Source organism: Geotrypetes seraphini, chromosome 10 (genome assembly GCF_902459505.1).
Source record: "Geotrypetes seraphini chromosome 10, aGeoSer1.1, whole genome shotgun sequence".
NCBI lineage: Eukaryota > Metazoa > Chordata > Amphibia > Gymnophiona > Dermophiidae > Geotrypetes > Geotrypetes seraphini.
The window spans coordinates 98,855,972-98,928,060 of record NC_047093.1 but is presented as its reverse complement, the minus strand read 5'-3'; the positions used below and the strand labels follow the sequence as shown (position 1 = coordinate 98,928,060).

The following is a 72,089-nucleotide window of genomic DNA, read 5'->3' as shown; positions in this document are numbered from 1 at the left end:
CCACCATTTTGTGGACCGTGACGTCAGGGGACGGAGTTCATTCCTTCATATGCTAGTTATACTTAGGGTACACTGAGTGACTAGAAAACATAGGGGAACCCCAGGATCAGCCGAATCTTATATTAATGAAGCCCACTCTAACTCGTTGTTAAGTCCACAAGGGGCCACTGAGTTTAACCGGTAAATCCACCGTTGTTCAAGTATGTTAAGTCTCTGTTCCCAATTCCCTTTTAAGTCGCTAGTTTCTATGTGATCAATGACTCTCCACTTTAATTGATGGACCCCATGGTCTCTATCTATGCAATGCTGGACTATGGGGGCTTGCATCGCTAAAGTAGTAATCCGCGATTTGTGTTCGTTGAGGCGAACATTAATCGCTCTCTTGGTACGCCCCACATATACCAAGTTGCACGGGCATACGATTATATAAACTACCCGAAGGGTCCTACAATTAGTATTAGTTCTAGCTTTTATTACATATCCCGACTGGGGGTCAGTCCATTGGGGGCCCTCTAAAATTTCAAAATGTGGTAACTTATCTGTGAATCGGATGGTTAGATCTTGATATTGTTCCCCAGCGGTGAAGAAATTAAGTTGTGTTAATAACGTGTTAAAAACCACTGTAATAACTCCTCCAAAAATTTTAATAATATGGAATAGGATGGTGAGGGGACAGTGAATTTCAATGATGGTCCCCCAATGAACCCCAGTTTGGTGAATTCACCAGTCACGGGTGTTGGTTCTGAGCTATTCACTATATTTAATTAAGAATTAAACAAGTCACTGTGATTATAGCACATATTGGTTTAAATCAATATCACAGTATAATAATCATATCTCTCCATATAAAAGTGACTATTGAGTACATTCCTAAGGCCTGATGCCTATATCTTTATATTTGCTTGTGCTTCTCTGTAGCAGGGACCATATCTTCTTGCTCACATGATTCACATTCAAATACATGATAGGCCTGTGTCCTTCCAGAAAAGCTTGGTGTCCTGCAGGGCCTCAGCTTGCTTCTTTAATAAATGAAACTTAAGCAGGTTGAAAATGAAATCACCATCCCTTGCATATACGCTAACTCTCAATCAGTGGTAAACAAGCTTTTCATCTTAAATGACCTAATCACATCCAATGACATTGCACTGTCATTCATCAGAGAAACATGGCTGAAAGACCTCAAAAGCCCTGAACTCTTGTATCTCTGCTCTCAGGGTCACAACATTCTTCATCTCACCAGAAAACTCAAATGAGGAAGCAGCCTTGCAATAATCTACAAAAACTCATACGTCATTGCTGAAACAGACTCAAGCTCCCAACGCGACCTGGAATGCATCACCTGCAAGCTCGAAAGTGAGCACAACCCCGCACACAAGAACGTCAGAATCATCCTACTCTACAGACCCCCTAGCACTAACTCAGGCTCCATCACAAAAATGATGGAAATAATAACAAACCTCATTTGCCAACATGACAACCTAATCATACTCGGTGATATCAACCTACCCCTTGAATCTGCAGGAAATAAAGAAGTCACTAAACTCAAGACTCTACTTGAGGACTGCCAAATCACTTTCATACCCTCAGGCCCACCCATGAAAAAGGCCATACCCTAGATTTATTTGCATCCTCTCCCCCTAACATAGTCAATAGGGCTAAATGGTCCCCTATCCCGTGGACAGATCACTTTCTCCTAGAATTCGACCTAAACCTAACTGACATAGACCTGAATTCCAAAGTCACCAAAGACACTAGACTAGTCTGCAGGAAAACAAGACCTGATCTCTTCTGAAACATAGTGTCAAAATCACTCCTTTCCCCCTCAAACATCACCACCTCAATGATAACCAACTGGAACAAAATCATAGCCAAAACCCTAGATACTGTATCCCTCTCCACCCGTGCAAAATAAAACCAAACCAAACTTCATCCTGGTTTACGGAGTCCTTAAGACTAGGCAAACAATTATGCAGATGTCTAGAGAGGAAATGGAGGAAAAACATGACACTAGAATGGTTCATAGACAAAACCGTGAAGACAAGGCGCACGCCGACAACTGAGCGCAAGATGGAGGTGCGCGCCAAAGAAAATGGCTCTGACGGGGCTCCGACGGGGGTTTTTGTTGGGGAGCCCCCCCACTTTACTTAATACAGATTGCGGCAGTGTTGTGGGTGGTTTGGGGGGTTGTAACCCCCTCATTATACTGTAAACTTAACTTTTTCCCTGTTTTTAGGGAAAAAGTGAAGTTTTCAGTAAAATGTGGGGGGTTACAACCCCCAAACCCCCACAATGCCCCCACAACGCGGCACGATCTGTATAAAGCAAAGTGGGGGGGTTCCCCCCACACCCCCGTTGGAGCCCCTAAAAACAGTTATTTTCTTTGGTGTGCACCTCCACGCTGCACTCAGTTGTCGGCACGTGCCTGTCTTCCGCGGTTTTGACCTGACACCCATTAGAACACAGAACACAATGGAGAGCAGCCATAAACAAATATAAGGACAATATATCCGAAACAAAGAAAAATTACTATGTCAGTAAAATAGGAGGTAACACAACTGACAGCAAAAAACTGTCCCGCCTAGTACGACAACTGACAGCCCCCCCCCAAACCAAGAAACTGCAACCTTCTCCAACAAAATCTCAGCCCAAGAACTTGCAGATTTCTTCCCCAACAAAGTCAAATTGCTCCAATCGGAAGTTGCCAAGACAGCCTCATCAAACTTGTCCCAGCACAACTATATGGAATACACTGAACCCATAAATGCAGACCAGATCTGGTCTTTATTCACTAACCTTTCCTTCCCAGATACCAATAGGCTAATATCAAAGCTAGCCTTACGAAGCAGTCCCCTTGACAACTGTCCTCCTTACCTTCTTTCAGCAGCTCTGCATCATATCATTAACTGGCTCACTAACCTGCTAAATAGTTTCTTAAACCAAGGGCACCCAAAGAAATGGGTAAAATAGCCTTAAACCCTATACTGAAAACAGCCCAAGCAGACTTCTCCATAGCAGTGGCGTACCAAGGAGGGGGCGGGGGGGAGGTCCGCCCCGGGTGCATGCCCCAAGGGGGTGCACAGCTGGCCATCCACCGGGGAATAGCCTGCTGCCGGGGAAAGGCTGCCACTGATGCCATCGGGAACAGGCCAGTGCCGAGTTCTCCCTCCCTGCTTTTCTTCCCCGTGGGGCCGACCAACTCTTGTCACTAAGCAGGGTAATTGGACACAAGCGCACTGACAAAGATCTCAACCTGATAATTTGTTGCTCCCCAATATGTACCTTTTGTCCTGCAGGACATCATTGGCTGTCAGCCAATCCACTAACAGAGGCTGTCCTTAGCTTTGGACAAAGAACTTCCTTTTAACATGAAATAAAAGTTTCAGAAATCATATTTTTGTTTACATTCATTTCTGAATATACATTATTACATATCCATATGCATTATTACATATCCAAAGAAACTTTGAATCCAAAACTGCTGAAAAGTTCTTGTCCCTATCAGCACCATAGAAAGAAGGAGGGATATTCCCCCCTGCTCTGAAAAACTGGCAGTTTCAAGTTTCACTGACACACACACATAGAAGCCCAGATCCCTTCCTATACTGGTGGGCCTCTCTAAGACTGGTACAGCATCTGATTCTAATTTCCAGATGTTGTTCTCAGAGGCTCCCTTGGAGTTTCTTCAGGTTTAAAATATATAAAATATGTTTTTCAAAACCCACTCTCATGCTTAGTATACCGTCACACATCATTCATATATCATTCATTCGGGGCCCCATTCACACACAACACAATATATTACATTCATACTTAATACATGTTATATCTCAGTTTGGAATATGGAGTCTAATATGCTCTTCCTAACCGGCCTAAGCACATCTGTTATCAATTTGCCCATGAAAGTCAAGGCAGGAAATGAACAAAGACACAGAAGGGACATAGGCCGAACATAAAATGGAGTAAAGCCAAGCAGAAGATACAGAAAGACAGAGAACAAAATGGAGTCATTAATATTTTTATGTTACACATTACCTGATTTCCTCTATGATTCTGGCCCACCTAACACCTTACACAAATAGTGAATTCCCCTTTTCCTATGCTATATATCGGTTTCCTGATCTTTTGTTTATTATCCTGACTTTTTCAAAGTTTTAAAGGTGTTTGCATGTATATAAGACCCTCTGATCAGAACTAGAGAGGTCTCTGTCATGCCTAGCTAACGCTTCTGCGTAGTATGCGCCAACTCAGGCCTCTTCACCACCCGACATCAATTCTGACGTCGGAGAGGATGTTCTGGGCCAGCCAATCGCTGCCTGGCTGGCCCAGAACGTCCTCTCCGACATCAGAATTGACGTCAGGTGGTGAGAGTTGGTCGGCCCCGCGGGGAAGAAAAGCAGAGAGGGAGAACTCAGTGCTGGCCTGTTCCCAATGGTGGCAGTGGCAGCCTTTCCCTGGTGGTGGTGGCAGAAGAATGTTTTCCAATGGCGGTGGCATGGGGAGGGCAGGGAGAAAGAAAGAAAGAAAGAAAGGGGGGACAGGGAACCAGAGAGAAAGAAAGGGGGCAGGGTAAAACAAAGAAAGAAAGAAATGGGGCACGGATAGAGAGAAAGAAAACATACAGAAAGAAAGGGGCATGGAGAGAGAATGAAAGAAGGGGGCAGGGTGAAAGAAAGAAAGAAATGGGGCATGGAGAGAGAGAGAAAGACAGACACAGAAAGAAAGGGGGCATGGAGGCGTGGTATTAGATGATAACTTAATTTACCACGAACACATTTCACTTATTGTCAAAAACTGTTTCTTTAAACTACGTCAGATTCGCTCAATCGCCAAATTTCTTAGTTCTACTTCAATAAAAATACTTATTCACTCTTTAATAATATCAAAAATTGACTACTGCAATGCTCTACTTATTAATATCATGCAGAAAGAAAAAAGAAGACTGCAGTTAATACAGAATACGGCCATAAAATTAATTTATAACGCGAAAAAATACAACCATGTTTCCCCGTTACTAAAAGATGCTTACTGGCTACCAATCAGTCATAGGATAACGTTTAAATTAATGCTTCTCATTTTTAAAACTTTAGCAACTAATGAACCACAATTTATTTCTAGATCATTAATCCCTTACAAAACCCAACGCTCACTTCGATCATCAGATCAAAATCTACTTTCCATACCCTCCTTGAAAATTATAGGGACTAGGAGAGCAGACATGTTCACAGTAATAGGACCACAATGGTGGAACGCGCTTCCTCAGTATATTAGAATTGAACGCGACATCGTAACATTTAAAAAACTTTTAAAAACCTATTTATTCAATGACGCTTTTAACACTTGAAATTTATTTGTTTTAGGGACTCTTCTTAAATTGTGCTTTGGATTTTACCCCTTACCTTTTGTTTTTACCTTTTTACCGAACCCAAGATTGTAACTTTTTAATTCCTTTCCTTCCATCTCAAGTATGTACTTTATGTAATTTTATGGTTAATATGTTATTTTCTTTGTTTCTTTACCTGGATTATGTACATCGCCTAGCAATTTTAATAGGCGATCCATCAAATGTTTAATAAACTTGAAACTTGAAACTTGAGAGAGAAAGAAAGAAAGAAGGGGGCAGTGTGAAACAAAGAAAGAAAGAATGAAAGAAATGGGGCATGGAGAGAGAGAAAGACAGACATAGAGAAAGAAAGGGGACATGGAGAGAGAAAGAAAGAAGGGGGCAGGGTGAAAGAAAGAAAGAAATGGGGCACAGAGAGAGAGAGAGAGAAAGACAAACATAGAGAAAGAAAGGAGGCATGAAGAGAGAAAGAAAGAAGGTGGCAGGGTGAAAGAAAGAAATGGGGCACAGAGAGAGAAAGACAGACATACATAAAGAAAGGGGGCATGGAGAGAGAAAGAAAAAGGGGCAGGGTGAAAGAAAGAAAGAAATGGGGCACGGAGAGAGAGACAGACAGATAGACATAGAGAAAGAAAGGGCATGGAGAGAGAAAGAAAGAAGGGGGCAGGGTGAAAGAAAGAAAGAAATGGGGCACGGAGAGAGAGAGAGAGAAAGACAGACATACAGAAAGTAAGGGGGCATGGAGAGAGAAAGAAAGAAGGGGGCAGGGTGAAAGAAAGAAAGAAATGGGGCACAGAGAGAGAAAGACAGACAGACATATAGAAAGAAAGGGGGCATGGAGAGAGAAAGAAAGAAAGGGCAGGGTGAAAAAGAAAGAAATGGGGCACAGAGAGAGAGAAAGACGGACATACAGAAAGAAAGGGGGCATGGAGAGAGAAAGAAAGAAGGGGGCAGGATGAAACAAAGAAAAAGTTGGGGGAGGGAATGAGGTCTAGAGGAGAGGAAGCATACAGGAGGCTGAAAGAAGGGAAGAAATATTGGATGCACAGTCAGAAGAATAAAGTGAACCAGAGACTGATGAAATTACCAAACAAAGGTAAGAAAAATGATTTTATTTTCAATTTAGTGATCAAAATGTGTCCGTTTTGAGAATTTATATATGCTGTCTATATTTTGCACTGTGACCCCCTTTTACTAAACTGCAATAGCAGTTTTTAGCGCAGAGAGCCTATGACCATTGAGAGCAGCATGGTGCATTCAGCGCAGCTCCCTGCGCTATAAAATGCTATCGCGGTTTAGTAAAAAGGGAGGGAGTATATTTGTCTATTTTTGTATAGCTGTTACTGAGGTGACATTGCATAAAGATATCTGCCTTGACCTCTGAAAACCCGTGGAATATAAATGATAATTAACATTTTCTCTGCGTACAGTGTGCTTAGTGTTTTTAAAATTTTATTGTTGGTAGATCATTTTGACTTGGCCATGAAGGTAAGGGGGAGGGAGGGAGGGGAGCTGCTGAAATACATCTAGTAATCCTTGTAGGCTTGACTGTGCAGGGAATTATTTTTGTAAAATCATGTTTTGTTATGTGATTGGTGAAAAAGTTCAGATACCAATACTGCCTCACACACATACTCTGTCATCTCTGGTACCGATGCATCGGGGGGGGGGGGGGGGGGCATCTCATTAGAAAGAAAAGAACACACATGCAGTTGTATGGCCAAAGAAATCTCCCATTTATTCAGAGCACTGACACATATTTATAGCATTTCACATGGGTCAGTTTTTTCAGCATATGATTGTAGGAAAGACCATATTTGGTAACAGGATACATAAAAGCAACTAGAAAGAGATAGCAAACAAGGGGGGGAATAGTGGGAAGTTTCCATTATAGCATATAATACTGTCTTGTCTAAGGTCTAGCAATGTTTCTTTTTTAACAAATGTTTCTTATCAAAACAAGTCAACTACAGAACAAAATGGGGACACAGAGTTCAGAACACAAAAAGAAAAGACCTTGTGGTTTCTTGGCAAAATGATAAATGTATCAGCAGTTCCTTTTACACAAGTAGGAATAGAAAAACTTACAAAGAATATATGTGCCCCTTCAATCCCCTCTTACGTAATGAAAATACGTCATAAGTGTACAGCATTAGCTTAGAGGGAGAGATATTCCAGATATGTCCTATGATATAAATTTCAATAAGAAGGTGTTTAACCCATTCTTGCATCCAGCTAGTGTATTGGTCCCAAGGATTAAATAACCCAGAATTATGTTTGAGCTCAGCAGAGAGGTCCTCCAATTTAAGGCGGGAGACAACACATGAACAGGTGAAAAACAACATTATCCAAGCAACATTGGCTTGTACCTAATCCCTGGCCTTGTACCCATCGGGGACCCCATTTGAGACACCAAGAGCAGCAATATAGACATGGGGGGGTCAAAGCTTCCGGGAAAGTCGGAGGTCTGTGGTAGGGACTGGTAGGTACTAGCCAGGGCTGCAGTAGAGCGATGAACAGCAGAGTTGACTATACCATGGAATCACAGGGACCAGGTAAGGCAGGCAGCTAGCCAAGTGTGAAAGCGTCAGACAGCAGGGAGGCCACGCCAGGTTCGGAGAGGAACATGAGCCAGTTTGGTGATGCGGTCCACATTTTCCTCGAGCACGGTACCATCATCATCAAGGTCAAGGCAGCAGTTAGAGAGGTGGAACTTGCCACAGACGCCACCTTCCGCAGCCAGCAAGTAATCTAGGGCCAGGCAAGTCTGGAAGTTCAAGAACAGCCTGCAAGCGAAGTATGTGGTTGAGCAGGTAGATTGGGGTCCGACAACCCCAGGAGCCATCTATGGCCCACGTAGCATGTCCATAAGCAGCAATGATCCATTCAGCAGGCCTCTTGTCACTCCATTTTCCAATCTGTATGGGGTGGAGAGTGCTAACCACTTTTGGCGACCCCTAGTGTCGAACACAGGGGCTCCCAGGCGTTCGCCGTTGGCCAGCAGTAGCAGGAAGGAGCTGGGACGGATCATGGCAAGTACACATGTAACAGTCCGGTGAGCAGGCAGCCAAAGGTAAGCAAACAGGCCACAGAGCCAATATCAACCATCAGGAGCTGGCCATCAGATGTAGGAAGTTCCATGGAGCAGGTACTGAAGAGGAGGTCCTGGTAAATTGAAGATGCAATAATGGAAGTCCGCAAGACCCACAGTGGAAGTCGTGGGGCTGACATGAAAGAGAGGTTCTGTGAAAGTAGGTCTAGCATATTGTAGCGTGGCCGGCCCTCAAGGCTCGCGGTAACCGGCCCACGCTTACAATAGTCTCCCCAGCGTGCTTCCCCAAGATGGAGGAAGTCCCTGTTGTGCAAAACTTATCCTATGAGTTTAATCAGAATGGCCTCACACAGGTAAGTTATGAAATAACAAAAATTAAATTTATTGTTCAATTCACAAGTCCAAAAAAAATGCATCAAAAGAAATTGTATTCCAATGGTCCTTGGCAAAAATAACACAAACAAAATATCATAGTAACCAGCCTGGTCTGGATATCTGTTCCAAAGTTCTTTATCAATGTCCCAGGTGTAGCAGAGTCTCTAACAGTCCTTGACTCTCAAACAAAAAACTCTGAAAACTATTCACCCTGGTGCTGTGAAAATCCTGTCTCAAGCTTACAGGATATTTACACTTTCTGAATAAGAACCTGCTGCAGTTCCTTCCACAGCAGTCTTCTTGGTAAGCAAGAAGAAAAAAAAACTTCTCATTAAAGCAAACACATTTTCACTAGCATATCTCCCTTTAGCTAGCATGCTTACCAAAAACCTCATGCACAGCAGAATTGGAAATATTCACATCTTAATTACAAAAAAAACCAATTCCAAACTAACTGATTTCCATTGCTTCATGCAATCCCACCTCTGGTGAAACACTGTAATCCATATCTTCACATTCTGGATTTACCAAGGTTGTTTCAACTGGTTCAGAGTCCAACATTTCCACATCCCGTGGCTCTGGAGGAATTGGAAGCTCCTTCCACATGAGAGCTTCTCCAGTCTTCCCCTTTCTCTTGGTCAGCCAGCTCTCTAAATGCTGCCAAGCTGCTGTACCACGCCCAGCCCTACTCTGGGGCTGAACTTCCTTCAGCTGTTTTTGCCTTTTCCCCTGCTTAGCCAACTTTCCACAAAATGGAGGACTTAAAGGGGCCTTACCAGATTTCACCAGGCTGTGTTCTGCATCAGGACTGAACACAGCCTGTGCTTTCTGGTCTTGTTCCTGCCTATCAGGGACACAGTGATTAGCCCGGACCAGTTTCAGGGGATGTTTTCTTTCATTCTTTTCTGGCACAAGGCCGGCATTGGACTCGGGCTTGTGACATACCCTCCCCCTTAAACCATGACCACCCGGGCATGGTCTAACTTCCTCCAGGTTCTCCTGCAAACGGGAAAGCCTATCCACATTAGTGCTCAGATGACCTGGCCTGTGTACTACCTTGAATCTAAATGTTTGTAGAGCAAGGTACCATCGGGTGAGCCTCGTGTTGTTATTTCTCATGGTGTTCAACCATTTGAGGGCCGCATGGTCCGTAACCAATGTGAATTCACGTCCCTCCAAATAGTGAACCAGAGTCTGCATTGCCCACTTGGCAGCCAGGCACTCTAATTCCACTGTGGCGTACCTTCTCTCATTGTCATGGAGTTTGCGACTGAGGTACAGTACAGGGTGTTCTACTCCTTGGACCTCCTGACTAAGGATGGCCCCTAACCCACTAGTGGAAGCGTCAGTCTGCAGGATCATTGGTTTAGAGAAATCTACTGCTCTTAAGACTGGTTCCACACAAAGACAGTCTTTCAGATCCTCTAAGGCCTCCTGCCCTAACGTTTCCCAGTGTAATGTGTCCGGTTTATCCTTCTTTAACATATTAGTGAGGGGAGCTGCTCTAGTAGCAAACTGGGGAATAAACCTCCTATAGTACCCTATAAGCCCTAAGAACCCTCTTAGCTGTTTCTTCGTGCCAGGTAAGGGGTAGGACTTAATGCACTGGACTTTGTCCACTAGTGGCTTTACCTGGCCTCGGCCTACTACATAGCCCAAGTATTTCACCTCCCTCTGTCCCAGGAAACATTTCTTAGGGTTTACCGTTAAGCCTGCCTCTCTTAATGACCTCAAGACTGCCGCAACATGTTCTAAGTGCTGAGTCCAACTGCTCGAGTGGATGACAATATCATCAAGGTATGCCTCCGCGTAAGAATGGTGGTCCCGCAGTACCTCGTTGACTAGCCTTTGACAAGTTGCAGCAGCGCCATGAAGTCCAAAAGGCATGCGCCTAAATTGGAACAGACCAGCGGGGGTACTAAAGGCTGTTTTGGGTCTAGCGGCTGGCATTAAGGGTATCTGCCAGTACCCTTTTGTTAAGTCCAGTGTCGATAAGTACTGTGCCTGACCCAAGCAGTCTAACAACTCATCTACCCGTGGCATAGGGAAAGCGTCAAATTGTGAGACTTCATTAAGTTGACGGAAGTCTATACAAAATCTAGGGGACCCATCTGCCTTGGGCACAATTACTATCGGACTGCACCAAGGGCTAAGTGAGGGCTCAATTACTCCGAGTGTCAACATTTCCTCCACTAGATCTTGTACCAGCTTCTTTTTTTCTTCAGACAACCTATATGGTTTGACTCTCACTATCTTACCCGGTGTGGTAATAATATCATGCGCCACCACCTCAGTGCGCCCTGGGGTAGCAGAGAACACGTCCTCAAAGGTCTTAATCAATATCCCCACCTGTTGCACCTGGGCGTCAGAGAGATCCGTACCTATGTTGACCCCCTCTTCCCGAGAGAGATCTGCAACTTGTGGACCAAAGTCCTCCTCCTGGTTCTGTTGGGCTATCAGGGCTAATGTTTCCCTATCCTTCCAGGGTTTCAATAGGTTGATGTGGTATGTTTGTTCCCGACCCTTCTCATCCTTGACCTGATAGTCTACGTCATTTAAATTTTTGACTATCACGGCCGGGCCCCTCCATTGCGCTAAGAATTTATGGGGGTCAGTAGGTACCAGAATTAGTACCTTATCCCCAACCTGTAGGTGTCTCTCACGAGACCGCCTATCATAATAAGCTTTTTGCCTCCTCTGACTCCATTCTAGATTGACTTTTCCCACTTGAGCAACCTGGGTCAACCTCTGCTTTAACTGAACCAGGTAGGAAACCACGTTAACTTCTTGATCCTCTGGAGGACTCCAACCTTCCCTTAATACATCTAAAATCCCCCTTGGGTTTCTTCCAAATAACATTTCGAAGGGGCTTACTCCTAAGGAATCCTGTACTTTCTCCCGGGCGGCAAGAAGAACAAAAGGTATAAGCAGGTCCCAATCCCTCATGTTCCCATCCAGCCCCTTCTTAAGCATTTGTTTAAGGGTCTGGTTGAAACGTTCTACTAAACCGTTCGCCTGAGGGTGGTATGCTGAGGTTCGAATATGACGAACCCCGAAGCCTCGCCAGTAATCCTGCATCTCTTTCGACATGAAATTGCTACCCTGGTCTGTCAGCACCTCACGCGGGAATCCTACCAAGCAGAACAAACCCGTGAGCTCTTTCATGATAGCCTGAGCAGAAGTCTTCCTCAGAGGGAATGCCCAAGGGAATCTTGTGGCCACATCCACTATCACTAGGATAAAACTATGTCCTCGAGGGGTCTTTTCCAAAGGTCCCACTATGTCCATTGCCACTCGACTAAGGGGATCTTCCACCCGAGGTATGGAAATCATGGGCGCCCGTAGAGGTTTCGCCAGGGTCAACTTCTGACAGGTAGGGCAGGCGGTACAAAAATTAAGCACATCCTGCCTTATCCCGGGCCAAAAAAATCTCCGTAGTACCTGCTTCAAAGTAGCCTCAGCTCCCTTATGCCCAGACATGGGGTGATCGTGAGCAGTTTGAAGAATAACTTTTCTAAAACCCCTCGGGACCACTAACTGTTCTTCCATGGCCTCCGTACTCCCATTCATTTCTTTATGGTACAATAACCCCCTCTTTAACCTAAAGGGGCCTTTCCCCCGTTGAGGCTCTGAAGCCTGTTGCCAAGCCTCCTTTAATGAAGCATCTGCCTTCTGCTCCACTGAGAAGGTAGGAAACAGGTCCATTACTTCCTGTGGTAAATAAGGGATCTCTTGTTTACCTGCAACCTGCCGCAGAACCTGACTACGTTGCTGTTTTTGTCTTTTGTTGCTAGTCTTAGTTCCCTTTACTGGCCTCTGTGGATACCTACAAAATACTCCTTCCTTAAAAGGGAACACCTTTCCCAGTTCATCCTCCTCTTTGTCTCCAGGGGGTTTCTGGGAGCGTGTGTTAACCAATCCCTGCTTATTCCCTAGAAATTCCCCCAGGCCATCCCAGTCGCGCCCTAATATCACATCAAATGGGGCTTCCGGGACTACCGCTAGCTTTACCCGATACACTCTACTTTTGTGCAACATAGTGGTGTCTTTCAGCGGATACCTAATACTATCCCCATGGATACATCGGATCGTAATAGAACCTTCATTCCTTATCTCCTTCCTCCTGGGGCGGACCTTCTCCCACCAGTGTGCTGCTACCATAGATTGATCAGCCCCTGTGTCCACCATAGCCGATGTAAGGTGTCCGCCTATACACACCTGAGTCAAATATGAGCCAGCTCTATCTGGTATCTGTGAATCCCGTATGGCCACTAAGTCCTTCTTCACCCTGCAGTTCTGTTGTGTATGGCCTACATTACCACAGCTAAAACATTTGGGTCCTTCCCTACGTGCGGGACCCCCGGGCTCAGAAGTTTTCATTTCCCTAAAGGATGGTTTTTGGGGAATGGTGTGTCTATTGGTAGGTATAGACTCTTTCCCTACCTCACCTCGGGAAGAAGGAACTACCCTAACTTCCCCTGCAGAACCCCTAGCATCCAAATAAGCCTCAGATACTTCCAAAACTTGCATCAAGCTCTTACATCCTTGCTTTTGCACCCAGCCTCTGAGCTCCTTGGGCATTGATTCGAGGCACTGCTCTTTAATAATCTCTGCAAAGAGTGCCCTAGGGTCAGCTAGGCAAGGTTGTAACCAGCGTTCAGCCATTTTAGTTAGGCGTTGGACAAGGGCCTTAGGTCTTTCGTATTCTCCCATTATGGCCGATCTAAATTTCTGCCTATAATGTTCATGTGTGTAGCCTAAGTAGTCTAAAATGTGTGCTTTAACATTTTGGTAGTTGCTGGCTAAATCAGGGTTCAAGGTTTGGAAGGCAGCCAAAGTCTCGCCCGCTAAACATGGTAGCAATCGTGCTGCCCACTGTTCCTGCGGCCAACCAGCGGCATTGGCCGTCCTTTCAAAGGCTGATAAAAAGTCATCAGGTTCATCAGTGGGTGTAATTTTATGTAAGTGCATCCAAGCCAATGGATTGGCTCCTACCAGCTGTTGGGGTGCTGGATTTAATAGCGGTGCACCCATCATCGGTTGCCGTGGGGCTTGAAGAAACTGTGCAAACAGTCTTGATTGCTCCCCCATTGCAGCCATGAGTTCTTGGTGCTGTGTCTGTGCGCGGTCCTGCGCCTGGTTCCAGCGGTCCTGACTTGTCTGGAAGACCTCCTGCATCTCCTGGATCTGCTTCTGGCGTTCTCCAGCGATCAGGGCCAACACCTGCTGCTGCTCCATCTCCAACACCTGAAATGGAATCCAAAAAGAAAACAAAACCAAGTGTGGCTCCTTTTAAGTTTTGCCTGACCCTCCTCCCACAGTGTAGCCGACCAGCCTCCCTGAGTGATACTTTTATCCTCAACAGCCCGTTAGATTAGGTACTCTTACCCGCGGTACTGATGAGTCTGCGCACTGTATCACTCTGGTACTCGGGAACTCTCCGACTCTGGTCTGGATACCACTGCTCCTCCAGGATGGGTCTTGCGTCCGACTCCGAGCCTCTCTGAGCTTGGAACTGCTCTCCAAAAGAACTGGAATACCGGCTTCCAAGGTCCCAGCGCAGCTGATTTCCGGTTGTCCTGTGGCTTGTTTTTCCGGTGTCTGTACGTCCTTAGTCCACCAGCATAAGTCCACAGCTTCTCAATAATCAGCTCCAACAAATTCAAAAGTAAGTCCAAAAAAAACAATTATTATTTTTTTTCCAAAAAAAAATTTTTCAACAACAGGGGGTGCTGTATCCCACTCTGATACCATGTGTAGCGTGGCCGGCCCTCAAGGCTCGCGGTAACCGGCCCACGCTTACAATAGTCTCCCCAGCGTGCTTCCCCAAGATGGAGGAAGTCCCTGTTGTGCAAAACTTATCCTATGAGTTTAATCAGAATGGCCTCACACAGGTAAGTTATGAAATAACAAAAATTAAATTTATTGTTCAATTCACAAGTCCAAAAAAAATGCATCAAAAGAAATTGTATTCCAATGGTCCTTGGCAAAAATAACACAAACAAAATATCATAGTAACCAGCCTGGTCTGGATATCTGTTCCAAAGTTCTTTATCAATGTCCCAGGTGTAGCAGAGTCTCTAACAGTCCTTGACTCTCAAACAAAAAACTCTGAAAACTATTCACCCTGGTGCTGTGAAAATCCTGTCTCAAGCTTACAGGATATTTACACTTTCTGAATAAGAACCTGCTGCAGTTCCTTCCACAGCAGTCTTCTTGGTAAGCAAGAAGAAAAAAAAACTTCTCATTAAAGCAAACACATTTTCACTAGCATATCTCCCTTTAGCTAGCATGCTTACCAAAAACCTCATGCACAGCAGAATTGGAAATATTCACATCTTAATTACAAAAAAAACCAATTCCAAACTAACTGATTTCCATTGCTTCATGCAATCCCACCTCTGGTGAAACACTGTAATCCATATCTTCACATTCTGGATTTACCAAGGTTGTTTCAACTGGTTCAGAGTCCAACATTTCCACATCCCGTGGCTCTGGAGGAATTGGAAGCTCCTTCCACATGAGAGCTTCTCCAGTCTTCCCCTTTCTCTTGGTCAGCCAGCTCTCTAAATGCTGCCAAGCTGCTGTACCACGCCCAGCCCTACTCTGGGGGCTGAACTTCCTTCAGCTGTTTTTGCCTTTTCCCCTGCTTAGCCAACTTTCCACAAAATGGAGGACTTAAAGGGGCCTTACCAGATTTCACCAGGCTGTGTTCTGCATCAGGACTGAACACAGCCTGTGCTTTCTGGTCTTGTTCCTGCCTATCAGGGACACAGTGATTAGCCCGGACCAGTTTCAGGGGATGTTTTCTTTCATTCTTTTCTGGCACAAGGCCGGCATTGGACTCGGGCTTGTGACAATATCTAGCTGTGTTCATGACCATTGTTCTCCCATATCGGTCCCACCACAGACAAAACAATTGCTGACATTAAGAGTCTGGCCTATAGATTCAGCAAACTGTATAAACAGATGCCTAGTTGTGACAGGAAAAACAAAATCTACTTTCATATGTGCATAAAAACGGGGGAAATACAACAGAAAATAGCACACGGGACACATTCCCATAAAGGACAGGCTCCTCCATGAGTGAATGTTTCATCATTGGGGCATTGCTTGAAAGGCATTAAGCTATAAAACACATTTGAGATAATATTCCTGCCAATCGAGGAACAGTATGAGTGGCAGTACCATGACCGTAAGCAACATCAAATAACATACATGCATCAAAATACAAAGGCACTGGGCGAGGAGGGTAATGAGGGGGCCCTCAGCAACTGCTAAAGGCACTGGGTGGGGGCTGCGATAAACCACAAGCTGCCAATTACACTCATACACTTGTAAACAGTTCCGGTCCAAGAAATTAAAAGGTCAGGATATGGCGTTGCATGTGTATCAGTCTCTTTAAACTGGTAAGGTGCATACTCAGAGAGAAAGATGTCTGCACAGACAGGGAGGGACACACTAGCTTGAAAGAAGTTCAGGTATCATCATCCAGCAGCTGAAGTCCAGGGGGGTGAGTCAAAGGAGGACATTTACTTGGTATAAGTACGGAAATGAGAGACAATATGCAGATATACATTGTTCATAAGAGGACAGGGTGATAAGTTTGTGTGGGTTGCGCACAACTAGTAAGGCATTCAAGAGAGACCATAAGGATATACTCAGTGTAGGGCACAAAAAAGAAAAAAAACATGTCAGAAAGTATGAATTGAGCATATCCAGTGGGCACCATGGAATAAACACTGTATAGAACCTTTGTCTTAATAATATAACCCCTAACTAAGCAGCGCTCAGGCCATGAAAACAAGAACTAAAAAGATATTGTGCAATTTAGATAGGAAAAAACAAAAATGCAAAAATGGGGATAAAAAAACACCAAAAACGGCCAATGGTATGTTTTCCGGGGTACCCCACAAACCAAACAGACAGACAACACAGAGATTACATGATACAAACAAACATAGAGCTCCAGTAGGTCTTAAACTTGCTTTCATCCATCAAGGAGACAGGGCTGAACTTAAATCTACAAATAAACACAATTATACAAAAGGAAGAAGAAAAACAACATCATAGAACATAGCACTAGCAAAATAAATTTCCATGTAACACATGGCACAATAATCAATAATCAGAAAAGGCATAATCAAAGGGTTTGGAGTCTAAATGTATGCTTGAACTTCTGAAAGAGAAAACATAAAATTTAGTCAATGGGCTCCATTGCTCTGCCTATTTTATTCATAGGGCATGTCTTCAGTCAAGTCACACAGTCAAGAGAGATCATGCAATCAGGGACACAACTGGCTAGTCTGTGCTTAAATCTACAGAAATATGAAGATCTTACTAGGTAAAGCAAGATACAGTGTCCAGGGTTAGGTACAGAGGTAGTATGAAGTATTGCAGTGTCAATGCTAAGAGGAAAAAGAAACACTGTAAATCTTAAAGTGCAAGGGCATTTCAAGGTCACTTGAGGCACAACTTTTTCTTCCTTGTTATTTCATTTCGGTCTAGCAAAAAAATTATTTGTGCCAAAACTGGTCCAAGATAGCTATGCATGTATACCAACTGACTGCTAAGAGAGAGAAGAAACATTTTAGAAAAAAGAAAAGTGATAGGGGAAACGCCCCTTGCCAGATACCGGTGGTAAATTGGCTGCCAACAATCGGCATCTCCCAGACCTGTTAAAGAGACTTGTACAGAGTACTATAAAACAAAAAAAAGTGAAACACTACAACAAGGATAATGCAGATCCACTGGTCTTAACAGATTAAAGTAGTAAATTGCACTTTCCACTAGAACATATGAATTAGTGTCAATTCATAGTTTCTTTATCCAGTTCCTACCCCAAAGAGCTTACCTAAACAAAAATAACATGGAACTTTACTCACACCTGCCTATTCCAACTAGAATGTCCCTTATAATAAGGACATAATACATGTACATACTTTCAAACACATGACACATACCCTGTTTATCAATGTAGACTATCCTGTCTGCAGCGTTCGGCAACAATCATGCTTCCTTGCTTCATCAAATCCACATTAGCCACAAAGCAAACCTGAATCTGCAACCTTTTCCATGTTTCTAACTCATGTTTTTCCATCTCCCCTGGTAATTTCTCAACATCACCAATTTCTCTTTCTCTGTATCTTGTTTTGTTTCCCCAGTGCTTTCTTTGACCATGTCTCCAAGTTTTGTTAAAAACTCGATTAAATTCCAAATACTAAGCCTTTGACAACAATAAAAAGAAGGGTAAAGACAAATGAAAACAATAAAGATTTAAAATTACAAAAACATACAAACACAGAATTACACATATAAGAAACAAGGAGAAAAAGAAGAACTACAAGGAGTAAAGGAAAGAGAACATAGATGGAAGAAAAACAATAGGGCAAAGGGAAATTTTTTTGTGTGTGTGTTTAAAGCTCCTTTGAATTTATCTATATATCGCTAAAATATAAGATTAGGAGAGTTAATCTAGTCCAAGCATGACTGTATAAAGCCTGAACCAATTCAGAACTAATTAGCATACCTTATTTTATTTATTTTAGGAAAAATACATTGCAATCCCTAAAACCATAAACTAAGAACAATGTGCTTGGCTCCTATTCCTCTTCAAACTTCAAAATGTGCACAGTGCTGTAACTTTTGGCAATAATCCTATTCTTAGATTTTTTTATATTCAGGCGATAGTGTTTGTTTTTCCTGTCACATCAAAATCTAATCCAAATAAAAACATACCTAAAACTATTAATTCATAAATTGTTTATGTAGATCAGAAAACTATTTCTTGGCTCCTACAACCACAGGTCTACCTAGCTAAGTGATCACACAGAGTGTTGGGTTTTGTTTATTTTTATTATTATTATTAGTATTCAAACTCAGTTAACATTGATTCTCCATAATTACCCAAGCAGTGTTTGCTAATAATTCACTGTTCCTTCTGCTAAGCACAACACAAACAAAAAATTGACAATCTCCTGTCAAATATGCAAAATGGGTCCTAAGCACTAGTAAAAAATTATTGCATTCCAAAGCAAACACTTTCTTCCTTGCTTTAGGAAATTCTGTTTGTATTAGCTCAACTACTAAAGCTCTCTTTCTTCCTGAGTCTTATCTATTTCAGCTTACTGCCCCCTCCCTTCCTATTCTGAATTTGAGAAAGTTTAATAAGTTTCAACTCTAGTCAGAAGTGCCGTATAGATTCTGACTTTTAACATCTAAACGAGGCAATGTTTTCTCTCCCTCTGACTCGTTCAGCTCCTCCCATCTCTGTTTAAGGCACCGTCTCAAATTATTTTCTCCTAACATTCCCTCTCCCCCGAGGGTTTTACATGGAGGAGATAAATAGTTTAAGGGGTCTCATGGGCAGATATTTTACCTCTTTGCAATCCCCTTTGTTTGTTTTTTCAACAGGAAACATTTCTAGCTTCCTCAGTGTTGCTTGCAATTCTCCTACTAATGTAAAATTTGACATAGCCAATTTGTCCTCCACACTAAACTTTGGCCAGAAGCTAGGTGGAGTCTCAATACTTATCATTTGCTTCTTATCTTTTCTCTTAATACCGGACACATTGTCATTATCACTGCATGATCCTCTCTAAGGGCTTTTCCAGAGGATTGCTGTCTGGGGAGGTCTCTCACTTCTGCTTTACTCCCCATTCTGGCCCCTTGAGCCACCCCACATTCAACAGAAATCTTTTGCTTCATCCGTCTCTGGCCACGCCCTTCACAGGACAATGGAAACGCAAATAAGGACTCCCTCTTGCTTCGTGCCCCTGGCATGTCTCACACACACACAATTGCAGGATGCTCACAGAAGAAACTCAAGCCAGATCTGCACTCAACCCTATTCTTCCCCTAATATAGATATATACAGTATATATACAAATGTACAATATCTACTTTCTTTTCCTATTACAAAACACAGCGTGGTAATACACAAATCTTACTTACCTTACCTTATAAACAAGACACTGTAATATATAATGTGATAGAAAGAAAAAGCACATGCAAGAAAGTTTTCCCAGAACAGCAGAACAGGCGAGTCTGTACAGATTTGAATTAGTTATATCAATCCTTCCCAAAAGGACAGGTAATCTGTGGGGTTTCCAAAACCACCACTATGGACTTCCCAAAGCCCAACTCCATGAGAGACTTGCCAAAAGCCTCAATAATCAAATAAGGGTGTGGAAGAGGGCAGAGACCAGTGAGCACTAGAAAACAGATATGCACTAGAGACCCGGCACCAATCACCACTCCCAGGTGAGCCCCCAGCTGAAAAGGTTCAGATACCAATACTGCCTCACACACATACTCTGTTGTCTTTGGTACCAATGCATCGGGGGGGGGGGGGGGCATCTCATTAGAAAGAAAAGAACACACATGCAGTTGTATGGCCAAAAAATGTCCCGTTTATTCAGAGCACTGACACATATTTATAGCATTTCACATGGGTCAAGATATTTGGTAACAGGATACATAAAGGCAACTAGAAAGAGGTAGCAAACATAAGGGGGGGAATAGTGGGAAGTTTCCATTGTAGCATATAATACTGTCTTGTCTAAGGTCTAGCAATGTTTCTATTTTAACAAATGTTTCTTATCAAAACAAGTCAATTACAGAACAAAATGGGGACACAGAGCTCAGAACACAAAAAGAAAAGACCTTGTGGTTTCTTGGCAAAATGATAACTGTTTCAGTAGTTCCTTTTACACAAGCAGGAATAGAAAAACTTACAAAGAATATATGTGCCCCTTCAACTGGCATTATTTAGACTTTAATTTCTATGAATGAATAGAATGAAAATGATATAAAATTACTTGCTTGTTTTTATGTGCATGCGCTGAAGGAAAGTGGAGAGAGAGTGGGCTGAGGATGCTAAAGGGAAATGGGGAAGAGAGAGTGGGGAGAAGACGCTGATTTATAAATTGACAATTGTACAGAATATTGTTTCTTTTTATACTTTAATATAATAAGTTCAATATAAAACAATTCAAGGCTTGTGTGGATGGAATCAGATGGTTTGCGGGGATGGGGGACCGAGCTTACGGGGATTAGTTCAATAAAATGGTATTTTCTTATTTCTCATTATTTGTTTTATTTTTATTTGTTAATCTGTAAAGTGGTGATTGTTATGTATCAGTTTTTTCAAATTTACATCTACTGTCTTTATATTTTGCACAGTATTAGAGGACATGTATTATTGTTTTTGTGGTGTTGTGGTGTTGCATTGCATGCAGAGTCTGGTTTCTTGGCAGTTCAGTTTAACTTTAGTCTACATATTTCTATTTTTAGTTTGTGATTATTCCATATTGGGCGAGGGTGTATCTGTCTGTGTGTATGAAAAGGACATGGCTTTCTGATAGCATCAACTGTATAAGATCAATTGACTGTGCAGAATCTGGCTTGTTTAGTTTTACAATGTATGTGTTGGTGTTCTAATGCTCACTGCAGTGTTTAAAATGCTGCCTTTTCCTAGGTGCGATATGTGGATTGTTACTAAAAATCATATTTTCCAAAAAAGATGGGGGGTGTCAAAAAATGATGGGCCCCGGGTGTCACATATGCTAGGTACACCACTGCTCCATAGCATCCAACTATAGACCGATTGCTGGCATTTCGATCCTCACTAAAATCCTTGAGTCTCATGTCAGCAAGCAGCTAGCCTCATACATAGAACAACACTCCTGCCTTCATACATCCCAGTATAGCTTCCGAAAACAGCACAAGCCCTTCTTTAGATACTTAATAGGAAAAAACCTGCAAAAGAGGTGGTGGGACTGCTGGATGACCAGGGAAGAAAAGGGTACATCAAGGAAGACAAACAAATTGCAGACAGACTAAATTCCTTCTTTGCGTCTGTCTTTACGAAGGAGAACACCGTAACAATACCAGAAGCAGTGAAAGTGTTCAAAGGAGTAATAGAGGACAGCCTCACCACAGTAGAAGTGGACTTGGACCAGATATACTACCAGATCGACAATCTTAAAAGCCACAAATCCCCTGGACCGGATGGAATTCACCCAGGAGTCTTAAAAGAACTGAAGGTTGAAATCAGAGAGCTTTTGCAAAAACTTGCCAACCTGTCAATTAGAACTGGACAGATAGCGAACGTCACACCAATTTTCAATAAAGGATCAAGAGGAGAACCGGGCAACTACAGACCTGTGAGTCTTACGTCTGTCCCTGGAAAGATGGTTGAAGCACTGATTAAAGATAGCATAGTCCGGCACTTGGATACACACGACCTGATGAGAGCCAGTCAACATAGCTTCAGGATAGGGAAATCATGTTTGACGAATTTACTTCAATTTTTTTGAGACCATGAACAAACAAATTGATAGTGGAGAACCGGTGGGCATAATATACTTGGACTTCTAGAAAGCGTTCGACAAGATTCCACATGAAAGGAAACTACAAAGCCATGGAATAGAAGGAGTTATACTAAGATGGATAGGCAAATGGCAGGAGAACAGAAAGCAGAGAGTGGGCATAAATGGGAAGTTCTCAGACAGGCCCCAGGGCTCGGTACTTGGGCCCATCTTATTAAATATTTTCATCAATGACCTAGAAGAAGGAACATCCAGTGAGATCATCAAGTTTGCAGACGACACACAGCTATGCTGGGCAATCAGATCGCAGAAGGATAGCGAGGAACTCCAGAGTGACTTGTGTCAGTTAGAGAAATGGGCGGAGAAATGGCAGATGAAGTTTAATGTGGAAAAGTGCAAAGTAATGCATTTAGGCAGAAAGAACAAGGAACACCAATATAGAATGTCAGGTGCAACTCTGGGTAAGAGCGAACAAGAAAAGGACCTGGGTGTATTGATAGATAGGACCCTGAAACCATCGGCACAATGCGCGGCAGCGGCAAAGAAAGCAAATAGAATGTTATGCATGATAAAGAAAGGAATCACGAGTAGATCAGAGAAAGTTATAATGCCGCTTTATGTTCTTATTTTCTTGTGTAGCAAAATCTCAGCTTTAGGAGGGATTTGATATCGGAGAACTACTCCATTGCCTAGCTTGTGTCAGGACTGGTTAGAGAGGAACACAAAATCCATATTTTTAATTCTTTAATCATTATGTCATTCAGTCCTTAGTGGCTTCTAATTTGCAAAAGAAAATGCCCCAGTCACAAGTGGTCCTAGTGTCTGAAATCAAGGCTCTTTAGATAAAAATTTATGTGTTTCACATTTCTCTGTGCCCTTCTTTGTTTTCTCCTATTGAAAATTTTTTTATTTTCTACAGAACATGCTAAAGGCCAAGAAAAACTTGTAGCTATTGTTGTGTAATATATTTTATGAATAGCTGTATGTATTCAAGATCCCTTTTCTCTGCCCAGTGAATGGTATAAATATGAAGCCCTCTGCAGAGACTGGACTACTACTTTCAGTGAGCTACCAGGCAGCTTCTCAGCTAGTGCAGAGCAGTGAAAGAGGACAGCTGGGACCATGAGACCAATACTGGTGCTGACTGCGGGGCTTCTCCTGACCTATGTGCTTCAGGCAGAGGCACAAATGGCAGTATCGAATACAACTCCTACGATGACAACTCCTACAACTACAACGACAACTCCTATGACGACAACTCCTACGACGACAACTCCTACGACGGTAATCTATTCAACGTTTGTTTAAATATAAAAGTTGAACTATAAGGATGGAGAGATAGGTGAAACCTTTAGCTGCAGCGTAAATTACTCACACTGGTCTGGGAATGCACCTCAGTCCTGGCATGCAACATTGCCTCTAATCTGCCTGCTATTGGCATCTCTAAACAGAAGAATTTGTGGTGACAATATGAAGGAAAACTAAAGTGATATTTCCACCATCACAGTCCCTTATCTTTAAAAGTTGTGGTAAAAGACCGTAGAGACTTTCTGTACAGTAAAGAACTCTTTGGTTAGTTTAAGTCACTCTTTAAAACTATCATTATTTGATAGCTTGTTCAATCAATTTTTCTATATAAGCATAAAGTCAGGAATCTATACTAGATTAGAACAAAATGTAAACTCTGTACTTCTAGTTCTGAACACATACTTTGTCCTAGCTAAAGGGCTAATATTTAGCCAGTGGTGGTGACCTTTTTTTTTTCTTTTTTTTTTTAACGCTATCACATGCAAAATTAGAATCAGATATGTCCAGGCACTAGCCCTGAATATTCAGTTTACCTGAGATACCGGAGGTTATATAGTATGGCTAATATTCAGTCCTACTTCTATGAGGGTTAGATGTGTGGAACAGTCTCCCAGAAGAGGTGGTGGAGACAGAGACTGTGTCTGAATTCAAGAGGGCAAAGGATAGGCACATGGGATCTCAAAGAGAGAGATAATGATTACTGCAGATAGGTATACTAGATGGACCATTTGGCCTTTATCTGCCATCATGTTTCTATGTCTATTTATGCTTCTCCTTACTTAAATTTGGCTTCCAGAACCTCCCTCCCACAGTTTCCTATGTTGGTTTAGGGTCCTCAGAAAACAACAGGAGGTGTTTAGTAATCTCAGGGGATAATAATTCCAATATAAATTCTTTATGCTGTGTTTGACCATAATCTTCTGTACTGGACCAATGTTCATGCTCTCTAAGTAATAATAATAATAATAATTTTATTTTTGTATACCGCCATACCCAGGGAGTTCTAGGCGGTTCACAACAAATAGAAGAGTTACATACAGTGCAAGATGAACATAACAAGTCAATCAAAGGGTCAAAAACTAGTTTACGTTGACAATTTAAGTGAAGGAGAGGCTAATACAGAGCACATACGGTATGTACTGTAAGAGAGTACAATTGAATTTATGAGAGGGGGGAACAAACACATATTATATGAGAGGGAGGGGGCAGGGATCTTGGGGGGGAGGAGGGGGAAAAGTATAGAAAGTACAGCATCTATCACCCACACTCTGTATGCAAACTGCTTTATTGTATCGGTTGGCAGGGGCAAAAGAGTTCTAAGTACTTGCAAAGGGGTGCAGCAAAATAGTTGTTCAATGCCCATCTTTATAAACTGGTATAGGTGAGAGCCAAATTTATAATAGAGTGGTCCCAGGGCTAGGTGCCTAAGCTTATCAAAATCTGAATTTTTCCTTTTATATTTCCATAGACCCCAGTGAATCAGAATATCAGTAGCCCATTTGCACCATTCATTTATGTTAAAAGGCATAGGGCCCATTTTCTCCACTATTTTTTCAGTGTCACTGTCTTTCATATAGTCCTGCAGCAGAACTGTTACTGGTGCTATAGGTTCATTTAGAAGGGTCACCATAACCTCCCTGTCACTCTAGGTATTGCTGTGGCACAATGAACTTTCCTCCTTTGTGTTGGTCTGATTTTCCTGTTCAGGGTCTGTGTTCTGTTTCCCTTTTTCCTACCCTACTACAAAAACTTCCTTGTGGTTTTGTTTCTGTAATACATATTGGGGCACAGCACTAACCTGTCCTTGTGAAGCCAGTTTAGACTTTAAATATTTCATTTCTGCCTCAGTCGCTTCTAATTGTTCATTAACAAATAAAAAGAAATTGGTAGATTGAACAATTTAGGCTCATAGCATGGAGATATTCATTTGTGCCTCATCTAAATCTTTGGACAAATGATTGCACTGAGTGGCCAGGTCAGTATTTTCCTGTCTCATGCTGAGTTCCTTTCATATGCCTTGGATGAAAAGGCACTTTTGTTCGTTTATTTTCTTTCTGAATTCTTAAGAATGATTAATCATTTGTTTTTGAATATTGTACCATGTGCTTTTTTGGAAAATTACCTTCATATGGACCTCTTTTTCTCTCAAAATATTTCTATATAATAGCTGTGAGTTTTTAAAAAAATCAAAGGCATCCATATTTGAAGCTGCAAAAGTCTGCCTTGTTACTTGGTCTTTGTTCATATATTTATATGGCCATAGAAATGGCCCTGTCTAAGTGTGTAGTCTTTGATTTTGAAATGCTCCCACCCATGTAGGAGGGAGACTTTGGTGATAGGTTGAAAAATGGGGTTAAGCGAGTTAGGTCAGAGTTGCCAGCATGACGCACTTATGTCCCTACTTTGAATACAAAGGTTACTACCTGAAATTCCCAGGCAGAAGTTTAGCAGGTAAAAATATAAGAAAGTTGATAGAAGAACAGGGTTGCCAGCTGTCAGTTATGGCCCAACATACATTGATGCTTCCACCAAGACAGAGACTGGCAGTAAATAGAATTAAAAGCACAGTTACAAAAAGGTAAAGTTGTTAGTACAGATGAGGGGTGTTTTAATTGAGTGACTGTTTAACTTCATACCAAATGCAAAACAGTTGGATTCTCTAGCATTCTCTTCAGAGCAGCTCAAATATTAAACCAAATATTATGGCATGTAACACTCTGACAAGCCTATAACAACAGATCAGGAAATGCAAACCGCATTGCACCAGGCACAGGTAAAAATAAAATCAAGGATTAATACAGAGCCTGTTGATAAGGGAAAATCTCTAAAACCCAATTTTGATTCCTATCTCACTCTAATCAATCAAAACTGCACAAGGACTTTTGAGTGTAAAATACAATCTCTCGCCTTGTCTATGCAGTATATATTATACTTAGTGCACAGTGCCCTCAAGAAAATTAAATTTACCTACTGTAGCTTGAAAGCCTCTAGGAGGGACAAAGACAAGTTGCTAAAATGTAAGGTTGCGGCCCTACAATCCGCCAGAGGTTCAGGATTCAATACCCTCAAAGAGGTTCAGTAGGAAGTGAAATTAATGACACTGATAGCCAACAGTGGTTGCATAAAGAATATATTGTGTAAAAATAGGCTTAATATTACAGAGATACCATATACATGCTTGGTACTAAAGTACAGAAAAATATTCTATTATAGAGATAGAAATAAGCTTTTATAAATACAGAGTAGATTTAGATACTGCTTCTGTGTGTGTAAATGAGAGGAAAAGGACAGTTTGCCTGCATGAATGTGTGTCTGTCTTAGGTCTGAATGATAGGTGTATAGGTGGGAATAGGCTGAAAGGGAAAGAGGGAATTCAGCAAGACAGGAGGAAGCCAGAGGGACCAGAGAAAGAGAGAGAGGTGGTTAAGAAAGGAGGCTTTTATAGGTTGGAATATTATTCTAAAAATAGAATCTATTGTTGTATTTCCCAGTATCTTTCTGTTCATAATTTGGAAACTGTTTGAAACAATGGTAAGCTTAATTGATAAGGAAGGTGTGACACTTACAGGAATGGTAGATGGAATTAGTCTGTCTAGCTTCAGGAGCTAGAGTCAGATTTATAAACGGCTCCTTTTACAAAGATGCGTTAGGGCCTTAACGCACGGAATAGCGCGCGCTAGCCGCTACTGCCTCCTTTTAAGCAGGCGGTAGTTTTTCAGCTAGCGCACGCTATAGCACATGCTAATTCAGTGCGTGCGCTAAAAACGCTAGTGCATCTTTGTAAAAGGAGTCCTTAATGTCAGATTTTTATAATGTCCCATAGACCTTTGCTGACAGCTAGCAATGTAAGGCTGGGCTGACACCACCTTCTGAGTTAGCTTACAGAAGGGAAAACTGAGGAGGGTGCTATTCTACAGAAGGGGAGGAGTTTCAGGTTCTTAAAGTGACACTCATTTGCAGTTCACGGGAAGTGGGAACCAACAGCTCAAGTACAGACTTCTGTGTATCTATAACAGAACTGCTCTGCATCCACTGTTGGATGAGGGGAACTTCTGTAGATGCAGAATTTATGTTTGCATTTACACTGTAATTGTCAAGTGTACAGAATCAGGAATCAATATGTTTTATATTAGAGCTCCAGGTTATATAATTTAACTGCAATACATTTTGTTGAGTATAACTAGTGTCTGCAGATCATTTTTTTCCTAATATATAGCCTGAGAAAATAAGTTGCATTTTATTCTTCAGGCAACCACTTAGTCAATGTTCTGATCTTCCAACCCCGTTTCTTGACCAGAGTTTTGAGGTGGTCCTTCCTTTTGGTTTCCTTGTGGGGAAGGAAGCATTATTTTATTTCTCACATCAGGCACAGACTGCCTTGAACCATCCTTGTCTGACAAGTATTGTGTTCCTGAACGTATTCTCATACTGATCAAATCAGACAAGGACAGAGAGCATCAAGATAAGGCTGCTGCAGAGCAAGGACTTGCCCTGACCCATTAATTGAGAGGCACTGTTTTAGAGAGAGCATGTTGTTGAGGCACAGGCCCACCCAGAACACTGGATTCACGATAGTCATCTTACTCCACCCTACTCCTGGAACAGCTCGATACTCCAGTTTCCATTAAATTGGGTTTGAAGTGTTGCAGCATATGGAGTAATAAACAGCCTGCAAAAGCGAGGGGGAAAAGGGGAGGTAATCTTCTCTTATTCCCATCTTTCTTTCAATGTGCTGACCTACAAACAGATTTCAATAACCCAGTTGTTATAATAGAGTAAGCTGTCTCTTTATGATGCTGCTGTTGAAGTGAATGGCAGAGTGACTGAATTATTTTAGGGACAGAGGGGGACAGTGGCATAGTAAGGGAGTGGTGGGGGTCCCAGGCGCCATCTTGGTGGGGGCGCCAGCACCTCTCTGCCCCCCAACACACCACATTTGAGCCCTCCCTTTCTCCCCATACCTCTTTAAATTTACACTAGCGCAAGCATCTTCTATAGCCTGCTGCTTGCGCCAGCCTGGCTCCCCCTCTGAAATCACTTCTGGGTTGCGGGGCCAGGAATTGAGACAGAGTCAGAGGGAAAGCCAACACTGGTGCGAGCAGCAGGACGGAAAAACTGCTCATGCTGGTGAGGGGGAGGGAGGGCACGAGTGTGGCATGGAGGGCACAGAAAGAGCAGGACAGAGAGGAGGACACGAGGGGGTGCCTCCAACCCTCACTATGCCATTGGAGGGGGAGCTAAGTGGTGTGGAGAAGGAAGAAGAGAAGCTACAGATAAAATGGGTAAAAAGCATGAAAAATGCAAAAAAGAATGATATAATCAACATTTTCATACATATTTAATTTCTTTTTCTTACAGACAACTCAAAGTACGTATATAATAATAATATTTCATTGGAAGAGGTGAGTATGTGGGCATATAGATGTACACAAACATGCAAGCTTCCTGAATCTAAAAAAGAGAGAGGTTTTATGAACAAATACCACACTAAATCTGTCTTAAGCATAAGGATGTAATTAGAAGAGAGAAATATGAAAAGGGTTTTGGATTCAACAGAAGCTCAAGGTGAGTTACCTACTTCACCTCAATGCATTTCCCTATCCCTGCAATCTTAAATCTAAAGAGCCCTTTTACTAAATATAGGGTTACCATATGGCTCCAAGAAAAGGAGGATGGATTGAGACTTCTGGTTTTTTTTACCTCCACTGAAAGCAATGGAAGTAAAACCTGGCTGTCTCAATCCGTCCTTCTTTTTCTGGATCCATATGGTAACCCTAGAGTTAAGCACTAGCACACACTTGACGCAGGAAAAACAGCCTGCCACAGTAAAGTATTTTTAGTACTTTGCCTCTTAGCATATAGTAATCACATGAAATTTTAAAAAAATCATTTGTAGAGGGCAAAAAATGGGCATGAATACTTTATCCAGCTAGTGTACTAACATTACCATGTGCTGTGTAATGCAGATTTAACAGAGGAACACTTATAGCCTGTTTTACAAAGCCACGTGACAACAGCTCCAAAGCTTTCTAAACCTCTATGAGCTTCGGGGCTGTTACCGCGCAGGAGCCGCTAGCGCAGCTTTGTAAAACAGGCCCTTAGTGCCTCTTAAATAAGATGTGGTTAGTGCTCCCATGTTTGTTTGTTTGTTTTGGGGTTTGTTTTTTTTTGCAAGTCCTGTGTGCTAATTGAAAATTTAACACGGGACCTGCAAATATTAAAAAAAGAAAAATCCCTATTTTACTGCCACAATAAAAATAGGCATGGGGGAAATTCTTTTTTTTTTTTAATCTTTATTCATTTTAAAGCCAACAATAAGTGCAATATATTAACAAACATTTTACATTTGAAACAGCACTTAATACAATCAAATCATTTTTCATAAGGTATATACAGTATATCTCTTCCCCCCCCCTTTATATCACTTAGAAACTTTCAAGAAAGAATATAAATGATCTTACATAAATTGCAATCAAATAATAAATTATATTAAAGATATATTAGAAAATTGTGTTGCCGCGAAACTGATTGCAGCAAGGGAATCTCCCTGCCACGATCAACTGAGTGGCAATGACCCCACCCCCGACACTCCGCAGCAGGAGGAATGCCCAATTCCTCCTGTAGCCACTCCCAAACTCCCCTCGAATTCCCCTGGCAGGAGTGATGCCCACTCCCTCCTGCTAGAACCCCCAAAACAACCCCTCCAATCACAATAGGCAGGAGGGATGCCCACTCCCCAGTAGCCCCTCCCCAAACCATGACGCTCCCTTTTTACAAAAGCGTGGAAGAGGTTTATAGCTTCGGCTGGCACGCTGAATACTCTGCGCTGCTCCGACAGTCATAGAGTTCTTATGAGCATTGGAGCAGCACAGAGCATTCAGCGCACCGGCCAACACTAAAAGCCTCTTCCACATTTTTGTAAAAGGGGGTAGTTAGGCACTTTGGATTAGGCGCCTATTTTTTTTATAGAATCATGTTTTGAGTTAGGCATCTAACTTTCAATTAAGTCCAATTAAAGCCAATTATGATGTGTTAAGTGCCAGTTATCAGCTCTCTGAGTCACCTAACTTTGTCGTTTTGAAAATGAACTAGTGCACTACTTTCAATGCATATTCATTGGGGAAATACTGAAAACCCGACTGGAATACGGCTCTCGAGGACCGGAGTTACCTACCCCTGAACTAGGGCCTAATGCTTAAACTTATAAGCAAAAAGTGGGTGGCTAAGGGGTGGAGCTAAGATGGGGCAAACAAATTACATGGTTAGCATTGATCTCCAGTACTTGCGAAATTAATTACAGACTTAAAGTATATGCAACATATATTGGAATCATAAGAAATAGATCACTTTTGGGGGTCTTCCAGGCAGTGGCATAGTGAGGGGGGGCAGTCCACTCGTGCGCCATCTTGCTAGGGGCGCAGGCAACCCTCCTCCTTTCAGCTCCCCATGCTCCTGCTCCTACTTTGCTTGCCCCTTGCCTTCCCCAGTACATTTTACTTCTCCAATGTGAGCAACATTGCTGCCCGCATCAGTGCTCTCTTTGACATCACTTCCGGGTCTTGCGCCTAGGAAGTGATGTCAAAGGACAAGCCAACACCAATACAGGCATGCTACTTGTGTCGAAGCTAAAAAGGTATGGGGAATGAGAAGGGGCGCAGCAGGGGGACCTAGGAAGAGAGCGGTAGGGGCGCCACAACCCCAGACACCTTTCACCCTTGCTACAGCACTGCTTCCAGGTACTTGTAACTCAGCCTGGCCACTGTTGAAGACAGGATGCTGGGCTCACTGGATCTTCCTCTTATTTTGCATGACTTTTCTTATGTTCAGTTATTTAACACAAGTAAGCAGCGACAACAGCAGCAGTCATAAGACTGTGTGTTACTTTGTGCTCACCTTCCTTTGTATTTCCTGCCTAAAGGAAAGGTCACTCAGGAGGAGGAAGAGGTTGGGCTTTTGAATATTCACTGAATCAAATGCCATGCTGTCTGTCACTATCACTATCACTATCACTACCATTGTTGTAACTATTCATTTTACACAGTGCTTGATATATACTCTAGCGATTGCGATTATATGCGATTTCCTAAAACTGGAATTACCCCCACCTCCCGGACCTCCCCGGACCTTACCTGGTGGTCTTGCGGTCTTTTGGGGCAGGAGAAATCTTCCTATGCTCCTGCCCCGTGCTGATCACTCATCCAAAATGGTTGCCCTGAGTTCCCGTCACTACAGGAACTCAGGGCAGCCATTTTGGATAAGTCATCTGCACGAGGCAGGAGCATAGGAAGATTGCTCCTGCCCCGAAAGACCGCTAGACAACCAGGTAAGGTCTGGGATGCTGGGGGGAAGGCAGAACAGAGGCGGGGGTGGGTCAGAGTTAGCCCAAAAGTTATTCACAAATTTTCAATATTCGTGGGCCAGCTCTGCCTCTAACCCTTGCGAATATTGAGGGAGGAGTGTATATGGCATTTTAAAATGAAATTTCTTTTGATGTATTTATTTCTGGTACAATATTAGGCACCAAGGAATGCTAACAGTTTACAGGTATGGTTGCAAAAGTGTCTACAGACTTCTCTAAACATATGAGGAAATGGATAGGATTTGATATACCCAGGGTTACCAGATTTTGCATCTGGAAAAAGAAGATGCATGGCCATTCCCCATTCCCCCAAACCCCAGCCCAAGCAAATCTCGTTCCTTTGGGCCAAGTCTGGAGTGCAATTGCGTATTGTCCCAAACTCAGCAATTTCAAACTCACAGTTCTGCATTCAGTAGTGCTTGATAGCAAAATGCACATCCATTTAATTCAAGTTCCTGGAACAGCTCTTCTGGAATCATCTCTTCCTGAAACTCCACCTGCTCCTCCTGGGTTGGTGCTGCAAACTCTGTAGAAGAACCAGCTTCCTCTACTTCCATCAGGTCTAGGCCATTACCCTGATTTGAGCTGGGAAACTGCTCCATGGGGAGAGGCCTGTTCCTCCTCCCTATCTTCTCCAACAGCTTAGAGAAATCTGTAGGCTTTTCAAGGGAAGAGCCACGCCCTACCCTGCCTGAGCTTTCTCTAGCTTGTGGCTCTCTTGGGCTCCCACGGTGGTTGTCAGGGAGACTGCAAGACTTCCTATAAACAGGACTGGATTTAAAGCCTATGTTTCTAGGTGTGTTAAAAGGTACGGTGACTGGGGAGGTTTTCCATATCCTTCCATTCTGGGTCTGACCAATCATCAGGCTGTTCTATCTGGCTCTGTGGTTTAGCCTGTGAAGACCGCTTTCTGAGTTTACCTCTACCTTTTCTATGCAATTTCACTGGGACCACAGCAGGCACAGAGCCTGACTGGTCACATTAAATATGGATGCGATGTGATGACATCGAATGCATGTGCGCGTATGTGTGATGTCACCACATCACATTCGTGCATGCACATACGCACTCTAGATTCGGCAACTTTTCAAAACCCGGACAAAGAGCCATGTTTTGAAAAACCGTCCGGACACCTCGACAATCCTCTAAAAAGAGGACATGTCCAGGTAAATCTGGATGTCGGGTAACCCTAGATTAGGGCTGCCCAAATCCAGTCCTCGAGATCTACTGGCAGGCCAGATTTTTAGGATATCCACAATGAATATGCATGAGAAAGATTTGCATACCAAGAAGGCAGTGCAGGCAAATCTCTCTCATGCATATTCATTGTGGATATCCTGAAAACCTGGCCTGCTAGTAGATCTCAAGGACTGGATTTGTGCCGCCCTGATCTAGATATACCTTCTTTCTGTGGTTATAATCACAGCAGTTTACAGTTTACATATTATATACAGGTACCTAGGGTAATGGAGGGTTAAGTGATTTGTCCAGAGTCACAAGAAGCTGAAGTAGGAATCAAACCTGGTTCCCCAACTTCTCAAGCTGTTGAACTAACAATTAAGCTACTTCTCCTTTCCAATGTTAGAAGAGGCCTAACATTTACAGCAATGAGCTAAACAGGAAACCCAGGACTCAAATATCGCTTTTTCCACTAAAGTTCCTTTTTCATCCTGGGCCAGTTATTTTATCTCCCATTGCCTTCAATAGAAATATAATAATAATAATAATAATTTTATTTCTTATATACCGCTATACCCTAAGTTCGAAGCGGTTTACATTGAGGGTCGTGTCTAGAGGAGTGTGTGGCGCAGTGGTTAGATCTACAGCCTCAGCACCCTGGGGTTGTGGGTTCAAACCCCGCACTGTTCCTTGTGACCCTGGGCAAGTCACTTAATCCTCAATAGCCCCAGGTACGTTAGATAGATTGTGAGCCCACCGGGACAGAGAGGGAAAAATGCTTGAGTACCTGATTGTAAAAACCGCTTAGATAACCTTGATAGGCGGTATATAAAATCCTAATAAAACTTGAAACTTGAAAAACTAGAGAGAGTACAATGTTAACAATAGGATACAGGATAGTGAGCAGGTACTGGGGGTGTTTACAATAAGGTACAGGATATTATCAAGTGAACAGCTACAGGATGTTTACAATAAGATACAGGATATTACACTAAGATATAGGATGATACAATATGAACAGTATACAAGAGATCAATGCTGTTTACAGCTAGATATATACAGTGTGCGTAAGAGAGGTGTACAGCATTAAGCGTTGGGGGAAGGACTTTTGAGGGGGATTATAACTGTTAGGGGGGGAGAGCTTAGGTGGTGTTGAAGAGACGGGTCTTCAGAGATTTTCTGAAGTCAACGTATGATGTGGCTTCGAGTATTGGTTTTGCTAGCCATGTGTTCAGTTGGGCTGCCTGGAAAGAAAGCATTCTGTTTAGGTACTTCTTGTAGTGACATGATTTCAGGGGTGGGTAAATAAAGAGGTTTGTTCTGCAGGAGGTCTTTTTTGGGCAGTAGGTGAGGAATTGGGAAGCTAGGTAAGTTGGTAGCATCCCAAAGATTGCTTTGAAGCTGATGCAGGCAAACTTGAAAAGTATTCTGGATATAGATCATAAGCTCCTTGGGGAAGGGACATTTCAAACTTAATACATATTCAGAGTTGCCAAGATGGACAACCCATTCAGTAGGAGGTTTAGGGCCTGCCTCCAGCCCAGCCTACTGCATTCATAGTTCTGCCTAGCCCTACTCATGACTCCACCTATCTCTACACCAGTGGTCTCAAACTTGCGGCCTGCCAGGTATTATTTGGAGGCCCTCGGTATGTTTATCGTAATCACAAAAGTAAATAAAACAGTTTCTTGATCATTGTCTCTTTAGCTATAAATAACAATCTTATTATTAAGACTTAGCCAAAAGGAAAGATTTATAGACTATAAGGAGTTTTACCTCATGCAAAATTATCATTTCATTAATAAGACATTAACTATTTTTTCTTAGGCCCTCCAAGTACCTACAAATCCAAAATGTGGCCACTGCTCTACACCTAGTACACACCAATTCATGGCCAGCAGCAAAAGAAGTGGCCTCCCTGTCCAGCAGCAGCATGAAGTGCCTTTATAAAATGTCATCTCTGGCTTCCCGTGGGACTGTAGGAAATGACCACGGAAACCTGGAGACTTGGCAGGTTTGACTTATCGTTGCACAGTGCTGCTATGTTCAGCTAATGAACCATCATTTGCGAACTGCATCCCCTCTGAAAGACTGTACTCTATGCTGTTGCCAGTTGGCACGGTATATCAGATACGGACTTTGAGTATCAGAGAGGAGATAATGCTTGCAAAACTAGTATACTAATACCATAACAATAAACTAATTCAATCCTCTGAAGAGAGCATGCTGAGAAGCCCTAGTATATAACTAATAGGAGAATAGATTGAAGATTTGTTCCCCCATTCTTATACATAGATACTCTGGCAGAAATGACAGCCATAGAGTTGAGTGGCAGAGAACATTATTGAGGTGTTCTAGTTCCCAGCAGCACGGCAGCACATCACTGGGCTCAGTGTCCTTAGTGGAATATGAATTAGTAGAAGCTTTCCTAAGCAGAAAGCCTACATCTCCTTCTTAGTGAAAGAAATGTGAAAATGAAATGGAAGCTTGCATGGATCTTTACTCAGTGCTTATTGACTTATTCTACTTCTTTCTATTACTTATTCTACTTCTTATTCTTTCTATTAAGTTAATATATAGCTTGATAGCATCTCGCTATTCTTTGGGAGTGTTTCACTAAAATGTGCTAAGATTTTGCACTTAGCATGACTTAACAGAAAAAATAAAGCAGAGAGCTGCAACCAATAAACAACGGGATTCAAAAGTAAATCTCAAAGATAAGAAAAAGAAATCCCTAAAGAGTATATACCACAGAAAAATACTATAATATCAGAGCAATGTACTCAAATTACAAAGTTAGAAATATTGTACATATTTATTAATTTAAAATTTGCAAAAATATCACAAAATTTTCATAGAATAGCATACACAGAACACCATACAAACACTACCAACAAACCAGACAAGATATAACAACATATAACATATAACAAGCACTATCAAACCAAGCTGGAAAAGGCCACACAAAAGATCATACAATGATATATAAATATAGCTGTGTTCAAAAGTTCATAAATCACTTAGCTTGAAAGTTCAAAGTCTTCCTGGAACAATGTCCACGAGGAATAAAGCAAGCAAGATGATTGTCGGCCATCCAGAGAGGAAAAAATCAAAAAAACAACATCCCAGGCAGATTAGAGTTCAAATCCAACCTCCATATCACAAAGTGCAGGTGCAAGTGCAAATGTGCTGTCAGTAAAAAGTAAACAGTGCAAACATGCTGTCAGTAAACAGTATAAGTTAGATAATCAAGAAGGTCTCAAACCAAGAGGACAGAGAGCATTTTCAAAATCTTCACAAGCAGAGATGAAATGCCATAACAGGCAACCAATCTTCTAACATCTCCTCACACTTCCTCAACACAGGCCGTGTTTCGATGAAATCTTTGTCAAGAGGAAGAAAGCAACTAAAATAGAATAAAACAAAAGCAAATGTACACTACACTGACATGAGCAGAAACAAAAGCATATCACAGAACACAAAAAATAAACTGACTAATAGCAATGCAAAGAGCAATGCTGAGTACACAGCTGCCACACCCAGCAGAAAAAATTACAACATGCTTTGTGCAGAGGCTATATGGTAATTGATGGACACGTGTCCAATATGTCAGCACGTGGGAGCAGCGAGAGGATGCTTGCAGGGAGAGAGGGCAGAAAGGCTGAAATAGCGGAGAGGGACACAGGAGGCATATAGAAGCGGCGAGAGGAGCGGAGAGCATACAGAGAGGCGGAGGAAGGGGCGGAGAGTGTACAGAGAGGTGGAGAAAGGGGCGGAGAGCATACGGAGAGGCGGAGGAGGTGGAGAAAGGGAGTAGAGAGGAGTGGAGAACATACGGAGGTGGAGGAGGCAGAACAGGGGAGCGGAGAGGAGCACTGAATTCAGGAGCAGAGGAGGAGGCAGACGGGACACGGTGGTAACTCCGCCCACCCCCTGACATCACAGCCGATCTCCCCCATAAAAGGGGACGAGCCAACGGCGCGCAGCTGTTCGGCGAGCGGCAAAGGCGCTCGCCTTAGCGAGAGCGCCTTTGCGAAAGAGCCTTGAGAAGGAGCCAGGAGCCCAGGCCGTCCAGCTGCTAATTCTAAAACATAAACCACAGGTACTTTTCTTCTCTTACTCATTCTTCTCTTCTCTCTCTACTCTTTCAGCTAGCTGCACATCGGGCACCACTTCCACACACCGAGAACTATAGGAAGGAGAAAAGAGAAATGGAGGCAGCAGGAACCCAGCAGAGCTTCCCAGTATACTGCACCGAGTGTCATATGTATGACTACCTCCCCTCCGGGAGGCTGGCGTATATATGCGGTCGGTGTCAGGAACTGGAAAGCCTGAAGAAGGAGGTCGGGAGACTGCAGGTCAAGGTCCAAGAGCTGGAGGGACTCCGCACCTCAGAAGAACCGTGCTGGGCAACTAAAGATCCCACCAGAGAGAGCCACATCGAGGAGCAAGTTAGGGAGCTCGAGAGATTCATCGAGGAGGCTTGCAGGTGGAGGTACGGGATCACCAGCAATACAGACGGTAACCAACAGATGGAGGACAGAATCCATCAGACGCCGGGGAAGAAGGACCTTGCGGAAGAATTGAGCAGACAGAGGAGGTAGAGACCCACCAGAACCCAGAGGGAGATTTAGTGGACCGCACCAAAGATACAGACTTGAGATCAAAAAGGAAGCTGAAGAAGGGGAAATCTGCATTCATAGAAACATAGAAGATGACGGCAGAAAAGGGCTACAGCCCATCAAGTCTGCCCACTCTGCTTACCCACCCCCTGTCTATGCCCTAATGACCCAATTTCCTTATCTTGACCCTCGTAGGGATCCTACATGGGTATCCCATTTATTCTTAAAGTCTGGCACGCTGTCTGCCTCGATCACCTGCACTAGAAGCTTGTTCCAATGATCAACCACTCTCTCTGTGAAGAAATACTTTCTAGTGTCGCCATGAAATTTTCCGCCCCTGAGTTTGAGTGGGTGCCCTCTTGTGGCCGAGGGTCCCTTGAAAAAGAAAATATCATCTTCTACTTCGACACGTCCCGTGAGGTACTTAAATGTTTCGATCATGTTTCCCCTCTCCCTACGTTCCTCAAGAGTGTAGAGCTGCAATTTGTTCAGTCTCTCTTCGTACGAGAGACCCTTGAGCCCCGAGATCATCCTGGTGGCCGTCTGCTGAACCAATTCAATTCTGTGCACATCTTTACTGTAATGTGGCCTCCAGAATTGCACACAGTACTCCAGATGAGGTCTCACCATGGCCCTGACAACGGCATTATGACTTCAGGCTTTCGGCTGATGAAACTTCTATTGATACAACCCAATATCTGCCTTGCCTTAGATGAAGCCTTCTTCACTTGATTGGCAGTTTTCATGTCTGCACTGATGATTACTCCTAAATCTCGTTCTGCTAAAGTCCTAGTTAAAGTTTCTCCGTTCAAGTAGTGGGAGACTCAATCCTGAGAGAAGTGGACAGTCACATAGCAGGAGAGAGAGAGAGGACCGGCTAGTGAAATGTCTCCCGGGGGCAAGAACGAAGGACATCACCGACAGAATCGAGAGGATCCTGGAAGGAGCTGAGACGGAGGAGACAGCAGTGATAATCCACTTTGGAACCAACGATGTCAGCAGAAGAAATTACAACAGGACTACACTAACTGAGCAGTTCAAGATCCTGGGAAGGAAACTGACACTGAGGACAAGGAAGATAGCTTTCTCAGAGATCCTGCTAGTACCGAGGGCGGATGCGAGGAGGCAGACCGAGCTGCAAGCAATAAACGGATGGCTGAGGAGATGGTGCGAAGAGGAAGATTTCCACTTTGTAAGGAACTGGACAACTTTTGGGGGAAAGAGCAAGCTCTACAGGAGGGACGGACTGCACCTGAGCATGGCAGGAACGAGAATGCTGGCAAACAACGTCAAGAACGAAATAGACAAGGCTTTAAACTGAGGAGAAAGGGAAAGCCGACAGTCGATCTGACAACGACGCTTCGGACAATGGTATCAAACAAAGATACTGAGCGGGAAAAATGTAAAGAAGGACTTAAGGGCGAGCGGTAAAAATGTGAAAAAGGACCTGATGGGCCACCGCGGGTGCGGACTGTTGGGCACGATGGACCTCTGGTCTGACCCAGCGGAGGCAACTTCTTATGTTCTTATGTTCTTAATTACTGTACTGAAAACTGCCCTAGCATGCATAAACATGGCTGCAATTAGAATGATGCACTAAATACTTCCTATTAAGGAGGCACCCATTTTCCACCCAGAACCAGTGACGTACCAAGGGGGGGGGGGGGGCGGTCCGCCCCAGGTGCACGGCTTGGGGGGGTGCATAGCTGGCCAGGTCCTCCAGCCCTTCCTTTCCCCCGGCTGTGCCGCTACAATCCGACATCAATTCAGACGTCGGAGAGGACGTTCCGGGCCAGCCAGGCAATGATTGCCTGGTCCGGAACGTCCTCTCCGAAGTCGGAATTGACGTCGGGAAGACTTCTTGTCAGTGGGTGGAGGTAAGATTGCAGGCGCGGACCGAGAGAAAGGAAGGGGAGAGGCGCTTTTTTTTTCTGCGGTAGGTAGTGCAGGATGTAGGCAGGCTGGCTTTAGCACAGCAGGAAGGGAGGGAGATAGGTAGGCAGACAGGCAGGCTGGCTTTGGGGTGGAGAAAATCTGGTAGGCAGTGGGGGGGGGACATGAGGCCCTGGGGGCACTAAGGACACGGGAAGGAGGCACTGGGGGCACCATGGACACAGGAAGGAGGCACTGGGGGCACTATGGACATGGGAAGGAGGCACTGGGGGCACTAAGGACACAAGACGGGGCACTGGGGGCACTATGGACACAGGAAGGAGGCACTGGGGGCACTAAGGACACAGGATGGAGCACTGGGGGCACCATGGACACAGGAAGGAGGCACTGGGGGCACTATGGACATGAGAAGGAGGCACTGGGGGCACTAAGGACACAAGACAGGGCACTGGGGGCACTATGGACACAGGAAGGAGGCACTGGGGTACTATGGACACAGGAAGGAGGCACTGGGGGCACTAAGGACACAGGACGGAGCACTGGGGGCACTATGGACACAGGAAGGAGGCACTGGGGGCACCATCAACACAGGAAGGAGGCACTGGGGGCACTAAGGACATGGGAAGGAAGGAGGGAGGGAATATAAAGGGACAATTGTTGGGCCTGAGTGCAGAAAGAAAGAAATGAAAGAAAGGATACACAGTCAATTAATAGATGTCCCCTTTTGATGAAAAAAATAAATGGTCACATTACCTCTGACTTACTTTTTCTGCAGCAGAGTCGGCAGCTGCGCTGAGATGCAGGAAGGTCCCATGATGACTCATCTGCCTGCTCTGCTCCGGAAGAAGTTAGTTACGTCAGAAGGAGTGGACCCGGCAGACGGAGTCATTGCGGGACTTTGCCATAACTCCCTGCGTCTGCCGGGTCCACCCCCTCCGACGTAACTTACTTCTTCTGGAGCAGAGCCAGCATACAAGTCATCGTGGGACCTTCCAGCATGCGGCTGCCGAGTCCACTCCAGAGCAAGTACGTCGGAGTGGGGTGGACTGGCAGCCGGCAGCTACAGTCATCGTGGGACCTTGCTGAATGAAGGGAGAGAAAGGAGCAAGATTGCTGGAATGGAAAAGTGGTGGAGGGAAAGAAAGGGGGTAGGGTGGTATGGAAGGGTGGTGCTGATAGAATTGATGTACAGAGAAAGGGGAGAGACATAAGGGGATATTGGAGGGAAAGAGAGGGGGCAGATGCTGATTGAAAAGGGGTGGATGGCGAGAGAAAGGGAAGACATTGGATGGTAGTGGGGAGTATATGTTGGATGGAAGTGCAGATGGGAGAGATAAGGGAGCAAATGCAGGAAGGAAATGGGAGGAGAGAAAGAGAGGAGCAGACGCTGGATGGAAGTGGACAGAGAGAGAAGGTACTAGATGGAAGGGTTGGAGAAAGAGGGTACATGATGGAAGGAGGGGATAAATAAAAGGAGGGCACATGATGGGGAGAAAAGGATTGAGTTAGGGAAACACTGGAGGAGTGAGGGAAAGAGGTGGCAGTAAAAAAGGACATTGATGAGAGGGTAGTAAGAACGTAATCTAGACAGATGCAGAAAATAAATTGAAAAGGAAAATGAGGGGAAAAAGGGAAAGGGATTGCAGAGGAGAGGTGTGGGAGAGGGAAGGAAAGGAGAGAGATGCCAGACCAATGGGGGTGAAAGGAGATGGAAGGGGGAGGCATACAGTTTCTGGAAGGGACATAGATGGAGAGAAGATGCCATATAGGGGAAAAGAGACGGCAGACAGTGGATGGAAGGAAGAGAGTTACAAGAAGATGAGGAAAGCAGAACCCACAGAAGACAAAGGTAGAAAGAAAATTTCTATTTATTTATTGCTTTAGGAGACATGTGTCACTGTTTCTGTGGTGCACTGTATGCAGAGTCCAGCTTCTTACTGGTTCAATTTAACCTTTGTCTATGTATTTCTATTTCATCCCCCCCTTTTACAAAACTGTGGAGCGTTTTTTAGCGCCAGCCGTGGTGGTAGCAGCTCTGATGCTCAGAATTCTATGAGCATCAGAGCTGTTACCACCGTGACTAAAATCCACACTACAGTTTTGTAAAAGAGGGAGGGGTTAGTTTGTGATTACATATTCCATACTAGGCAAAGGTGTTTTGTGTGTTCGAAAGACATGGTTTTTTGTTAGGATTGACTGCAGGATTGATCTGTACTAGTCTGGCTTGTTTAGTTTTACAATGGGTGTATTGCTGTTGTACTGCTCACTGCAGTATGTAAAATGCTGCCTTTTCCTAGGTACTCATGTGTGACATGTGGCTTGTTACTAAAAATCATGTTTTTCGTACAGATGGGGGTGTGTCAAGAAATGATGGGCCTCGGGTGTCACATATGCTAGGTACTAGCAGTAACCAACACAGATATATTGAAAACCAATGTACGTGAATAAAACTCTTTCAATTGGAGACTGTTATAGTAGAAAGATGTTGCAGTTGTACAATTATGCAGAAATAATGTGAAGCCAGTGGAGCTCAATGTTTGCTCAAAAGGAAGGAAAAAGCCTCAGAACGGGCCCTCCCACCGCCACAAAGGTGGATATAAAGGTGGTTGAGCGGTAACCTCACAGGCAAAACCTTCGTTTGAAAATGAGCACTAAAACACTTGGGCAAAAACTGTGCTTCACATACAAAAGATTTTTTGACAGAGGAACGAATCCCACTTATCTTAATGCTGTTTTAGTGCTCATTTTCAAACGAAGGTTTTGCCTGTGAGGTTACCGCTCAACCACCTTTATATCGGTGGCGGTGGGAGGGCCCATTCGGAGGCTTTTTCCTTCCTTTTGAGCAAACATTGAGCTCCACTGGCTTCACATTATTTCTGCATAATTGTACAACTGCAACATCTTTCTACTATAACAGTCTCCAATTGAAAGAGTTTTATTCACATATGCTAGGTACGCCACTGCCCAGAACCCTCCTAGTTTCTATCTCTAAAACAATATGCAGTTAACACATGAATAAACACATGTTCTTTGCCTTCTCTTTAGATAAATGCAACATGTTCATAAATTATGGGATCTGCCCCAATGCAATTATGCGCTGGGGCTTTAACGTAAATTCAGGAACATGTATTGCCTTCCTATTTGAAGGGGCCCAGGGTAATGGAAACAATTTCGCTACCCAACAGGAATGTAAAGCTGCATGCTGTTAGCACAGTGGAGGTAAGTAACACTTTTCTCCTTCTTCCCAAAGTATACTCGTAGCTCCAGGAACAAGAAAGACAGATTATGCCAATAGATCTAGTCAGCTCACCTTGATTCTTGTTGCATTGCATGGATGTGCATTCATTAGAGTGTATTCGGTTAGTTTGAGCATCATAAAAATGTTAGTATGTGCAAAATTCAGTGTAATAAAAATTAATCAACCAAATTAACATATGTACAATTGATTTATGAGGGTGGTTTGAAAAGTTTGGTAAAAAAGCAAATTAAACATTGTAGTCTCCATCAAGGGCTATACACTTAGGGGCAAATTCTATAATAGACGTCCTAATTGCAGGCAGTGGTAGGCATCCTACAACTGTCTAACCAGCCAATTGGGACACACGTTTTCTTAAAAAAAAAAAAAAAAAAAAAAGCAAACCTTCAGAGGCAGGCCGCCTACACTATAGACAGGGATGCACCTAGGAATGCTTAAGCTCGCCCAAGGCTGGGCATGGTTTCGCCTAGAAGTGGCCTTGGGTGAGCTTAAGCAGCCCTAGGCATCTCCCTAGGGTCACAATAGGTACCAGAAATGTAGGCCAACAAAAAACTGGTCTACATTTCAAATAGATGTGGCCGCTGAGCTGATCGCCACAAGGAAATTTCCCTGCTGTGATCACTTGAGTGGTCGTGGTAGGGAATCTACCCCCCATCAAACTTGGGGGGGTAGATTCCCTACCACGACCACTCAAGTGATCACAGCAGGGAAATTTCCTTGTGACGATCAGCTCAGCGGCCACATCTATTTGAAATGTATTCCAGTTTTTTGTTGGCCTACAACAAATCCTTCCTGCTGGATGCCCACTCCCTCCTGCTGCCAACCCCATTGATCCCCTGAACCCACAACACTCCCCAGACATTCTACAACACCCACAGCCTTTGATATCAGGCCAATCAGTCTTAGGTGACTCCCAGTGCATCTCAGAATACACTGGGGAAGAGGCCTAAGATTCCAGTTGGTTCAGGCGCCTAAGAGCAATCAGGGCCTTAGGCCCCTCCCCGGCACATCCCAGAATGCCCTGGGAAAGGGAAGGCCCACCATTCTGGAAGAGGCATGCCTGCCAGCAGGAAGGTGTGGGCATCCCTCTTGCCATCCATCTCCTACAGGTAAGGGGGGTTGGGAGGTGTCAGGGGGGATGCTGAGGTATGAGGGAGTGACAGGTGTTAGGGAATGTTGAGTGTTTGTGAGTGTTGGGTAGGGCCTTTGGTATCTGGCCAATTGTAGTCTTAGGCCCTTCCTCCAAATAATTGCCCACGCACCATCTTTTCCGTTTACTATGTTCACTCACATTGACCTACTTCTCTTGAAAAAGAGCAACTGATGGCCAATGCCTAACTCCTGCAGCCTACGTTGTGTTCAAAAAATAAAACTCTCTCCACTTACTACCAGGAATGAGGGATTTTTGATCTTTACACCTCATCATAATCCCATAAATTCTCCTTTGCCCCCCTATCCCACGTGTCTTGCTTTTTCTCCACAATTCTCCCTATGCCTCCTAACTCTCTTTCCCCCTTTTTTTCCCTGACCCATCATTCCCCAGTATTTCAAAGGCATGCACGGTTTTGGTGCTACAACTTCCTAGTGTCTCATATCCTCCCCACCCTTACCCTGTAGTGAGAAGAAAATAGAGAGCCAAAACATTTTGACAGTCTTACATAACTATATCATCTTCCATCACACAAAGTAATACAGCCAGAGAATAATATCCAGTTTAGATGTAATTTATAATAATACTCTGCTTGTTGAACTCTGTTCCAAATCAAACAGTTATTTCCTAATCAGCACCAATAACCTTCATTGGTGGGCTGAAGTATCTTCTTTGGCCATTGACACCAAATCAGTACCAAACCCACCCCCAAACAAAATTAAGACCTTCCAAATTCAGATACCATTATGAAGCAAACATACCCATCAAAACCAAAGCTGTGGCAAGTTTTTGGTATCAGGGGAGCAGATTTTTATAAAACAGGCACCAGTGTCGGGTTGAAATACTGGAAGAAAGAGGATGGTTAGACTCAATATAGGCATAGGCAGTCGGTGACAGATTTTTGAGGAGGCTGGGGTGAGGCTAGGACAGGGTAGGATGGAGTGTGGCAGGTCAAGTTAAATCCTTAGGGTGTTGACACCTATGTCAGCATTAAAGGAAAAGTGGGGGCACTTTCGAACACAACAGGGAAGAAACTCTTCATTATGTTACTCTAGTGCAACTGTACTGAATCCATCCTCCATACTTCTGTCACTGATGGTACTATGCACACTGCGCTGTGTATGTCTGGTAGAATTATAGAAATAATGAATAATAATACAGTAGTAGTAATATATTCCATGGAATTATGTGCCAAAAATGGCATTGTAACCAAAATTTGGTGTTCAATGGGAAAAATAAAATGATTTGGCTATCAATGTTTTAGGTACTTTGCCAAATGACTACCAAGCTTAAAATATACTTCCTTTTAGTTTATTATTGAGTTAACAAACATATTTGAATATGTATTAGTTATATTAGCTGTATCTAATAGTGCTGCCAAATTCAGGGAAAAAATTTTTCAATTTGATTTGGCCTATTGAATTGATTTTTCGATTCGATTCATTTTCCTGCTCAATCAGGTGATATATATATATATTTTTTAAATAGCCTGGTAGGTTTATTTTTGTAGCCTCTTCACCCACTCCACCCCCCATTTGCCCTCTGCCCCATGCCAATGCTGTGGTGTAAACAAAACCAAAAAACTTTTCCTCTCTCTGTTAGGTCCTAGCTCATGCTTGATAACTCCAGCAGGATACACATTTCAAATCTGACATAGTGTAATCACAAAATAGAAAATAAAAATAATTTTTTGACCTTTTCTTGTGTGGTCTATTTTATTATTCAAATCATGTTGGTTCCAGCTCTGGTTTCTGTCTGTCTTCTGTTAACTCGCTCACCAATGTCTTCTGTCCATTTGACATTTTCTTCTTTCCCCATACTCACTATTCATCTTTTGTCTCTGTACCTTCCCTTTGAAGAGCTGGCTGCTATGAACTCCTCACAAGTGATCATGCAACGCCTTGTTACTATTCTCGAATTCAAATGGTTTATTTTATCAAAGAAATGCAGTCAAATACAAAAGTTAGTAATTCAAGAAATTGTAACAAAGGAGGAAATTCTGCCCCCTGTAGTGGGCTTTTACAAGGTACAGAAAGTTTCACTCTAACCCTGCTCTCTTTGTGCTTCAACTTTTATACTCAGTACTTGTCATCTCTATAAACCTATAATTTTTTTGCCAAGCTTGCTATCTGACTTTCCTGAGAGTTTTCTTAGCAAATCTGCTTGTTGCATTTAATTTCCCTTGTTGTTATTAGTTTGCATAGCCACACCTTGCCTCCAGTCCCCCTTCCCCCAACTATCCATCCTGCTCTTTGTTTTTGTGAACTGATCATGCCTAAGTTTCATTTTCTTGATAAGGTGTCCTTTTCTGGGAAATTGCATGTTGCATTTCTCTTACTTTCTGTTTCTGCTGTTCAAAATTACACATATACTGATGTGCTTGTAGTCACGTACTGTCTAAAAAGCTAACAGTACATTATATTCTTCAAGACTTCCATCTTGTCTTTGTCCTCCATTTTGTGAACATTCTTTCTTAGTCCCCGCTCGATGATTCCGAATGATCAATGAGAGGACCGTCGCAGGTGTGCAGACATCCATTGGGGTAGCCATGGATGTGGTTCCATGATGCAACATGAGGCTAGTGGTGCTTTTGCTGAAAGCTCATTTTCCCATTGTTCAACAAATGACAGAACACAGCAGCAAATAGTTAGCACAGCCAGAACTCTCAGTGCAGAGAAGATAAGGCCTTTGGCTAAGGTACCAAGCCCTGTAAACCAAGAACTCAAGTTTCCCCACCAAGACCCAATTTAGAAACCACCCTCATAATCTTGTACCAAAAGCTTGGCTAAATCATAAATCATATTTACAGCATTCAATATAATATGTGTGCCATTTCTAATCAAAGTGCAGCATTGAGACTCATTAATAAGTGAACAGACTCCTCAAGCAGTTAACATGCAATCTAATGCTCATCTATTTTGAAAAGCCACATGAGAAACATCATTTAATTGAGCCTGTAGTGCTATAATTGCTTTACAATATTCTGTAGTCAGGATATGAAATAAATTCTGTAACCCACAGATGCCATTCCATGCTCTGTAGAAACCGTAGAACCTGCAAAAGGAAGCCAAGCAGTTGCACTAAGTGCATCCAGTTTCTGTTTTATGAAAGGGATCTGTAGAATTAATATAATCCAGAACCTTCTGAACTGAGTCCTGGTCATCCCCGAATTCAGTAGCGAATGAAATGTCTGGGAGACTTCTCTTACTTCTATGAAAGGTATTGGGACATGAAATGGTACACTGAAAGATAATTACTGAAAAGATGAGTGAGATAGTAACCAAAGTACATGTACCTGTCCAATTTGAGGGCAAAGATTAATGCAATAAACCATACCCACACAGGACAGAACGGTCAGCAATTGCAGTTATACCATAAAATGAAGATATCTGAAGGTTACATCCCGAAACCCATTAAAATTATGAATAGGTATCATCCATGGAATTTATCTTCTTTCCTCAATCTTCTCTCCCTTCCCACTTGAGATCTAATCTTCCCCTGGGTTCTTTACGTGACTGTTGGAGGGTTTTGGTACTCAGCTTGGGGGGGGGGGTGAACTTGGGAGTGTCTTATTTGCTGCCTATTCAGGGGAATCTTCAGTTCTTGTCTGACTGGACACTGGACCCAGTTGGGTTTGACTGTGTTGGAGCACGTCCTTGCCTCGGATGGTACGCTTCCACCTTGGCACAATTTTCAGCTCCGCGATGGGATTCGAGGCACTTCTTTTTTTGCTTACTTAAAATTGGATCATTATGTGCACTCTTTGGAGGTAGAGGGTCTAGAGTTGGGTTTGGGGGGTAAGCTCCGTGCCTTTTTTGATCCCTTTTCAGAGGATAGCATGTCTGTTTCAGCATTGCATGAGGTGTTGTACTGTATTGCCCCGCCCGATCATGGGACTCCCTGTGTGCTCGTTGGGCTCCGGACTAAGGCTTGTGGCCCACTGATTGGATATGGAATGCCTTATTAAGCGTATCCCGACCCTTTCGATTTCAGCTGAGCTCTGAGAATGTCAGTTTCGGGTGCTGTATCGTGCTTATTTTATGCGTGTTCAATTATTTCACTCAGTTTTAGCAGAGTCGGCACAGTGCGAGAAATGTACTAGTGCTCCTAAGTTCTTTTTCCACGCTTTTTGGAGCTGTCCTGTGGTCAGGGCTTTTTGGAGATGAGTGATTCGCTATTTGGAGTTTCTCTTAGGCCATTCTATACCTCTCACTCCGGTGGGGTTTCTTTTAGATAAATATGAAGCTTTTCGTTTTCCCCCTGGGGTAGATAAGTTATTTTTGCGGAAGGTTAGATTGGTAGCTAAGAAAATTATTTTGGGAGAACAGGTTTCAGATCGAGCTCCTTCTTATTGGGCTTGGTGTAACCATTTGCATGCTTTGATGTTGCTTGAGAGGGGTCGGGTGCATCATTCCTTGCGCCAATCTAAGTTTTTTTTGCAGATGTGGGGTCCTTATATTTATTCCTTGTCTCCTAGAACCTGCAGTTTGATCATTAAAACTTTGCCTGTTTGATTTGTACTGAGCGGTGAGGGGTTAGCGGCCTTGGGGTGGCCTTTCCCCAGCTTCTCCTTTTTTTTTCTTTTCTCTTTATTTCTTCTTTTGGAGCTTGCTATCTGACTTTCCTGAGAGTTTTCTTAGCAAATCTGCTTGTGACACCTAATTTCCCTTGTTGTTCTTGGTTTGCATAGCCACACTTCACCTCCAGCCCCCTTCCCCCAACAAGCCAGCCTGCTCTTAGGGGCTAGATTCACTAATCCCATCAATCGTATCCCGACCAATTTGCGACCCCGACCCGATTCACTAACATTCCTCCCGAGCATATCTGCACCCGATCCAATCCACATATGCAAAGTAGGAAGGGAGCCTCGATTCACTAAACAAATTCAGGCAGGGCAGGATTAATTTGTCAAGGGCCCCTAGGCATACAAGTACACTGGGCCCCCCTGCCCCGCCCCACCCCACCATGCGCCCAGGCGGAAACAGGAAACTGTGTCAGAGGGGAACTTTGGGCAAGCAGCACCGTTTGCACAATTACAGTTCCCGTTGCCTTTCTTACCCACGTTGCTTGCTTGTCTTATTTTCCGTCGATGGGTGTGGGGTCATGTTGCTGATCGGGGTGGGGCCCACATTGCCGAACAGGGGGGACTCGCGTTGTCAATCGATGCTAGAGGGGCCCATCGCCATTTGGAAAATACAATGTTGATGCCCTCCTTCATTGGGCCCCCATGACCATTTCAGGCCCTAGGCACGTGCCTACTTGGCCTATTGGTTAATCCTGCCCTGAATTCAGGCACACTGGCTGGGCTAGCCAATTCAAAACCAAGCGATTACTGAGGACCAGTCACTCATGTCCTTTCCTGCTCTTTGCTGCCCTGCCTCTCTGCCGCTCTTCTCCAGTTTGTTTTCGTAGAGCAGCTGCAGGTGCCTGGCCTTCTGCGACTCCAGCTTTGCTACCACTTCCTCTCAATTGGTTATTAATGTCCCCAAAAGAGCCTGAGCCCATTTTCTTGACTTTTACTTCCCCCGACTATGGCTTTGGAGCAGCTACAGCTTACCAGGGACTCTGGGCTCCGACAGTGAGAGCCCCGACTCTCCTGTTCTCTGCCGTCCTTCCCTGCAGTGTGAGCCCATGGTTTTAACCCGTGGGTTTAAAGCAGGGCTGCATTACGGCGTGTTCTGTTCCAGAACACACCGCAGTGCAGCCCCGCTTTAAACCTGCAGGTTAAAACCACAGGCTGTGTTAGTCCCCCTGCCTGTTTATGCCAGCAAAGGCTGTCAGATGGTTGACAGCTTTGGTAAACAGTAAACGATGCAGCTTGAGCATGGGCATTGGACGCCAGTGCACTCATAAAGCTGCAGTTGCCAATTAAGCTGCTAGCTTTCACTCAAGGTGTGCAAAATAACAAAAATATGGAAAATGACGCAAACGCAAATTTCACCAAAATATAATTTTATTACTTGTATTTTTTCATTATGGATCTCAAAAGCTAGTTGTGTTAGCGGGAGGTCGTTATAGATGCCAAAATGCTGGCCTTCTGATAACGAACTCAACTCGATACTTCGAAGCTCTCCATTATATACCTTTAGATCAGTATGACATCATTGGCCGTGTGGGCCAATCAAAACTAACAGAGGTGGTCTTCAAAGTTAGACAAAGAAAATTCCTCTACATGTTTAAAAGTTTCAGAAATCATATTTGTTTTGTTTACATTCATTTCTAAATATACATTAACATTTATTACATATCCAATATTCTTTTTTGTCCTTTTCAAAAAGTATATTAAGAGAACCTGCATTTAAAGTGCTGAGATATTCTCAGCCTCCCTGTCAGCCTTAGAGAAAAAGGAGAAGGAGAAGGAGGGGCTGTTTCCCCCTTTCTATGCTAGAGACTGCTACATGTCTGACTCTAATTATTTCCAGATGTGCTCAGGATTTTTCCTTAGTGTTCTTTTTATAAACCATTTATATCACCACATATTACATTCAGGGGCCCCTCCATTCATTCATAATTTCATTCATACCATGTATTTCATTCATATTTAATGCATGTTATATCTCAGGTTGGGATTCCTAATCTAATATGCCCCTCCTAACCAGCCTAAGGCACATCTGGTATCAATTAGAACCATGAGGCTGAACACAAAATGAAATAAAACTCAAGAAGAAGATACAGAAAGACAGAGAACAAAATGGAGTCCCTGTATATCCTGATTTCCTCCATGATCTAGCTTAATAGCAAAGTACATAAAAAGAATATTATTATGCTTTTCCTTAATATTAATCTGTATTGTGTCTTTCTGGCCCTGGCTACATCCATATTCAGATTTTTATTTACCAATTTTTCGTACGCTTCTATTGGGTGTGGCCTTAACTAACACATATGCTTGTATCTGACTAGAGTTACCCAGAATCATACGAAAAAAGGCTCTTTTATAGAAAAATTCCATAAAATACTGCACTATCATGTCCTGGCGTCCATTCCATTACCGTCCCATAGACATCACCCCCTACTGGCCACGAGCCACTACTCCTCAAGCTCCAGCACTAACCTCCCTTCAACAGCATTGCCAGTCAGTTAGGGCCTGAACTAGACCTGCAGGGCAGAAAGGTCATCTGTTCCTGTTTCTTTGGTACCATCTACATGTGCGCAGACCATCTATAGGCAAAGAAGATGGTCTGTGCATGCATCAGGATCGCTCTACAGTGATCCATGCAGTCGCTCAATCAAGATGTTGAGACTTATTGAATCGATCGGCTGGGAAGACTCGGCCACAGATTGGAAAGGTCGCCTCCAGCGACCATAATATGGTATGGCTCAACCTCAAGAAAGGTTTCCCTAAGACAAACACAGCAACAAGGGTTCTCAACTTTAGAGGCACAGACTTCAACCGCATGGGAGATTTTGTCCATCAGGAGCTACATAAACAAGCAATATCTGACAATGTGGAGGATATGTGGTCGTCTCTGAAGTCCATCCTACACGAAGCAACAGACCGATACATAAAGACAGTAAGTAAACGCAGGAGAAACAAAAGACCCCAATGGTTCAGTAAATAAATTTCAGACCTAGTTAAACAGAAAAAAGACGCATTTATCACCTACAAATATTTAGGCAGAGAGGGGGCGAAAGAGGACTATCTAGACAGATCTAAAGCTGTCAAAACAGCAGTCAGAGAAGCCAAACTCCGAATGGAGGAAGAGCTAGCACGGAAAATTAAGAAAGGGGATAAATCTTTCTTCAGCTATATTAGTGACAGGAAAAGAAATAAAGATGGGATAGTACGCCTGAAGCAATCGGACGGTAACTTTGCGGAATCAGATTCTGAAAAGGCAGAACTACTAAACAAATACTTCTGTTCAGTGTTCACCCGCGAAGCGCCAGGAGCTGGTCCACAGCTGCAGACGGGAGATAACCAGAAAGACCCGTTTCAAGATTTCGAATTTACGCCCAGTAGCGTCTATGACGAACTATCAAGACTCAAAGTAAACAAAGCCATGGGACCGGATAACCTACACCCCAGAATGCTCAGGGAGTTAAGGGAAGTCCTGGCAGAACCATTATCTTTTCTTTTCAATCTTTCCCTAAGCACAGGAAGGGTCCCCTTGGACTGGAAAACCACCAACGTAATCCCACTCCACAAAAAGGGCTGCAGGACAGAGACAGCAAACTACAGACCAGTGAGTTTCACATCTATAGTGTGTAAACTCATGGAAACACTGATCAAACAGAATCTTGACACAATCCTAGACGAAGAAAAACTGCGTGATCCACACCAACACGGGTTCACCCAGGATAGATCCTGCCAATCTAATCTGATTAGCTTTTTTGACTGGGTTACTAGGCAACTGGACGCCGGAGAGTCACTGGACGTGGTATATTTGGACTTCAGTAAAGCAATTGATAGCGTCCCTCATCGAAGATTACTGAACAAGCTGAAATCGATAGGATTAGGAGACACTCTAACTATATGGGTTGGGGATTGGCTGAGCGGTAGGCTTCAGAAGGTGGTGGTGAACGGTACCCCATCCGAAGCATCGGACGTGATCAGTGGAGTGCCGCAGGGCTCGGTCCTGGGCCCGATTCTATTTAACTTATTCATAAGAGATATGACGCAAGGACTTAGAGAAAGGGTATCACTGTTCGCTGACGACACCAAACTTTGCAACATAGTAGGCAAAAGCTTATTACCTGATAATATGACAAACGACCTACTATTGCTGGAACAATGGTCAACTACTTGGCAGTTAGGCTTCAATGCTAAAAAATGCAAGATAATGCACCTGGGTAAGAGAAACCCGCGTAGAACTTATGTACTAAATGGTGAGACCTTGGTTAGGACCACGGCGGAACGCGACCTAGGGGTGATCATTAGTGAGGACATGAAGGTTGCCAATCAAGTGGAGAAGGCTTCCTCCAGGGCAAGACAAATGAAAGGGTGCATCCGCAGAGGTTTCGTCAGCGGGAGACCTGAAGTTATGATGCCGTTGTACAGAGCCATGGTGAGGCCTCACTTGGAGTACTGTGTTCAGTACCGAAAGGACGTGCTGAGGATCGAGTCGGTTCAGCGAACGGCCACCAGGATGGTCTTGGGGCTCAAGGATCTCACGTATGAAGAAAGATTTAAAAAATTGCGGCTGTACTCACTTGAGGAAAGAAGAGAACGGAGAGATATGATTGAAACATATAAGTACATCACAGGACGCATCGAGTCAGAAGATGATATCTTCTGGCTCATGGGACCCTCGACCACCAGAGGGCATCCGCTGAAAATCAGGGGAGGGAAGTTTCATGGCGACTCCAGGAAGTACTTCTTCACCGAAAGAGTAGTGGATCATTGGAACATACTCCCACTCCAGGTGATAAAGGCCAGCAGCGTGATGGATTTTAAGAGAAAATGGGATACTCACGTGGGATCTTTAAGGGAGTAAATTCAGGGGAGGGTATACTTGGAATGGGCAGACTTGGTGGGCTATATCCCTTTTCTGCTGCTTGTTTCTATGTTTCTATGTTAGTGAATCTAACTCTTTGTTTTAAGGAACTGGCCATGCCTAAGTTTTGTTTTCTTGATAAGGTGTCCTTTTCTGGGAAATCACATGTTGCATTTCTCTTACCTTCTGTTGTTCAAAGTTACACAGACACTGACAGTACATTATATTCTTCAAGGCTTCCAACTTGCCTTTGTCCTCCATCTTGTCTTTAACTTCCATTTTGTGAACATGCTTTCTCACCTTCCACTGCCATATCCAACATTTGTTTCTTTCCCACTTTCTACCATCTCTCTCTCTCCTTCTCTCTCCCTGCCTTTTGTCCAGGGTCAAACCTCTATATTCTCCTCCAAAAAGCATCTCTCCATTCTTCCCCTCCATTATCATGTCCAACATTTCTCTCTCTCTTTCTTATCCATGCATGTCTCCTTCCCCTCCACCATATGCAAGATTTCTCCCTTTCACTTCTTTCTATATCTTTATTTACTCCTGGAAGAATATTGTGCAAAAAAATTTCAAAATTCTGCACACAAAATTAGCAAATTCTGCAAGTTTATTTGTTAAAATTTAAATAATATTTTTGATAGTTAATATGCATATTCCATTTAAACAATTAAAATAAAATGGTACAATATTACATGTTAAACCCCTTATAGATCAATATAAGGTCTTTTCCTTATAATGACTGGGATAGCCATCCAGATGATCACCCGAAATTGGAAGAAATGTGATTGTTTAAATTTTTCGTTCTGGTGGACAAGTCATTGCTCTAGTTATAGATTTAAAAGAATAAATGCTGAAAATTTAAGACATGGTACTATATTTAAATTAATTTGGGGCCCATTGGCATCCTATGTTACCTCATTGTAATTGTCTGTTGACTGTGAATCAGTTTGTTCTTTACTATGGTACATATCCAGGGCAGAGGGGGAGAGGGATTCTTTATGTCATAAATTGATTTTTGAATATTTATAATTGGGATGGGTGTAAAGATATCATTATTCAGAATTGATAGGATATTTATGATAATATATGTTTGTGTTATACGGAATGATAATTGTTTGGGTGGATGGGTGGGTGGGGGGGAAAGATGATTATGAACATGAGAAAGATGAATGTGCTTTTATTGTATTAATAATAATAATAATAATAACTTTATTTTTATATACCGCCATACCACAAACAGTTCTAAGCGGTTTACAAGGGAAGAGACTGTATACAGACAGCGACTTTACAGATAACTTTTGAAATTACATTGGCATGCTAAGTTTAGTCAGGGTTATTTGGAAGTGTTTTGGAAGTATATCAGGTTGAAGTGGGGTCAGAGAAATATGTCAAAGAAATAAGTTTTTATTGACTTTCTAAACTTTTGGTACAAAAGTGCATTTGAGATGAAGTTGCTTAAACATTTGCTCCATTTGCCTGCTTGGAATGATAGTGTTCTATCGAGGTATCTCTTGTAGGTGCAGCCCTTTAGGGATGGAAAAGCGAACAAGTAGGTACTGCGTGTATTAGTTGTGCCTGGGAATTCGAATTGGTGAGACAGATAGGATGGGGATGAACCTGCCATGGTTTTGAAGCAAAGGCAAGCAAACTTAAAAATGACCCTTGCTTCCACAGGTAGCCAGTGTAGTTTTTTGTAATATGGGCTTACATGGTCTGATTTCTTGAGGCCATAAATGAGACGAATTGCAGCATTTTGGATGACTCTCAGTCGTTTGATGGTTTTCTTGAGAGATCCCAAGTATATAATATTGCTGTAGTCTAAGGTACTTAAGATCAGGGATTGAACCAGCATTCGAAAGGAAAATAAATTGAAGTATTGTTTAATGGTGCGAAGTTTCCATAGAATGACTTGAGCATTAGTGTGATCTTCAAACGTCAGGTTGTATTGCACTGTTGTAGTTTTGAAAATTAATAAAGAATTTAAAAAAAATGTTTTTCTTCTACTTTTGCCTGGATATTTTATTTTTCCATTATGTTGGTTCCATTTTCTTTTTTCTGCTTTCCTGTCATCTGCTAATTCTCCTTCAAGTGAATTCTATCCATTTGTCTTTTCTACTCTTTCCTGTCTATTTCCTCATTGATCATTCCTTTTTAACTCTTTTCTGCCTCTTACCCTTCTCCTCGTTTCCACTTTTCATCTACCTATTAAATTTCCATCTTCTCTCCCATTACCCATCTCATTCCTTCCTCAGCCCTCCAATCCCTTTCATCTTCAATGTACCTCCATTACCATATTTCTACCCTCTGTTAAATCTATCCTCTTATCCATTTCCTTGCCACCCTCTCCTCCCCCTCAGGGTTCTACCATTCTCAGCATCTTACTTCCTCCACCCTTATAGCCCAGCATTTCCTTCCACCCTCATAGCCTGACATCTCCCTATCTCTTCCCCTGCTGCACTCTCCCACTCTCTTCCCTCACTCCCATTTCCAGGCATCTCTCCATCACTCCATTCTGCTCCTGGATTCATCTCCCTCCTTCTCCCCTTCCACCTCCTGTGTATCTCTCTCTCCCTCTCATCTACCCTTATGTCCAATACCTCTCTCTCTCCCTTGTGCCTTTTATCAAATCTCACCCTTCCTCCCCTCCATTATATGTGATTTCATCGTCTCCCTTGCCTCCCCCTGTGCCACCAAATTTCCTTCCTCTTACCTCTGTGCAGTTTTTTATGCCTGTGATAATAATTGGCATATAAGCACCCAATCAAGTACGTCACAATGATCAGGTAAAAAATAGTATTTGTGAAAGAATGATAGATATTTATCTTGATATATGGAATAGTGTCTTTAGTGACTCTCATTCTTTCACAAGTACTATTTTTTACCTGTGATAGTAATTGAGCAGCTTAATGGATTGCTGTCTCTGTGAGAAGTTGAGGCTTTTTCTCCACTAGATTTGATAATACAGTTCTCTGACAGATGAACCCACCACCGGCTAGTAACATTATTAAATGGGACTTATAGCTTGTTACTAATTAAATTGATTACTTGAGCGACATTTAAATACCTAAGGGGCATAAATGCACATAAGGCGAGTCTCATTTATTTGAAAGGAAGCTCTGGAATGAGAGGATATAGGATGAAGTTAAGAGGTGATAAGCTTAGGAGTAATTTAAGGAAATATTTTTTTATAGAAAGAGTGGTAGATGCATGGAAAAGTCTCCCAGTAGAGGTGGTGGAGACAAAGACTGTGTCTGAACTCAAGAAAGCATGGGATAGACACATGTATCTCTTATGGAGAGGAGGAGATAGTGGATGCTGCAGATGGGCAGACTTGATGGGCCTTTATCTGTCATCATGTTTCAATGTTTCAACTCAAGTCCCTTTGTCTTATCCCCTTATTCAGGCTTCCATTTCTCCTTTTTACTTCCCTATTACCACCCTTTCTTACCCCTTCAAAGATCTGTCCCCTTCCTTTGTCCCTCCCCCTTCTTTACAATCCTCCTTTTCCTCTTCTCCAGTAACTTTCAACCTACCTCCTTCTCCAGTATTTATTAACTCTCTTATCTTCACCTCAAACCCAACACTTGCCCCCAATGTCTTCCATCATAATATAACCCTGCATCACAGCAGCCAACTTTTGGAAAAGTTCACTTCAATTATATTGCAAAGTCACTTAGTCCATTTTTTGTCAATTTTGAGCTATGCAATTAATTTCATTCATCAAGACAAGATTCATTTACTCTAGCTTATTCTTGTACCAAAACTCATTAAGCCCATCAGTTTTGGTACAGGAATAAGCTACAGTAAATGAATCTTGATTTGGTGGCAGGTTGGCTAATCTACTGAAGAGGACTTTAAACTAGAAGTGGTGGGGCAGGATCAAAGCTCCCAGGTGAGCATAAGCCCTTAGGCAAGTAAATCACTGAATACCTCTACACAGATGGGAAAAGGGGCAATGTCTAGAAAGCAGTATATACTAATTCTCGAAGTATGGGAAACAAGATTCTGGATCTAGAAGCTGTGATGGAAGAAGAGGAGTTGGATATAGTGGCAATCATGGAGACGTGGTACACAGAGAACCATGACTGGGATGTAGTTATACCGGGCTATAATCTGTTCAGGAAAGATAGGGTAGGAAGAAAAGGAGGGAGAGTAGCGTTATATGTTAAAGATCATATTAAAGCCACACAATTGCAGGATCTACATGGAATGGAAGAGGCACTGTGGATCAATTTGGAAAGAGGGAATGGTGAATATATTTACATTAGTGTGATATACAGTCCTCCTTCACAGACGGAAAAAGTAGATAGAGATTTAATAGTAGACATTCAGAATATATCTAAAAAAGGGGGATTGAGATCTTTAAGTCTGTCCCTATACGCCTTATGATGAAGACCACATACCATTTTAGTAGCCTTCCTCTGGACCGACTTATATCTTTTTGAAGGTGCGGCCTCCAGAACTGCACACAATATTCTAAATGAGGTCTCACCAAAGTCTTATACAGGGGCATCAATACCTCCTTTTTACTACTGGCCATATCTCTCCCTATGCAACCTAGCATCCTTCTAACTTTTACCATCACCTTTTCAACCTGTTTGGCCACCTTAAGATCATCACATACAATCACACCCAAGTCCCGCTCTTCTGTCATGCACATAAGTTCTTCAACCCCTAAATTGTACCGTTCCCTTGGGTTTTTGTAGCCCAAATACATGACCTTGCATTTCTTAACATTAAATTTTAGCTGCCAAATTTCAGACCATTCTTCAAGCTTCGCCAGGTCATTCTTCATGTTATTCACACCATCTGGTGTGTCTACTCTATTGCAGATTTTGGTATCATCTCTTTCTCTAGTTCAGCAGTCAGAAATTTGATTTATAAGGAATGAAAAAGCTAAATATCACAGGACTGAGGTTTGTATGGATGCTGCAGGGATAATAGTTACAGGGATGGGGCGAGGACAGTGAGGATGGGGATGGGGCGGGGACAGTGTGGTGACTGGGACAGATTTTTTTCCCTGTGTCATTCTCTATATTACACACAATGCATTAGAAATGTGTGCATGGATGTGCTATAATCTTACAGTGCTTTCTCTTTCCACAGAAGTCAAAATGATTAGTTTCCCTTGAGACTTCCATTCAATGACCTACTACTCTGAAACTCTTACTCTGAAGACAGATTGGGGAAAATTAAGGATCTTGAAAAAGCTGGAATCACATATTATTGGTTTACAATGATTAATTGGAAATTAAACTATCATTAGCCTGCATAAGCACAATTTGACTGGTCTGGGTTATCTTATTTTATTTGTTTATTTATCTTACAACTATGAAAATAAATATACACTAGCATATGCTCAGTTTACCAATTGTTTATTAATATATTGATATATGAGAAACAGGATGGCAGATAAAGGCCAAATGGCCCATCCAGTCTGGCCATCCACAGCATCCACTATCTCCTCCTTCTAAGAGATCTCTGTTCCATGCTTTCTTTCAAATTAAAGAGACTCACCTCATGCACATTTATGCAATGTAGGTATATAAACATCTCTATCATGTTTCCCCTCTCTTGCCTTTCCTTCAAAGTATACATACAATAGACTTTCTGTTAACTGGAACTCAAGCAACCAGGAAAAAAAAAAATCAAAGAAATACTGTAATACTTTAAATAAAAAGGAAAATAAAATCAATTTCTGGCAGAAATTTAAGTGTATACTTGGCATGCCACACCTGAGTATGTCCACGCTTTGCCTACCACATGTCCAGTAGTTTGTCTGAAACAGTTTATGGTGTGGCATAGTATGGGGTATAGTATTAGTTAAGCTTATTTTTTTAGTAACTCTCAAGCAACCAGGAACTACATTTATTCAGCATCTATCAATCCCCATAGGTGCCGGTTAACTGACAGTCTACTGTATTGAGATCATTAAGTCTGGCCCCATATACCTTATGACAAAGACCACCAACCATTTTAGTAGCCATCCTCTGGATTAACTCCATCCTGTTTAGATCTTTTTGAAGGTGCAGTCTCTAGAATTGTATACAATATTCTAAATTAGATCTCACCAGAGTCTTACACAGGGGCATCAATACCTCCTTTTTCTTACTGGCCATACCTCTCCCTATGTACTCTAGCATCCTCCTAGCTTTCACCGTCACCTTTTCAATAAGTTTGGCCACCTTAAGATCATCACATACTATCACACCCAAGTACCGCTCCTCTTTCATGCACAAAAGTTCTTCTAAACTGTACTGTTCACTTGGGTTTTTGCAGACCAAATGCATGACCTTGCATTTCTTAGCATTAAATTTTAGCTGCCAAATTTCAGACTATTTTTCAAAGCTTCACTAGGTCTTTCTTTTTTTATTATTATTTATTTATATTCTTTTACAAATTGTTAAACAACAATTTTAGTAGAAATTAACAACTGAATAAGAAACAAAATATAAATTATAAAATTATTTCACATATATGACTAATTCAAAGTCCACAAACTAAAGAGAGAGAATCCATCACCTCCAAGGGCAATTGGTTCTAAAAATAACTAATAACTAGACCACATTACAGAGTGCAGATGGATTACTTAACTATCTGCCTGGTTTTCGAGGGACTCCATGGGAGAATCTGAAGATCTTCGAGCTGCCTTACCCTCAAGAAAAAAATTCATTTTATCGGGGTCATAAAATATATATCTAGCATCTAATAGGTAACGCAGCATTTGCAGGGAAAACATAACTGAAAAGTTGCTCCCATACTCAAAGTTAATTGACGATAAGCCAAAAATTACTTTCGTCTGGCTTGCGTCCATTTTGAAACATCCGGAAATATTGAAACTTTGAAACCATGAAATTCCACATTATCAGTCTTATAGAATAGACGAAGAACTGCCTCCTTATCCTGGAGAAAGACGAAGGTTACTAGTAATGTTGCTCTAGTAGATATTACTTCTTGCAAAGATGTTTCCAACATGCCAGTAAGATCCAATTCTCCTGGTATAACTCCTTTGCCTTTATCCTCTTTAGGAATATTCAAATAATATAGCTTTTGCAGCGGTGGCATATTATTTTCGATAGATCTTTCTTAATGTTATTCACACCATCAGGGGTGTCTATTGCAGATTTTGGTATTATTCACAAAGAGGCAGATCTTACTTGACAGCCTTCAGCAATATCGCTTATGTGATGAGGAGGGATTCCTGTGTTCATTGAATCTTTCAAAGTACAGAAACTCAGCAAACAGGCCTTTGATGCCATAGCAACAGGGAGGCTTTCATGCACACTGTGTGGACTTCTCCAACTGCCAAGAGCAGAGAGCTACTATTGGCTCTTTGGAAAGATTCAGTTATTTCAACCTGAGAACTGTGTAGAGAGGAGTGGGAAGGGGAAGTGAGCAGTTTGGAGTAAGGAGAAATAGTCTGTCTCTCTTTGTTTAATAGTTTGAGAGCTGATAAATAATTTTTCTAAGCAGCTGGCTACCTCTATACCAGTGGTCTCAAACTCAACTCCTTTGCTTGGCCACATTTTGGATTTGTAGGTACTTGGAGGGCAACAGAAAAAAATAGTTAATGTCTTATTAAAGAAATGACAATTTTGCATGAGGTAAAAACTCTTTATAGTTTATACATCTTTCCTTTTGGCTAAGTCTTAATAATAATATTGTAATTTATAGCTAAAGAGACATATGATCAAGAAACTGTTTTATTTTACTTTTGTGATTATGATAAGCATACCAAGGGCCTCAAAATAGTACCTGGCAGGCCGCATGTGGCCCCCAGGCCACGAGTTTGAGACCACTGCTCTATACATATACCTCAGGGGATCAGTGTCCCAGAACCCTGAATATAGTGGTAAAAGATGAATTTCTATTTGACTTATTTATACTCTTTTTTACCTGATAGTGTTCTTTTAGCCTGCCTCAGGGTACCATAGCAGGCCAGAGGTTACACAAATGGTGCCCAAACTAAAGGGACCTATCCCAAAAGAACTTACTTTAATTTTGGTAAATTTTGCTGCACTCCACTCTAGCCACTCTGGAGCCCAGTGCCTGCTGTACCAGTATGTTAGAGTGGTAGGGATTTGAAAATAAAATAAACAAGAAAAAGGTCTGAAATTGAAACTAGTTTATGTGCTTTTGCATATTACTGTGAAAATGGCAATGCAATCTACTAAATTGGTGTTCAGGAGAGGGAATTGATTCTACAAGGGCCTTTCTGTTAGAACACAACATAAACATAACATAATTTTTTATTTATATATCGCAAAAGCCTTTCGGTTATATGAGGTTTACAAAAGAGATGGGTTGATCATTGTCAGTGAGCTACAATGGATAGAACATTGGCATCAATAGCTTCATATCGATATGCTACTTTGCAGGGATTACAAGAATTTTGAGAACAGATGGGCTTTTAATAGCTTTCTAAAATGCATATATGAGGTTGATATTCTAACCATTTGGTCCAGTTTGGGATCCCTGGAAGCAGCTTGGTATGATAAGAGTTGGTTAATGATTTTTTTCTGAGTACAGCCTTTGACTGAAGGGAAGGAAAAAATGATTGAGAGACATAGGCAGTGGAATGCTTTTTGGTTTTTTTTTTGGGGGGGGGCACAAAAGCTGTGCCCCAGACTTACCCAAGCCCTACCCCAAATCCACCCAAGCCCCATCACAAATCTACCCAAGCCCTGCCCCAGACCCCACCTCCATAATAATAGTACTAATTGTAAATGCCATTTCTTTCATTCATTTTTCATATACACACAATATAATCTTACTAACAATACACAATGGTAACCACAAAATTGAGACATTGAAGAGCTATGATGGTCTCTTTCACAACTGCCTCTGTGTTTATAATTGAGACTGAAACACAAAATTAAACCACAGTCAGGCGCTGACCTCGTAACAACCCACAAAAGGCTGACAAAGCCGCCAGCTGAACCCAGAGAGAAGACCAAGCCAGGCTCCTGCCCACGCCATCCTGCAAGTGCGAAAAGAGACCACTCCATGCGCCTCACACCAATCCTCAAATATGTGCCAAACCCGCACATAAGCCCGAGATGTGGAAAGTTTCCGGGACCCCAAGAGGGTGGAAATCACTTTAGATGAGTACCCCTTCTTACCTAGGTGACCCCTTTCAAGAATCAAACCGTAAGACAAAAGGGACCTGGATCAAACATTGGAATGGGACCCTGAGTTAGAAGGTCGTCCAAAAGAGGCAGAGGAAGGGGATCCACAACCAGATGCCTCACCAGTTCCATGTACCATGGTCATCGAGACCAATCCGGAGTTGATAACCACAAAATTAAACCACACAAAGCACATTCTTTTCCCCTCCTCACCACTGCACAGCATTTCTTCCTCTCTCCTCCACCATCTCTTTCTCTCTCTCTCTCATTCTCTCCCTTGCTGCAAAGGGAGTGGGGTAAAAGAGAGAGAGAGGGATCCAGGGTATATCTCTCCCACTCCCGCTATTGCCACCTCCAACATTTTTCCCTCTCTTATCCCCAGACTGTGTGCAGAATCTTTCACCCCTGCCTACCAGCCCCATGCCCAACATTCCTCCTTATATCACCCCTCTCCAGCTCCATGCCACATCTCTTCCTCTATTCCTTCCACCGATATGTCCAAAATTCCTCCCTCTTGCATCCCTTTCATCTGTCCTATTGTTCCCTCTCCAGCATCACATCCAACATTTCTCTCTTTACCTCACTCCTTTCCCATCACTATGCCCAACAATTCTCTTTCTTACTTTCCCTCTCACTCACACCCATGCTTAACAATTCTCTCTTTCTATTCCCTCCCCCACCTCAGAATCTCTTTCCCCCTCCCTCCATCCTATGTCCCAAATTAATGCCCTCTCCCTTCTTCCTTCCAGTCTTTCTTCCAAGTCTGTGCCCCATTTTTCCCTTCTGTGCCCCAAATTCATGCTCCTCCCTTCTTCCTTCCTTTGTCCCCAACATGCTCCCTTCCTTTCTTCCATGTCTCAATGCCCCTCTCCCTTCATCCTGTGACCTAATGCGCCTCCCTCCCTTATTCCATCCCTCACATCTCTCCCTCCTGCCCTCATTTGAGTCTAATATCTCTCCCTTCCCTCACTCCCTCTCTTAAATCCTATATGCTCCCTCTCTCCCCGAATCTGAAATGTCACTCCAGTGGAAGAGGCACCTTTCTACCAGCCAACGTGCCTGCTGGTCGACTCTTAGCCTGTCCCCTGCTGACATTTCCTTCCCACTGCGCATATACATTTAATTTCTCTAAAAGTGCAGTGCCATCCTGACATTAGCCCTGGTGTCTTCCCTCCACTGAGGTCTGTCCTTTCTGACAACTTCCTGTTTCTGCTAGGGCGGGCCGCAGTGGACGGAACACACCGGAGCTGATGTCAGGACAGCACTGCACTTTTACAAGATATTAAAGGTATACGCATGGTGGGAAGGAGTAGATTTTGGCGAGGGGCCGCAGCTGAGAGTACCAACCAGCAGGCACGCTGGCCAGTAACATAATGCTGTTGCTTTCTTTGCAGGATTGCTGTCAGGCCCTGTTATATTACCGGCTCTTTTTGGGGAGGCCATGACCCCTGTGCCCCCCTCCCCCTCCCCCTCCCCGTTCTGACGCCTATGATCCGGGATACAGCTTTACCCTGGTGCATTCCTTTCTGAGCCAACGATCCCAAAGAGTACTACTCAGCACTAATCTATCCAAACCAAAACAAATATGGAGTACCAATCTCTGCATCAAGCCTTTACTAGATATAGCCCAAAATTACTAAATCAAAATCAACTTATTTGCTGATGACATTCAACTATGCCTACTACTAGGGGCAAATCACGACACCCAGACCACAACCCTGCACAACTGTCTATCTGAAATTAAACATTAGATGACCTCAAACAAACTTCAACTGAATGCCTCCAAGATTGAACTACTATGGATTAGGAAAGAAAAATGCACCTACACTCACCTTCCCCACCTTGTTGGCAAAAGATGAAGTACAGAGCCTAGGAATTAAGCTCAATTCAAACCTATCACTCTCCAAGCACTTCTCACAAGTGGTCTCTGTCTTTCTACTACCTCCTCCAGGTCTGGAAGATAAGAAACTACTTCATGGAACAAGACTTTTCCCAACTGCTCTATGCTTTTATCTTCACATGCCTGGATTGCTGCAATGCCTTATTCAATGTTCTTACAACAAAAAACTCCAAACGATTGCAACGTGTTCAAAATGCAGCAATAAGACTACTGAAAAACCTACAAGTCCATGACCCAGTCTCTCCAGCACTGATATCAGCCCACTGGCTGCCCATAGCCAAATGCAACATTTTCAAAGGCTTAGTGCTGGTATGACGTTAGAGGGGTGATGGGAAAGGTATTTCCTTTCAGAGTTAGCAAGTTCAAGATGCAGTTGGTACAGGTGACTAGAAAGAATTTAGTTTTTTCAGTGTTTAGTTTTAACTTGAAGTGTGATATCCACTCTTCTATGGTGAATAAGACTGAGTCCATTCTTTGAATCTCTGCGGGTGATAGTCAGATGACAGGAAAGACAATAGTAATGTTGTCAGCATAGCTATAGTGGGTAACATTTAAGCTTTCTAGATGAGCTCCCAGGGAGGATAGCCATTGAAGAGAAGGGGCAATAGAGGGTAGACTTGAGGTCCATTTGTCGGATAGGATCTCTCCAGGCTGTACTTGTTAGTTGCAACATTTTAAGAAGCATTGGAACCATCAGAGGACATTTCCCGATTAATCCAAAGGAGTCTAAGCAAAGCAGCAATAAGTCATGGTCCATTACGTTAAATGCACTGCTGAGGTCCAGTTATACCACTAGTGCGTTTAGAATAGAAAATGATACAGGGACAAATTTTTCCTCATCCCTGTGGGAACTCATTTTCCCATCCAGGTGAGTTCTTTTCTTGTCCCAGCCTCATTCCTGCAAGCTCTGGCCTCATCTGCACAAGCCTCAAACACTTTAAAATCACAGGAATGAGACAGGAACAGTGACATAAGTTGCAGAGATGGAATGGGGAAATTGAGTTCCTGCGGAGATGAGGACAAATTTGTCCCCGTGTCATTCTTTAGTTTAGCCCTTTAGTCAGTATGTCATTCAAGAGGGAGGTGATTAGAGTTTCTGTGCTGAATGATGGTCTAAAGCAGGAGTCTCCAAAGTCCCTCCTTGAGGGCCGAATCCAGTCGGGTTTTCAGGATTTTCCCAATGAATATGCATTGAAAGCAATGCATGCACATAGATCTAATGCATATTCATTGGGGAAATCCTGAAAATCCGACTGCATTCGGCTCTCAAGGAGGGACTTTGGAGACCCCTGGTCTAAAGCATGATTGGGAGTCATGGAGTAGGTGAAATTGTTCTAGGTAGTTCATTAGTTGGGATTGAACTAGTCCTTCCATTAGTTTTATGAAGAGGGGAGGTAGGGCAATGTGTCTGTAGTTATCAATCTGAGTGGTTGGTTTCTTCATATCATTCAGGATAGGTTTGATGATGATGATGCGGCCTCTTTCTTTGGGGAAACTCCCCTTTATTTAGCATGTCTATTATCCATGTACAGAGATCAGCTAGAAATTTGGATGAGGCCTTAGAGATAAGTACTTGGGTGCAGGTACAGTAGAGTAGGTGGGCATGTATTTTTTGAATAGTTGGTGAAATTGTGTCCAATTGGTTCATTGAATGAGCTCCATGTCATATTGGCATGGACTCTGTTTTCTATCATATTCACTGGATTGATGTAGCTGATAGTGTTTTTTTGCTGAGCGAGTCTCTTAAGTCTTGTATTTTTGATTGAAAGTAGAAGAGGTTCCTTTGGGAATTAGTTTCCAGGAAATTCATATTGTACTGAAGAGAAACACAAAAGTGGAAGGTATAAAAATCCTAGGTAGGATGAAGGACTCCACACAGGAAAAATTACTAGTCCAATGTGTATGCCTCATGACACAGATCCTAGGACACTTCCATGGGAGATTGTGCCAGACACTGAGGCCACATCCTGGAAAATTCTAGCAGTGAAAGAAGCTAGTAGCCCCTCAGAACAGACAGAGGATAGTACTCTAGAGAAGGAACTCACAGAATTCTTAAATCATCAAGCTAGAACACTAGCTGACATTAAATCAATTCTCAGTCTCAGAGAAACTGTTCCTAATGACACTGCCTCTAATAATATTCTATCAATAGGAAAGATGCTAGAAAATAATCAAAAGACTCAAAGAGAAACCCTATCTATAAGAGGGTTATAACTTTTTCAGGCAGACTTCCTGTGCCTGGAGCAGAAGATGATTATGAAAATTGGATGGAGCAAGCTGCCCAGATGGTGCAGGAGAGAGAATGACCTGCCATGGAAAAAAGAAGGTAAATAGGTAAAAGTCTACATATTTTGGGGGCTATAAAAGCGGAAAACCGCCAAGCCTCAGCTGAGGAGTGCCTAGAACAGGGGTGTCAAAGTGTGATATCCAGTTGGGTTTTCAGGATTTCCCAATGAATATGCATGAGATCTATTAGCATACAATGAAAGCACTGCATGCAAATAGATCTCATGCATATTCATTGGGGAAATCCTGAAAACCCGACTGGATTGCAGCCCTCGAGGTGGAACTTTGACACCCCTGGCTTAGAAGTATTAAAAAACACATTTAGCACTGCAGAAAGTGGGCCTGATCTGTTATTTGATTTGGAAGCACATATCAAAAAGAGGGAGAAAATCTTTCAGATTATCTTTGGCGGCTAGAAGCTCTGTTCAGGAGAGTAGGCAGAAAGAATGACCTAGCACCCGCTTTAAGAAACTGTTAAAATCCAAGCTGTTTGTGGATGCTTACTTGTAGAGTCATTTCAACCTAGGTTAAGCTTGCTCCTTATGGAATAAGTGGATTCAGTTTTGGTTCTTGGAGTCCACAAGCAGGCAGTTTTGATCATCTATGTTATGAATAGATTGTTCAAAGGATTTTTATGTTGTTAATTGGTTGTTTGTTAAGAGCGAGTGAAGTCTGTAATTTATAATTATGTATGTTCATATTATAGAAACCGCTTATTTTTAAATAAAAAAAACCTCTGCCATGATAGAACAACTAGTAAGAGGTGCACCTCATGCCGACAGAATGATCATGCACATGAGGCTCCATGAGAGAAAACCAAATCCTCCTGAGTTTTTACAATTGCTCAAAGAGATCAGAGATGAAGAGGAGCAGGAGTAATTAAGTCTGGCTTTGTTAGGAACAAAGAAAATCCCTGAATTGCCTGCCAGGTCTTTTGCCCAGATGAATGAAGTGGCTTGCTTAACAGAGTCTATTAAGCATTTGCAAAAAGAAATAGCCTCCTTGAAAACCCATGCTAGTGCTATACCTATTCCAAAGGCTGAGAGAGAAGTAGTGGCTAATGTGGTGACTAAGGACCAAGACCCGGGCTGAGCTGTGCTGGGAAGTTGTAGCCCTGAAGGAAGCGCGATTGTGCAAATAAGAGAGAAAGAACTCTGAAAATGACAAGACATACAAGGACACCCAAACATTTTGCAATACACACTTTCACAACAGAAAGGAAAGGGCTAGACCAGGGGTCTCAAAGTCCCTCCTTGAGGGCCGCAATCCAGTCGGGTTTTCAGGATTTCCCCAATGAATATGCATGAGATCTATGTGCATGCACTGCTTTCAATGCATATTCATTGGAGAAATCCTGAAAACCCGACTGGATTGCGGCCCTCAAGGAGGGACTATGAGATCCCTGGGCTAGACCTACTTCTGACTTATAGAAGGAAGTCACTGGCAAAAAAATAATCCCACAGTCCAGATAGGGCAATGTAGAGCCCTGCATGAAACTAAGCCCACCAAACCACAGGAAAATCCATAAAGCAAACAGCTCCAATACCAAACCAGTGTCCACCCACAGTTCTGCCTCTATTATACTGAAAGGATTGATTGGACCCACACAAGTAGTCTCCGTGTAAATAGAAGGGAAACCATTGAAGGCACTATTGGACAGTGGGTCACAAATCACCATTATCTTTGAATACTAATACAATGCCTATCTGAGGCATCTGCCTCTACACCCTTTAGAGGGCTTGGCCATATGGGGCCTAAGTGAAAGCAGCTACCGATACTGAGGTTATGTGATAATAGAAGTTGAATTTCAAGAGAAAATCATAGAGGTTCAAGAAACTGTACCCATGATGGCACTAATGTATCCTGAAACTCAAGGAAGGAGCACTCCAATCATCATCGGTACTAATGTTAGTCTGTTCAGGAGATTAGCTCAGAAGTGCCAAGAAATGGTGGGCCCTGACTATGGAAATGTGTTAAGTAAACTAAACTAAAGCTTAAGTTTATATAACTATCTATCCACTACTCCCAAAAACTTATGTTAAAGTAGGGCAGCACCGCTCTAAGACCTAGAACATAAGAACATAAGCAATGCCTCCGCTGGGTCAGACCTGAGGTCCATCGTGCCCAGCAGTCCGCTCATGCGGCGGCCCAACAGTTCCAGGACCTGTGCAGTAATCCTCTATCTATACCCCTCTATCCCCTTTTCCAATAGGAAATTGTCCAATCCTTTCTTGAACCCCAGTACCGTACTCTGCCCTATTAAGCCCTTTGGAAGCGCATTCCAGGTGTCCGCCACACGTTGGGTAAAGAAAAACTTCCTAGCATTTGTTTTGAATCTGTCCCCTTTCCACTTTTCTGAATGCCCTCTTGTTCTTTTATTTTTTGAAAGTTTGAAGAATCTGTCCCTCTCCAATCTCTCTATGCCCTTCATGATCTTGTAAGTTTCTATCATATCCCCTCTAAGTCTCCTCTTCTCTAGGGAAAAGAGTCCCAGTTTCTCCAATCTCTCAGCGTATGAAAGGTTTTCCATACCTTTTATCAAACATGTCGCTCTCGAGTATCGCCATATCCTTCTTAAGGTACGGCGACCAATACTGGACGCAGTACTCCAGATGCGGACGCACCATCGCCCGAAACAATGGCAGGATAACTTCTTTCGTTCTGTTAGTAATACCCTTCTTGATTATACTTAGCATTCTATTCGCTCTCTTAGTGGCCACTGCACACTGTGCTGTCGGCTTCATTGTCATGTCCACCATTACCCCCAAGTCCCTTTCTAGGAAGAAGATTTAGGCCCTGTTTGGTATGCTTCCCCCAAGCCATTAAAGTTGCTACCTGGAACAGTAACTTCAGTTACCAGTTATGTAGAGCTTGCAACAAAGAAAAAGAAGCAACCACTGATGATAGATGTTCCACTTTACTCTAACTGGCATATTATTAGTACAACAAGGCATATTACCTCTGATTTGAAAACAAATGAAGTTCAGGTGTGGGTACAAAATAAATTCAATAAGAGATCATGTTACAAAAAGGATCACAAATAGCCCATGTATATAGAGTGGAATTCATCACTGCAGGCTATTCTCAGCAAAAGGCATCAACATCAAAAATTGATCCATCCTTGTTCAATTTTGGGACTCACCTCTTCCTTCTAGAAGGATAGATTGGGAGAGCAGCTTTTAAACAGAAGAAATGCAATTCAATTCAATATTTTGAGGAGTAGTGGCTCGTGGTCAGCAGGGGGTGATGTTTATGGGACGGTAATGGAATGGATGTCAGAACATGATCAGTGCAGTATTTTTGTAGAGTTTTTCTACAAAAGCGCCTGTTTTTCGTATGATTCTGGGTAATTCTAGTTAGATACAAACATCTGTGTCAGTTAGGGCCACGCCCAAATAGAAGCATACGAAAAACGGGTGAATAAAAATCTGAATAATATGTAACTAAAGCCAGAAAAAACACACTATAGATTAATATAAGGGAAAGAATGGTGTTTTTTTATGTATTTTGCTGTTGGGTCAGATCAGAAAGGAAACCAAAGGAATCCATTTTGAGTTCTCTGTCTGCTATATCTGCTCATTTTGAGGAATCCATTTTGTGTGTCCAGGTCTTTGTTCTCAGCATCGTGGGGTTAATTAATACCACATGTGCTTGCTTTAGACTGGTAAAGAAAGATAACGTGTCCCAAACTGAATTAGATATAGTTTTGAATGAATTAATGGATGGAAGCTTGGCCAAGCAAGTATGAATCAAGCAAAGAGTGAATGAACAAATATGATTGGAGTGAAGTCTATGACTGTGTTGTTTTGAAAAAACATATTTATATATCTTTGCAACCTAAGGAAATCCTAAAGCAACATCTGGGAGTAATTAAGTCAGAGATTCCTGCTCTTTGTGTATGAGACTGTCAGCTTAGGAGGAGAGGGGGAGACCAGCCCCTCCTCCTCCTCCAGGCTAAAGCTAGGTAATTTGAACCTGTCAATTTAGGGAGAGTTTTGAGAACTTCTCAGCACCCTGTTAATAATTGTAGATTCTCTTGAATATGTTATAATGTTATAATGTTAATTCAGAAATCAAAAGTAATTTTCTAAAACTGTCTAACTTGGAAACGTGGAGGAATTTTGCTTTGTCTAAACTTTTAAGACCACCTCTTTTGTGAATTGTTATTGGTTGTTATACTGATGATGTCATAATGAGCCAACAGTATATAATAGAAAATCTGGAGCTAGTAAGACGAGATCGTTATTAGAAGGCCAGCATTTGGCAACTATAACGATCTCCCATTAGAGCAACTGTTAAGCAATTATGCTTGATTCTTTTGATATCATAATGGAAAAATAGAAACAATAATTCAATAAATCTTAATTATAATTTTGAAAACCTTGCGTTGGTGTCATTTTGCATGTGTTATTATTTTTCAAACCTAAGCTTTCAAGAGGCGTCGATGTCCCTTGCTCAATTTCTAGTCCACCTTTGTCCAAGGCGGATTACAAAAAAAAAAAAAAATACATACATAATAAAACAATAATAATACAGACATGCTCACAAAACATAATCTGCTGTCATGTTAAAACCCAACATTACTGAGCACCATATTTCATATTATAGAAAAGTGTTGGGTTTTTGTTTTGTTTTGTTTTTTTGCTTAAATTCGTACAAGTTCTCAACACATAAATGGGATACATGTCCTTTCTGGAAGAGATTGAGATGGTTGGTACCAGAAGACATAGAAGATATTAGAAAGTACCTGTGAGAGCTATTAGATGCTGGAATCATCAAAGTCCCAAAGTCTATATGCCTCACCTATAGTGAAGGCTAAGAAGAAGAATGGGTCTATGCACATGTGTATAGACTACTGAATATTGAAAAAAGAACCATACCAGAAATAGATGATGCGTTGGACTGTCTGACAGGTAGCAAGTGCTTCTCAGTTTTAGACTTGAGGAGTGGGTACTACCAGATAGCACAGTTACTTACCATAAGGAGTTATCTGGAGACAGTGCAGCTGCCTTCCCGCCTGCTGAGACTTGCAGTACCTGAGTTCTGTAAGCAAGCTAAGAAGCCAACCAGGGGAGGTGGGAGGAATGCAAGAATATCTGCCTGCTGTTACAGTATGGAACTTTGCTTTATCCTAGGACAATTAGGCAGCATATTCTCACATATGGAACACCCTAGCTTACTGCAGTGGAATTGGCCTTCAAGAGAATAAATTTTGTAAGACTGCTTGGCTGAAGGTGCCCGTCTCATCTGGAATATGATTCCAGACAGTAGTGAGGCATGAATGTGTGAACTGAGGACCAAGTAGCTGCTTTGCAGATTTCATCAATAGGAGTGGAAAGTAAAAATGCAACTGAAGCTGCCATAGGTTGGACTTTATGTACTGTTACACGACCCCCGAACTGCAGCCCAGCCTGGGCATAGCAGAAGTAAATACAGGCTGCAAGCCATGCAGAAATAGTTCTCTTGGTTACTGTG

At 42.7% G+C, this 72,089-nt stretch overlaps 1 protein-coding gene across 1 annotated transcript; it reads left to right on the top strand.

Annotated features, from left to right (window-relative positions):
• The first annotated feature begins 23,145 nt into the window (after nt 1-23,145).
• Nucleotides 23,146-58,658, top strand: LOC117367372 (inter-alpha-trypsin inhibitor-like). Its single transcript, XM_033959823.1, has 4 exons — nt 23,146-23,383; nt 28,766-28,775; nt 42,506-42,679; nt 58,407-58,658. The coding sequence occupies exons 1-3, from the start codon at nt 23,222-23,224 to the stop codon at nt 42,667-42,669; spliced, it is 336 nt and encodes a 111-aa protein (XP_033815714.1). The 5' UTR covers nt 23,146-23,221; the 3' UTR covers nt 42,670-42,679; nt 58,407-58,658.
• Nucleotides 58,659-72,089: the final 13,431 nt, after the last annotated feature.

Coding starts and splice junctions, on each gene's coding strand:
- LOC117367372 (XM_033959823.1), top strand. CDS start 23,222: ATGAGACCAATACTGGTGCTGACTGCGGGGCTTCTCCTGACCTATGTG.